The sequence below is a fragment of the Sciurus carolinensis genome, chromosome 12 (assembly GCF_902686445.1).
Source record: "Sciurus carolinensis chromosome 12, mSciCar1.2, whole genome shotgun sequence".
Lineage (NCBI taxonomy): Eukaryota > Metazoa > Chordata > Mammalia > Rodentia > Sciuridae > Sciurus > Sciurus carolinensis.
The window spans coordinates 114,377,393-114,449,287 of NC_062224.1; the positions used below are offsets into that span (position 1 = coordinate 114,377,393).

Here is a 71,895-nt window from a genome sequence, read left to right on the forward strand (position 1 = left end):
CCAAGAAGACTTTTAATAACTTGCTGTACAATCAGAATAATCCAATAGCCTCCAAATTTCAGTGGTTTCACACAATAAAAGTGACTTCTCGCTTATGTCGCTGTAGGGAGAGAGGTGGGGCACTGGGGCAAGGACGGGTGTGGAGTTGGAAGTGTGCTTCCGTCATGTGTCCCCCACATCCCAGGACCTTAGCTTCCTCTGCTGGATCTTTAGACTCTGCCAGGAAATGAGGGAGGAGGCGGGAAGGTGAAGAGTCTTTTTAGGACCATTCCTGGAGGTCAATTTTTCTCACATTAGGTTCTCCAGGACCCAGTCGAGTCGTCCTACCTCTGCAAGGGAACCGAGAAAGGGAGTTTAACTGTACACCAGAGATTACCCCCGGTGCTCCCTGCTAGGTCATGCTGGTGTGGCAGAAGTTGGCAGAGGGAACTGCTTATACAATATGGCGGCCACACTGAGAAAAGGAAAAGGCCAATGGGACTGAAGAGGCAGCCAGAGGGGCCGGGTGGCGACTCTGAGTCAGAGGAGGGACTTCAGGTAAGCCTCCTTGATTTATAGGCAGTAAATTATGCCAGGAGAGTACAGTGCTGATTAAAGTCACCACTCAACTGCTTCTCTGAAACTAGGGCTTTCTGGTCAGGGCGCTTCCTGGCATTCATGCGGGAGAATCACAAATGTCAGCATTCTTTGGAGGAAAGCCTCCAAACACACAGCTAAGACACCAGACTTATTTTTTTAATGGAACTGATAGAACACAGGAGAATACTGAGTTCTGAAGAACTATTGGAGTCACCGAACGTCACCAGGCGCCACAGTGCACACCTGTCATCTAACCACTTGGGAGGATGAGGCAGGAGGTCTGCGAGCCTGCAGCCTGGGAAATGTAGTCAGATCCTGCTCAATCAAATCAGATCGAGTCAATCAAATCGAATCAAAGCTGGGAGTGTAGCATATGGCAGAGCGCACCTGGGTTCAATACTCCGCACAACATTTAAGAAAGAAAAAGAGTCACTGAATGTGTAAGAGCACAGAATGGTCATTTAGTGAAAGAACAGGAGGGGGGGACAGCCTTGGAGAAAGTGACAAGGACCTATAGGACGTTCTCCCTGCTAGTCCAACTGGACCGTTGGTTTGTTGGCTCTGGTTTGTTGACACGACTTCACTTTGGCTTTCTAGTTCTAGGACAGCCAGCCTCTGCCCAAATATCGAAGGAGGTAATGACTTGTCTTTAGGCCTCTGCCGCTCCCATGGTACCCTCTTCTAACATCCAGATGGCGACCACTGTCTCCTAGTCCTGTACCAGATAGCAAGGCCTCCATTCTATTTCCTGGTCAATTTGATTCTCTGTTTTCTTTTTCTTTTTCAGTTCTGGTCATTGAACCCAGTGGGGGCTCTACTACTGATCTGCATTCCCACTCCTGATTTTTTTGTTTTGAGTCAGGATCTCACTAAGTTGCTGAGGCTGGCTTCAAACTTGCAATCCTCCTGCTTCAGTCTCCCCAGTCACTGGGATTGTAGGCGTGCACCACTGTGCCCAGCGGATGGAGCCATTTCCCATCCCCAAAGAGAAGATTGTAGTTCGTATAAAGTACCCATCATGTACCCTCAGGGTCTCTTTACTACTCATGTACACCTCATGAACTAAGTTCTATTATCAGTTTTGCAGCCTAGAAAAGAGATCAACTGATGGAGCTACTAATTATTGAGTACCTACTGAGCTCCAGATGCTTTAAATATGTAAACATAATTTCATACAACTTTGCAAAAATACTGTTAGATCATTTCCTTTCAAAATATGAGCTACCAACATCAGAGAGCTTGAATAATTTTCCCAAGATTAACAAGTTGGCAAGATGAAGAGATAAATTGTAAGCATGTTTATCTGATTCCAAAATCTCTTTTTCATGATGCCTAGCAATAATAATGATTTTATTACTTTAAATCACTTTTACTCTTATTAATATTTTATTTCCTAGTCTTCTTAGAGAAAGTTTACCTTCTGTGATGGGACTCTTAGAGATGTCACATTTAAAACCCTGTGAATTAGCAGAGTAGTTCAATTTATCAGCAAGGCTGCTTTTAGCTACAACTTGAAAAGCCCCGGCAAATGGCGTTAACAACAGGTAAACAACCAGGGACGCAGGTACTTGTAGGAGAAGCCCAGCGGAGGAGCTCCACGCGCCAGTCAGTGGCGCGGCTCCGGCCCCAGCCCGCCTCTGCTCAGGCATTTCTTTGGCCCTCTTAGGCTGGCGCCCCAGATGGTACCAGATGGCTCTCTCTTCGCAGGTGTCTTAAGCAGGTAACAGCACTCAGAGGCAGAAAATGAATCTGCTAGACTACACACCTTTTGAGGAGTGAGAAACACCTTTCCAGAGACTCACTCACAGCCCTCCCGTGACATCTCCTTAGTGGAAATTGGTCACAGGCCCAGGACTAAGCGAGTCACTTTCCAAGGGGACTGGAGTTACCATGTTGGTTCAGATATCCTGGGGCCTTGGTATCCTCTGAAATAATTAGCTTCCCAATGTATGAATAAAATTAGGTGATGAGGAAACGGAACCAAGGTGAGTGACTGGCAGACAGGAAGTGGTGGTGACGAGCATGTTCAGGCGCCAGGATTCAGAGGGATAAGGATGGAAGTAGATTCAAGTTTGGCATGGAGGGCTCTTGGCTTCCCTTGAGCCCAGACCTGCTGAGATTTGTTGTGGGTGGGAATAGGTACTGTACATACTTGGGGAAGAATTTTCATATTGCCTCACAGTGTTAGGAAGAATCCAAGTAGATGGATTAGAAACCATATGGCAAAAATTCAGATCTACCTCCTTAGGGCCACTTGTGCTACTATACTGTGGACCCACGGCTCCCAGCTGAGTCGTTTCGGCCAGTCCCCAGGCCTGGTCACAGTCTGGCTTCCTGCACTGCCTTTTCCAATTGACCATGTAGCTTCCACTTCAACACATTTTGCGGTAGAGAACTCACTACGTACAGTCCATTCTCTTTCAAGATAATTCTTTCTGTTAAAAAGTTATTTCTTAAACTGAAGTTGCTGTAATTAAATAAGTATATCATTTACATAGTCACAAATGTACTGTGTAGAAAAAACAGGTTTTGTAGTCAGACAGAGCAAGGTTGGTATTCCGTGCTTGCTATGCCCTGATAGAACTAGACAATGGTGTAAAGCCCCAACACAACACCTATCGGCTGGGAAAGCACTCAGCTTGCTCCCCACCTCCTCACAGTTTTCTCACCTGCAGCAGGTCCTGTGGGGCTACCCTCTTGACAGGGCTGAGTCAATGCAGGAAAAATCTCTGTGCTGGGAAGTACGGTTTATTATTAAAATGAGTTGCAATGACTTATAAGAATGATTTGAACTCTTAGAGACTCAGTAAAATCAGTATAACCATATCTGCTTCTGAGGTTCGTTATGATTGCACGAGACCGTGTGTACAGGAAATTCAGAAAATGGTCAGCCCTTCTTCCACTTCACTTGCCCAATGTGTGATGCCATGCTTTGGATGTCTTTTCCTTCCAAAATTCATGTTGAAACTTGATCCCCCATGTGAGGGCATTAAGAGGTGTGTCCTTTGGGAGTTGAGTCATGTGGAAGGTGGCCCTCCTGCCACCTGAGAACACAGCAACCAGCGCCATCTTGGAAGCAGTCAGCCCTCACCAGATACCAGTGCAGATGCCTTGATCTTGCACGTCTCAGCCTTGGCTTTCTCCTCCACTGGGCTCCTTTCTCCTGGAAGCTGGAAGGGTGAAGTTCACAGGGTGGGTGGCTCTCACTTTCCATGTTTTACAGAGAGGGAGTCTGGGCTCTCAGAGTTCTGACTTCACTACCATTTATATTTTCCTGTCCATTAGACCACAGGCTTCTCAGGAGCAGAGTCAAATCTTATTTGTTCTTTTACCACTGCATAGTTGTTCAGGCAGTGAATGGGATGCAGAGAGTGGAAAATGAGATTATTCCTGAGGTCTGCTGTGCCTTTTTTCTTTCCTCCCTAGCTGGAACTTCAAGTGTCTGCACTTTCTCTCTCAAGATGTAAGTCAGATCCACAAACACCAGCTAGTGCCGGACAGGGAGGACTGAACAGCTCATGGGCCTGTTTCCTGTTTTCTTTGCTCTGTCTGGAGCCATGTTTTTGGATTACATACAGGATGGGGGTGTGCAAATTGTATTTTAAGTGGATTAATTGAAACCGATGTTTGATCACTGCTGCCCTTAAGCATGCTCTGCCCAAATCACTTATTTTTGCCTTTCCCAAGTTATCTGACTTGCTTATAAAATATAGTATATGCCACATTAGATCAAAGTGGTGATCCACCCTCTCTTCCCTTGACCAGCCTTCTCTCCCTAACACCATTTTAAGGTAAGGATTGGGGTAGGATATAAAAAATTCATGGCATACAGTTAAAAAGAAAAATAAAAAACAAGTCTTTGCTACCTTTTATGGATTTCCCATCATGGAATAATCCTAATGTTTCTAGAATTTCTGTCTAGGAATGTCGAGGTCTTAGTTCTTGGCTCTAGTTTGGGTCCTCCTATGGTTCTGCAGATGCTGACCTACTTCCAGCCTACACCTTAGCAGGCCTAAGAGGCCCGGTCTACACAGTGGCTGTCTTTGGCTTTGTGTGGTCCCTGCTTTTGATCTTTGGTACGCTTGAACACCAAATCATTTTCAAGGCCCTACGTCCCTGGGGAAAAAGTGGGAGCCCCTTTCAATCAATGCACACCTTCCTGATGTATGAGAAACCTGTTTGTCTATGAGTCAGTAACTCAGAAGCTTCACTGAACTTCCCTTTCCTTGAGAACCAAGTCAGAAGTCTGAGGATTGCCTCCTACTTTTACTTTAACTGGGCTTGGATGGGCGTCTGTATAAAGAGCCTTTCGTAGGACAATTTGGCAGATCAATTTTTGGTCAGGAAGAGGAGATCATTCCATGTTTTTATTTCTCAGTCTCCATTCTCACCCACCCTCCCCTTTACTGACCTTTCTCTGAACTTCTGAGAGTAGAGTTTGATTGGGGCTTTGTTTTGTGCTTTGGGCAAAAGTTTTGGGTCAGCTGAGGTCACTTCTCATTTTATCTAAATCAGTTTGCCCTCCTCTAATCTCAATGGAAAAACTTCAACAAAAATACATTTACACGTAAGTCTTAGTTTTCATTGAGTTCATGCTGACAAAGGAGGCCAAGTCCTTATCCCTGGGGGCATTTAACCTCCTCAACAATGTTTTATTAAATTTTTTTGTACAGAACCTCTACTTAGTCCTGTAAGAAACTGGCTCCCTTCCTCTGATCTGGCTCTAGGTCTGGACTTGTGATATTTCCCATAGTTCTAATCTAGGACGCCTGGAGAGCAAGGCGGCACGGCAGGAGTCTGAATCCCAGGCTGCCCACCTCAGTGAACAGGGGTTGGTGAACCAGAGGGTATTTAAGGCTTCATGGACTCCATATTTTGTGCTGTGACTGAGAAGGACTCAGTGCAGATCAAGACCCCTGAAGAGCACTAAGGGCCCACACTTGCTGCAGAACTTGCTGTTTTCTGCATGGCTAGTTAGGCGAGGGCGCTGCCTGAGGTCCCTGGACTGGAACGACTCTGGGAGCAACAGGAACTAGCCTCTCGGGACTGGCAGGCTCTAGCGGCTCTCGTGCTACCCGTTCCTTTTGTGGAGAGGAGGCTGAGGAACGTGGAGGAGCAGCTGCTTGCCCGGGGTTGGCTGCCAAGAGCCTCGTGGGCCTCCCTGTGCACTGCCTGCCTCAGAGCCTCTCTAGGATAAATGTTGCTGGTGTCATGCTTTGAATAATTCTGATTTTTAAAGGCTCCCTGGTACAGGCAAGCCCATTAGGCCATTCTCTCTCTTCTCTGTTGGGATTAGAACTGTAAACCAGGGGACAGTGTGGGCGGACACCTGGACTTAGCTCCCAGTGCTCAGACACGTGCGTGAGGAATGTGACATACCGCTGGTGTGCCTCCTATATACTGCACGGAAAGGCGTGGTCCCCAGTGCAGCCAGGTTCAGAGGAGGGGTTGGGGGAGTGACTGGGGTGTGAGGGTGCTGACCTCATCAGTGGATTAAGCCACTTATGAATTAATGATTCAAATGGATCGCTGCGAGCTGGGACCTAGTTGGAGTAAGTGGGTCCCTGGGGGCGTGGCCCAGCAGGGTGGGTCCTGCTCCGGCCCCTTCCTCTCTCTCTCTGGTCCCAGCTGTCCTGAGCGGAACGATTTCCTCCACCACACCCTCCCCTCATGCTCTCTCTGTAGCCCGGAGCCCGGAACTGGCCAGCCAGGGCCGCTCAGAAACTGTGAGCCAAAGTAACCCTTCCTCTTCTAAATCGTTTCTCTCGGGTGTTTGTCACCGCGATGAACAACCAACTACACAACCACTTGGCGAGGCCACGCGAACTCCCGGTCTTTCGTTTCTGTGCTGGCTCCATGCACGCCAGCCGTGGGTAGTAAGTTCAAGCCTGAGGGAAGCATCTGGGTAGCGGCAGCCCAAATATATTTTGAAAACTTGATGATCAGAATTGCTGGGTAGGGAAAATTTGTCAACTCCATTAAAGAATGCAAGAATATACATTTGGTTTTGTATAAATTCCTCACCTCCAAATTTGGTTCATGTCCAGTGTTTCTCAGATGGCAAGGACAACACATCACATTTCAGCAGCCATCACATTAACTCTGGATTTTGCCAGCAAATAAACAAAAGCCCTTCATGATAAAAATCTTGTTTGTCTCACATTTGGGGAGTAAAAATATCGCACACATGAGTTTTTCAGGGAATTAGTACCTTTATTTTTTTCAAAAAAGCAGGAACTTAATTTTAAACTGATAATATTTGATGGGATATTTGATGAAATGCACATTTCATAACTAGAGTAGTTTTGGATGTTTTTAGTTTTGGATGATCAAGCTTCATTATGTAGATCTATTGTTGCATAGCCCCTGAGAATACAGTGACCCCCTTGAGGGACAGGGGCCATTAGCCCCATGTGTGGATGCCCCAGGAAAATGCATGTTTGTCTTGTGGTATTGGTGTGAGTGGTCAGTCTCCTACCAGGTTCTACCATGGATAGCACAAAAAGTTTTAGAGCCCTTTCACTCACCTGAGTACAGTGTTTGGGGATTCAATACCAGATAAGCTAATTTATTAAAACCACAGAAGTATGAGTGACAAGAATCTGATAAAGACTTGTGGGACTCCGGTGCATGGAATTTTATTGCTCAAGATCTCTTCTATTTACTTTAGCAATAACTAGCTATGGGAGGAATTTTCTCTAGGGCTTACCACATATTAGTTTCCTCACTGGTACTATGGGTTAATTTGCATACATTTTCCTAAATAATAAAAAATTACTTAAGTCATTCTTGGAGCTAGACAAGATATGCATTATGAATGATTGGGTAAACAAATGAAGAGAATTCAGCCACAGAGAGCACACTCTCCCACAATTCATCCATTTCTGGAAGGCAACATGGTCTCCTGGTCAAAGAACCAGCTTTAGACCCATAGCAACTAGGGTTCCAGCCCAGGTTCTCCTCTTCTTAGCTCTGAGTTGAGCAATTCACTCGTCTCCTATTTTCTTCACGTGCAAAATGCATGTGCGATGATGCCTACTGCTTATGAACTGGAAATTAGATGCGACGATGCATGCACCGCTCTCAGGCCAGAGCCTGGCATTTGGCCAATGGCCAACGAAATATGAAACCTCCTTTTAAAGTGCACCTTCTAACTTCCTTTTGTCTCTGTTAGTCAGGGTTGTCTAACTGCTGTAATGAGCTATAACTGAATTTCAGAGGACTAACATAATAGAAGTTTACTTCTGAACTACTCACAGTCCAGTCAAGAGTGGTTAAGGGAGAATCTCCACTCCACAAAGTCATTTGGAAACCCAGGTTCCTCCCACCTTGACCCTTTCATGATCACCTTGGGCCAGAGCAGCAACTGATGTGTGGCCCATAAGCTGACAATATTTTTTACCTGTAGTAATGGTTGTGTTTTAAAAGTTTATGAAAGCACATGTATAATCTCCTTGGTTTTGCTTCTTGTCCCACAAAACCTAATATAAATACTATATTGCCCTTTAAAAGTTTGTCGACTTCCTCCTAGGATCATGGAGCAGAATCCTCTGCTGGGTCCTTTGTTGGAGACATCAAATTGGACAAAGGGAGAAAGGGAAGACTGTGTGAGATATTTTTGATGTTTATTAGTGCATTATAATTACCCATAATAGTGGGGTCATGTTGACGAAGTCATACATGCATTTAACAGGTTTGCTCCATTTCAATCCCAAGTGCTTCCTCTTCCCTCCCCTCCTCCCTCTCCCCGAACCCTTCCTCCACTCTATTAGTCTTCATTCTGTTTATTTATTTAGTTTTAATTGGTGCATCATGGTAATGTATAAATCAGAATGATTTGTGATAGATTCAGACATGTGCATAGCATAGCCTGGCCAACATCATTCCCCAGTTCTTACCTTTCCTCCTCTCCTCTCTCTCCCTTGGATCCCTTCTTCTACTCAACTGATCTCCCTTCTGTTTTTGCAAGATCACATGTAGGAGGTTTTTAGTAGGTCACTTGAAACATTGCATGCATTATTCTCAGCATGTTCTTCCTCTCCTGGACCACACCTTTGAAATTGCATCTAAAACTTCATGTCCAGGGCAATCTGGATCTTCTCCTAGGTTATCTTCTAGAAGTTGTATAGTTCTGGGTCTGTACTTCATTTTGAAGAGTGTAAAGTCTATGTCTAGTGTAGTTTCTCTTGTGCCAGGCTAGCTCATATGCCGGGTAAGGGTGCAGAGTCAAGACACAGACTCTGGGAGTTGGGTGGAAGCAGGCTTGTGGTGAGCAGCCTGTAAACTGGTTTATTGTGGGAAAAGCTATACATTTTATAGGTTTCTTGCCCAATCACAATGCACCACAGGGGATCAGACCACCAGGCTCCTATACCGATTCCCTTGGTAACACTGAGTCAACTTGGGGCAGTCGTTTACTTTCCTAGGTAGCCGAAGCAGAATGCTCCTCCCTGAAGTTTTCCTTACACACTTGAGACATTCACTGTTGCCAGCCAAGAACTAGGATTTCTCCCAACAGTCTAGACTGATTTTTTTTGCTGTGAATGTTAAGTTTATGTAGCATCATTTGTTGAAGAACACTCTCTGACCCTTTGTATTACCTTTGCTCCTTTACCAAAGATCAGTTGGCTATACTTGTGTGGCACTGTATTTCTGTGATCTCACTTTTATCCCACTGATCTTTTGATTCTTTTATGAATACCACACTATTTTAATTACTGTAGCTACACAGCAGGTCTTGAAGTAGAGTAGTGTATCTGCAATCTGACTTTGTTGTTTCTCTTCAATATTGACTGAATCCTTTGGCTTTTTAATTTCACCATATGAATTCTAGAATTAGTTTATCAATAACCATGAAGTAACTTGTTGAGATTTTGATTGGGATTGTATTGAATCTGTACCTCAAATGGAGAAACTAAGATTTGGAAAATATTGACTCTTCTTATCCATGAACATGGAACATTTCTCCATTTATTTAGACTTTCTTTTTTTCATCAAAGTTTTGTAGTTCTCTCATAGAGATCTTGTCAAGTATTGTTAGACTTCTTACTAAAATATTACATTGTTAGGTGCTAATGTGAATGATAATGTTTTTAATTTCAAATTCCACTTATTCCATATTAGTGTATAGAAAAGTAAGTGGTGTTTGTACACTAACCTTCTATCCTGTAACTTTGCTATAATTGCTGAGTATTTCCAGGAGGGTTTTTTGTTGTTGTTAATTCTTTTGGATTTTCTGTGTAGATGATCCTGTCATCTGCAACATTTTATTTCTTCCTTCCCAATCTATGTGCCTTTTCTTTTCTTGTCTCGTCCTATCTTCTTGCATTACCTAAGACTTGCAGTATGACATTGAAAAGAAATGGTGAGAGAGGTCAGGCTCTGGTTGAAGTTTGTCCTAACGGTGGGCCTTGGTAAGAAAGAGTAACATATTTCAAAATGGTCACTTTTATCTTCTTCCTGCTGGAAACAAGTGGGGGATTTTCTCTAATATTACCATGAGGACCTGGTAGAATGGAAGGTTAAATTCACAAAACCCTGTACCCTGTGCCCTTGATGGTTTTCCCTGCAGTGCTTAACTCCTGTCCACATTGAGCCCCCAGGAATCTCTCCATTACAATTTAGGTTTTCCTGCCCCAGAACTGGTTCCCATGGAAGGTTCTGCTCCTGAGTGTCTGCTCGGATAAGTAGTGATTCTCCACATTCATCCATTTTTCTCTCCAATTAGAGGAACATGATTGCCAGGCTACCTCACTTTTTCAGGTTTTTGTTTGTTTGTTTTTCCTATTGTTAGGACAGGAATGGGGAATTGAAGTTCCTTATATGCCAGACTAGAAATCAGGAGTGCTCAAGAAGAATTCCTACTGAGTCTTATGGGCCTGGAAATATCTTTGTGGGAAAGGTTTTATATTACATATTTATTTTCTAATAGATAGAGGATTATTCTTACTTCCTGTTTTATTCTTGTGTCAGTTTTTGTAACTTATGTTTTTATAGGAACTTGTCAAAATTTTCAAATCAAGTTTGTCACAAATTGATAATAATGTTCTCATGTGTGTAGTAGCTGCAGGACCATGACATCTTTTTTTTTTTCCTTTCAAAATCTTGGTTATTTTTCTCTCTTCCTTCATCAGTCTTGCTAGGCATTTATCAGTCTTATTAAGCTTTTCTAGGAATAAACTTTCTGTTGTGGTTAGTTATGTCTATGAGAGGCTCCTGTAACTTTTTTCTACTTTTATCTTTGTAATTTCCTTCTACTTCTTTTAACTTGACTATTTTTTTATTTTGCTCTCTTCTTGAGAACTTATTTGTGCTGGCTTTTAGTCTTTCCTTTTTCCCATTATATAGATTTGAGGACTGCAGATTTAGCACTAATTATTACATTAATTGTATCTCACACATTTTAACATATATTTTTAATTATCCATTTTAAATATTTTTTAAAAATTTTATTGAGATTTAATTTTTGAGCTGGGGTTATTTAGAGGAATAGTAATTCCTATATATTTAAGAAATTTTTTATTATCTATTTTTTCTTAATTCTTCTATGATATAACAAATAGACTTTAGTTATTATAATTCTTTGACATTTGCTTAGAAATATTTTAGGAATCAACATATGGTCAGTTTTGGTAAAAGTTCTATTTATTTTATAAAGAATAAATATTCTTCTATTGTGCAGTGTATCAATATAGATGTACCTATATTCATTAACCTCTACATATCTACAGATACTTTTGTGTATATAGAGAGATGCCTCTATATAGCTACAGTTTTGTATCTGTATCTCTAATTTTGTTTATCATGTAGTTTAAATCTTTTCCATATTTGCAAAATTTTTGTTGACTTCCTTCCATTAGTTTCTGAGACAATGTTATTAAGTAGTCTTCTAGGATTGTAACTTGATCTGTTCCTCCTTTTATTTCTGTTTCTGCTTCATACATTTAAAACTTACACTGGAGGTGTATAAACTTTTAGAATTATTATATCTTCTTGGTGGTCGACCATTGGCACTTTGGAACATCCCTTTCTGATGCCGGGTGTCCTCTGAGACCAAGTTCACACCATCAGGTGCTTTCATTTGGGTGGTGTTTACAAGTCAGAGAACTTTTCACATTTTCACTTTTAGCCTTTCTGGATCTTTAAATTTAAGTTGTACTCTTTGTAAAGAACATATCGTCATGTTTCTCTTATTCATCTGATGTGATATTGATTTTTAATCAAAGTATTAATAAACACACATTTAGTATAATTTGGAGGTAAAATCTTTCATTTTAGTGTGTATTTTCTATTTTAATTACTTGTGCTATGCTTTTAAATTATCTTTTTTCCCTTTATTTTCTGTTAAATAAGCATTTTTTTAAACTTCTCACGGTCCCTCCTGAATGCTGTTTGTTACATATCTTTAAACATTCTTTCGAGCTGGGTGAGGTAGTGCCTGTCTATAATCCCAGCCTCTTGGGAGGCTGAGGCAGGAGCATCACAAGTTTGAGGCCAGCCTCAGCAACTTAGTGAGATCCTGTCTCAAAATAAAAAACGAAAAGAACTGGGAATGTGGCTCCGTGGTCTAGGTTCACTCCCCAGTACCACACACACACACACACACACACACACACACACACACACACACATTCTATTGGTGGCTTTCACAGAGATTACAGTAGGCGCCCATGACTAATGTAAATCAGTGGCTTTACTCCTCTGAAAATCCAGAGACTGTACACTATCTCATCCTGAAGTCTTCGCGTTACCCCTCCTCCTCTCACGCCCTGATGTTATGGTTGCAGCTGTACATGGCTTTGAACTCCACGTGCGTGGGATTTCTGCTCCGGTGTAGTCAGTATTCACTCCGTTTCCTTCTGAGCTCCTCTTCATACCTTTCTGCACTTCCATGCCTTTATCTGCAGCGTGTCTCTTAATCCTGAAGAGCATGTTTTATATTTCTTCACATACGTCCCGGCTGTAAATAACCAGGACAAACCCAGATGTCTGTGTTCCGCCTTCATAGTGGGCTGTGTTCACTGGGCACAGAATTCTAGATTGGCAGTTATTTTCGTTCACATTTTAAGTATGACATCCCTTGTTTTATTTGAGAAAAGAGCTGACAGTTTTATTTTGCTTTTGTAAAAGTCTGAAGACTTTGTTTTCCGACTGCTTTTAAGATTCTCTCTTAGCCTCTGGTTCTCAGCTGTTTGGGTGTGCTATACCTGTGTGTGTGCACACGTGTGCATCCTGACTGGGTTCTGGAGCAGTCTTGGAAGCGTGTTTTCAACCCTGTCACCTTGTTCCTTTGAGTGGACTCTCCGGTCTGTACACAGGGAAACTTCCCACATTATTACCTTTCAGATCCTTCAAATGTGCGAAAGATGAAGCCCGGCTCCTCACCCCGGGCTCAGGCCTCCTGACCTGACCGAGTCCTCTTTTCATCCTCATTGCCTGTCCCATCCAGATCTGGCCTCCCCGTGACCAGCTGCGAGGTGCACGTGCTGATCCCACCCCCTTCCTTCTTGCTGCTGTGGCTTCCGCTACCCCTCTGTCTGGAGTATTCTCATCTCTACACGCGCGTACATGTCTGCGTCCGGAAAGCACCTTGCCTTCAACTCCCATCCCGACATCGACTCTTCCAGGAACCACCTCTGTGGCCCCAGCACAGAAAACCCGCACAGACCTCCCTGTCGTCCCCTCTACTCTATGTTCTGGTTCCTTTTTCAGGAAATAGCCCCCTCCCTGATGACTCTAAATGCTGGGCTACTCAGGAGCTACAACTGGAGATCACTCATATTTCGGTGTCTGGTGCTTGATCCACTGCCTGTCACATTGCAAGCAATATTGGTGAATATGTTAGATAACATCAAATAAATAGGCCCCACTGAATATTGGTTTCTCAATATTTGCTGAGTCCTTCTTGTGCCCAAGGCACTAAGCCAAGTACTCGAGAATTGATAGGTCCTTTTACCTTTGGCAATGACCCAGTGAAGTAGGTACTGTAACCACCCCATTCTGCAGATGAAGGAATTGGGGCTCAGAGAAGTTACACAATTTGCCCGAAGCTACAAAGCTAGGAAGTGGCAAAGCTGAGTTTCATACCCAAGCCTGTGCGTGTGCAGAGTACAAAGACCTGCCCACAATGTACAGACCGAGTGACGTCTTATGCCACCCTTTCCAGCTCTCACCGCCCCCCGACCATCCCCAGATTTGAGCACCGATGACTGTCATCACCAGCAGAAGACTTTTCTGGAACACGGTGGTCCTCTGTAAATGCTTATCAAAGGGTTAAAAGAATAAATGAGAAAATACCGTTTTTACCATGCCTGGATTTAGCCTGCTTATTTCTGGCTCAACCAGTATTCCTGAGGCATTATGAGATTGGAATGGGTTAGATAACTTAAAATAAGGAAATGTAATTCAAATTCTCCTCAAGATCTAGGTGTGAATTAGACTCTTGGAGACAGAAACCGGGCTATTTTAGGCCATCTGCGTGGGCGTCTTAAGTGGATTTTTTCAGCCTGCTGACTGAACATAATCCTGCACTTGCTACAGGCATGAGAAAGTGCCAAACCTGCTAGGCCTGGTGGTCTCCCGCTTCTGAAAGGAGAATAGGGACAAAAACTTGATGCACACGTCCCCAGAGGCCTGAAGGAGTGAAAGAATCTTCCAGAGGAGCCTGCTGTGCAAAGAGAATGCCCAGCGCCCAGGGAGGCTTCCTCCGGCCAGCGTGGCGGCTGCCTGGGGACCATCTCCCAGCGCCTCCTCAGCTGAGCGGGCCAGGGCGCCAGGGCATGGCGTGCTGCAGCCACAGCTGGCGCTGGTCCCGGGCAGCCTCTTGGAGGCAGCTTCATCCTGCAGCCTGGGAAACCACTGCTGGGCTTCAGCAGCAAGGTGGGGGTGGCCCAGGCGACAGTCTGCCTTTGGGGGCTCTGGCCAGGTCCGCTCCTCTCAGCCCCAGCAACAGCGTCCCTGGAGCATGACTTTCCTCAGCCCAAAAGGCAGGGCTGGGAGGTCCGGCGGGAGCAGCACCTCACGGGGAGACCGGAGGGTGCTTTAGACGTGGGGCCAGGCCATGCAGAGAGGAAGCGTGGCTGCAGCAAGCGCTGGGCTCCCACGGCAGCTGGACGGGGAGTGGCGGAGAAATCGCTCTGCCCACCGGGCGAAGCCTCTGAGGTCCCTCGTGCAAAGTAGCCCTGCTAATTTAAGGGGAGTTAAGGGAATGTAGACATTAAGGCGGAACCGAAAAGAAGCAGGAGGGAAGCCGGGCCAGGAGCTGCGGGGTGCCTTGGGGCTTTCCTTTGCCGGGGGGTGTTGTGAGCTCCAGGCCAGGCCGACAATTTGCCCCCAGGCTGCATTTTTCAAAGCACATCAACACCCTTGTCCGATCTGATCCTCGGCAGCCTATGAAGACCCCTTTTGTCCAGATGAAGAAGCAGAGATCCAGGCTCTTAGCTGAGGTCGGGGGAGGACAGAGTAGGGCTGGAGACCGAGACTTGCTCTCCTGGCTCCAGACCCTTGGTCTCCCCGGTGCAGCGAAGCACCCTGACCTACACCCCTGGCGTACTTGGAAGCTGATAGTTCTGTTAAATCAGCTGTCCTTCTACTAAGCCAGACCTGAGCAGGGGTGGGACAAGAAGGCCGTGCAGGTTGGAGGGGTCTCTGCAGCTGGCTCGGAGTCTTCGAGGAAGCCAGGCTGCATTATTGCCAGGACTGTGCTGAATGAAGAACTGCTGTTACAGGCGCACCCCAGGGCCCGGCCCCGTAGACCCCCACCCGGGCAGAGGCCGCCCCCCATCCAGCCTTCACAGTGGTGGAGATCTGGGGCATTGGAGGTCGGGGACACCATGCTGAGCACCACGCGGGTGGGGGGTGGGGGGGATAAAGTGAAAGCTTATGGCAGGATCCTTGTTTCTAGGAGCCCAGATTCTAGACTAAAGAAATGGAAACACACAAAACTGACGTCCCAGCTGCTTTTGAAAGTGAGAGCGAGAGCAGCCACATGTGCTCCAGGAGGAAGCTGTTCTTAAAGCCAGCCAGGCGTGGATGAGGAGCTAAGGAGACGGAAGGTGTCCACGTCCAAAGCTTGGGGACGGCGGGGTACCCGTGAGACCGCGAGGACTGCGGCAGGATCCTGGGCAGGAGGGGGGTGACTCTCTCAGTCTCTTCAGAGGACAACCTTGGGAGACCAGGCCCCAGGAGAGGCAGAGCAACAACAGAGGCTTAGCCTCGGTGTGGCCGAGCTGCGTCTGTGCTGTGGCCCCGGGTGGCCCCAGAGGGTGGGCTGTCTGCACAGGCCGAATGTGACCTGGGGGAGGGAACGTTGTGGGGAGGTGGGGGAGAGAATGGAGGCACGGGGCGGAGGAGACGAGGCTTCTACCTGAGCACAGTGCCCGTGGGGAGTGGCTCTCCACCCATACGGTCCCTGCCGGTCTGTGCAGGCTGATTTCTGCCCGCGATCCTCCTCTGAGCGATTTCCCATTTTCTCTTCCCTTTCCTGCTTGGTGCATACTTTTTCTTCTTATGGTGGATTCTGTATTTTTAGCCCAGGCAGTTGCTGTGGCAACCACTAGAGCGGAACATTTTGTTTCCCAAGAACAAATGCTTGCTTAAATATTCAAGCAATTTTCTGTTGTTCAAAGGGGCTGAGATTTCTGGTGTATTATTCAGACCATCTGAGTGAAATTGGATTTTCTCTCCTTTACTCTTAAGGGTTTCCATGGTGCTCTCACACTTTTCCAGGGTTGGGAAGGGGTTTGGATTAACGTTTACATCAAAGGTGGAAATCCCTCTCAAAAGGAGAATGAGGTTTGATGCCGTCCCACCCCAACTTTCTTTGGAGGATGTCAACGGCAAGGACTGCGGTCGTTGAGGAGGGAGCCGGTTTCTGCTTTTCTTCCCCCTGAGAAGGGACAATACACAGAAAGGTCTCTTGTCCTACCTTTTAATAAACAGGTGCATCCCACTCATGTCCGTCACCTAGCCGATGCTGGCATTGGAAGAATGGCTTTTCATTCCATGTTTGGACCTTTCCCTACTTTAAAGAAATTGGAGGCGTTGCAGTTACCGTGAGCCTTCTTTTTCCTGAGGGTGCTGCATACGCACTGGAGGTTGTGGAAGGCAACATGTCCCTGTTTTGGTGCCTGAGGTTCTAGATCTTATTTCAGCCTCCAGATTTTTTTTTTTCAAGTACATTGGAGGGTAAAGAAGGCTCTCCCACCCATCTAGGTAAGCAATTCTTGAGTTTGGCCCAGGAACGTGGATAGAAAAAATAACCCCATTGTCTCTGCTAACTTGTAATTGAGGTTTAGCATCCCTTTCCTCACCAGCACAGGGAGAAAATAAAAAGTCCAATGGAGACCTCGTCACTGTGCATCCTCCTGCACCCAAATTTTGTGCTTGCTCATCACTACTTCAAAATCACAGTAGTTAGAGTGCCGTCCAGTCCAAGGTTGGTGCCTCTTGAGATGATAAGAATATATGTATTTATACACACACATGTATACGTATGGGAAAAACTGATTTTTAGTGTTTTGAGGAATATATTGAAATATAACAGCTTTCCTTTGAAACAAACCATATTGTATTCTGTGCATTTAAAAACAATATTCTGGAAGAGGGTCTGCAGGTGTTCCAGACTGTCAGCGGGATCCCTGGGACACAGCATCTCAGGCTCCCTGTCCACGCGTCTGCGCTCTGGCATTGCCATCTCTGCACCATGGCCAGCTGTGTCCTTGGGACATCGCGTCATGTTCCTCAGTAGTGGGATTTGGGCCCTGTCCAGGCAACCCTGGCTCTTTCGGGGAGCAGAAGTCTTTGGAAGGAGCGGTTGGTGCTCTTCACTGTCATCCAGGGCACATTCTGAACTCTGCTTGCGGCCTTCGAAAGCCACCTGCGTAACTGGTCATTCAGAGACAGTCCTAAGAAGGAGGTGGCAGCACCGGGAGAGCGAGGCTCAGAGGTCATTGTGGTGTTCAAGCTGGAGGAGACCAGACGGAAAAGAGCCTGGGCTGAGGGAGAGGCCAGGAACGCTTAGGACCTGCAGGAACGTCCTGACCTTAGCTGCTGCCACAGCAGGTGCCGTGATCTGCACCCTGCTGGCATTGGAAGAATACTAGAATGTGATCAGCAGGTGCCCACCTGCTGATGCCCACAGAGTCCTGGTACTGCCCATTGCAGCTGCAGGGCTCTCGTGTCCCCTCAGCTTCCTGGATCCAGTGCTTGTTCACTGCTGTGATGAACCTAGACCCTCGCTGGCCAGAATTTTGAGCCACACGGTCCTCAGGCCTCCAGCCTCAGGGACAGTGGAAGAGCAGCCAGCCACACACACCTGCAGGGGCCCTGGTCAAGGTGTGGATGTTGGACACCTGAGCTCAATAATAACCTTGCTTTAATAGCTGGGTTGGTGCCTTTGGGAAACTCACCCTTACCTCCTGGGAGATTCTACTTTTGCATTTACAAATGTTTGGTTTCCAGCTAAACTGATTATGATTAAGGTCCTTTCAGTGCTGAGCCTTGGTAGTTCTGGGCATACAGTTCCTTAGACTTCAGTTCCTTGAAATGAAGATGGACTTGTCCATTCTTCTGCCTTGGCGAATGCATGGGACCATGAGAAGCAGAGCCCAGAGGGCCGGGCTGAGGGAGTCGTCCTTGGTACTGGGCATTGAGTCCAGGGATGCTTAACCACTGAACCACATCCCAGGGCCTTTCTGTGTTTGTTTTGTTTTGTTTTGAGACAGGGTTTTGCTAAGTGGCTGGCCTCCAACTTGTGATCCTCCTGCCTCAGCCTCCAGCATCACTGGGGTGACAGGTGTGTGCCACTATGCCCAGCTGGGCTGAAGAATTACAGAAGATCCCGTAAGGCTTACTCCACAGAGGGGCATCTGTTTTTCCCCTGCTGCAGGACTGTGGGCTGCCATCTCTTCTTACACTCCAGCTTAGTTGACTCACCAAGTGGAGAGCAGTGACTAATTCCATAAGCCACACCTCAGGGTTCCATTGCTTTATCTGACTCTTATCAATCATTTGTGTTCACCTGGGAGGGGTTTGGAGGTGATTTCTGGGTAACCCGCAGGCACCTGTGTGTGACGTAACCAACTTGAACGGTCTTCCTTCTTGATCTCATTCGCCTTCCCACCTCCCCCGCTGGCCCCACCTCTGTTGCCTTGTGAGGTGAGGGAAAGAGGCCAAGATCACGAGCGTCTCCAACACTCCCGAGAGGTCAGCAGCGTGGACTGGACAGAAGGCGGCTATCGCTGCTCCATCGGGTGTGTTAGCTCTCCAGGGCTCCAGCCCAAGCCTTGCAGGGACAGTCCCTGGCATCCCACCGGCAAGTGTGCCCTGGAGGAGGACTGCTGACCTCGCCACCCAGAGACCCGGGTGCTGTGCTGTCCTTCACAAGAACTTGGGGACAGAGATTCCGAGTGGTCGGCACGGAGCCCTGAGTGCCCGCCCTCCCAGGTGACATGGTCATGGGTACCTGGGCCGCCTGGCTTAGCAGGACTGTCCAATAAGGAGAGAACCTGACATGTGATCTCCTTCTCTACAGAGGACAGGCCTTGGTTTCTGTAGCACGGCAACAATTCTGTTCCTGTCCTGAGAGCCGAATGCCCCTGGGTAGGGGCAGGGCAAAGCCAGGCCCCGGCCCCCGGCTGTGTTGAGATAAGCCCCTGGGTAGCCGCGCAGATGCCACGTGAGGATCTTTCACAAAGCAGCTCTCGGTCACGGTCGTGCACCAGTCCTTGCCGGGGTGACCGGGGATTCGGAGGCGACAAAGGTGTGGGTTCTGACCTCAAGATCCACAAGCTGTCGGCGTGGATGGCGCCTCTTCAGGGATGACAGCCCATCTTCTGCGCGTGAGAAGCGTTACTTCTTTCTCTGAGTCTGAGAAGACCAGAGACTTGAGGTTCGGTTGGTCCTTGGAGGAAATGGAGGAGTTTGGTAAGTGAGTTCAGGGGAGGATCCCCGAGGGAGGAGGACCCTCGAGCCGCCGCGGAACCCGGACTGAGTCCAGAGCTGAAGGGGAGGACGTCAGTGAGAACTGCCGAGAGCGGCCGTGGGTCTGAGGGGCTCCTGTTGCTGTTGTCCTTTGGGGTTTTCCTTTTTTTTTGGTACTAGGATTGACCCGGGGGCACCTAACAACTGAGCCACATCCCCAGCCCGAGTTTGACGTTAGTGAACCAAAACACATGAAATAAGGCGTTTTTACACAGAAAGGCACATAAAACAAGGCGGTATATTGAGTCGTTGACAAAAATGTTGCAACCAGAGTCTTGAGGGAGCCCGGCCTGCCGTCCTCTTGGATCTAAGGAAGGGCTTGCAGTGATGCTAGAGCACTCGACCACCGGGAACTGGTGGTACTTGTCACCCTGGACGGACAGCAATGCAATGACAGCCTCGTTAATCACTAGGCTCGACGTGTCGGGCGTTGGGCGGGTGCGAGAGACACAGGGACAGTGACGAGAGGGACAGACCCGCTCCCTTCTCTCCACAGCATAGATCCTGGAAGATGGAGATGCTCATCTACTCCTTACCCAGGGCGCAGAGGGTGCCGGAGGGAGGTTCAGGGTGCCCAGGGACACGGGTACAGACAGGCACTCCACGTGCCCACACCTGCAAGAAGCCGACTGCCCCATTCCCTCTTCCCACTGCGCACAACTGCCTCCAGGGTGCAGACTGATGGGGGTTGGAAGGCAGCCGGGACGAGTCGCCCCACTGTGAAAGGAATCCTGGTTTTATCGAGCTCCACTTTAAACAGCATGGCAGAGAGATGTGGTCCCAGGAGCCACTGCACCCGAGACAGGATCTCCGAGCGGCAGAGCTTCACTGGGATGGCCTCGCTGCTTGCAAGGAAAGATCTGCTGCACAGAGCGAGAGAGGTCTGCGCAAGTCCACTCTAGTCTCTAAGACGGGGAACTTCAGAGAGAACTAGCTGCCTTCCCTCCCTCCCTCTGTCCCTCCCTCCCTCCTTCCCCTTCCTTCCTTCCTTCCTTCCTTCCTTTCTTTTTTCTCTCCTTCCTTCCTTCCTTTCTTTTTTCTCTCCTTCCTTCCTTCTTTCTTCCTTTCTTTTTTCTCTCTCTCCTTCCTTTTCCTTCCTTCCTTCTTTCCTTCCTTCCTTTCTTCCTTCCTTCCTTTCTTTTTTCTCTCCTTCCTTCCTTCTTTCTTCCTTTCTTTTTTCTCTCTCCTTCCTTTTTCCTTCCTTCCTTCTTTCCTTCCTTCCTTCCTTTCTTCCTTCCTTCCTTCTTTCCTTCTTTCCTTCCTTCCTTTCTTTTCTCTCTCTCTCCTTCTTTCCTTCCTTTTCTTCCTTCCTTTCTTCCTTCCTCTTTCTCTCTTTCTTCCTCCCACCTTCTCCACGAGCCCTGTCCAATTCTATAGCGTCTGTTGTTGCCACCCATCCCCTAGTTTCTGATGGCAAGAGAAGGAATAAAAGAGAGCAGAGGCCACGTTTCTCTCGTTTCACTCTCACTTTCTAGGGTCTGATGTTCTCGCTAACGGGTGGCAGGTCCTCGGGACCTTGGCTAGAGCTGGAAAGAGCTGCAGGGAACCCCTGCTTTCCTGGTTCCTGTGAAGACAACAGCACCCTGTGGCCTGGGCTCTGAGGAAGAGGCACTTCCCAGGTTCAAGGCGTAGGGCACACAGAAGGGGAGGAGAGGAAGAGCCGCCCTTGGGAGCTGCTGATGGACAGCCTGACCAAGCAGCGCATCACCACAAAGGACCTGGGGACCCCTCAAGGAGGCACAGCTCTATTCATCTCATCCAGTGCACAGGCCCCAGCATGGTCTCCTGTTTGGGGGACCTTCATTGTGGTTATGGTCCTCTCCACTGTCCATTGTGTGCACGATGTTGTCCACCTCCCGGCCACTCCTTCACCTGCGACAGTCCCCAGGTGATATTGGAATGAGGATCTGCAGGCTTTCTGATGCAAACAGACCCCTGGAGAGAAGATGGTCTGTCCAGGGCCCCCCAGATGGTGAGTGAGTAGTTGTGAATCAGAGCGACCTTAGAGGTCCAGAGCGAGAGAACACAGGCAGGAAGCGCCCTTCCCTGAGGACTGACTTCCTAATCTACCACGGGCCCAGAGCTGGGTCGCCTTCCTTTTCAGCTCAGCTGACTTAAAAGATGTAGGAAGTTTCTGTACTCTGTCGACTTCATTGCACACGTGGCTAATTTGATCCAAAGGAAGGACAGATCAAATAAAAATAATGTTGAGACTTCAATTGCAGGGGGTGGACCTTTTGATTAAAAAGTCCCTTGTGCCTTGAGAGAGATTCTATATGAAAATATAATTGAGCTTAGCCATCTGGTTTGAAAGGAGATATTGGCAAACATGGAACACACACAGGAGGTCTCTCCCAAATAGCCCTATTGTTCAAACTGGAATAGGTGGGTCCAGTTTAGGTTTTCCAGATAGAATGTAAGATACCCAGGGAAATTGGAATTTCAGATAAACAGTGAATGATTTTTTTAGTATGATGTACCAAATACTGCATAGGACATACATACACTAAAAACTAAGTGCCACCTATTTGCATTTGGTAAAACTAATCATGTGCCTTAGAATCAAAGGCTGGCCCTGGACAAAGAAATGTAGATGGCATCATACATACAATGCTCTCCCAAGTCATATGCTCAATACATAATCACTCAAGTTGAACGAAATAACATGTTCCTACGTAGAAAACTCTCCCAGTGCTAGGGAGCAGCACAGGGCCTTGCGCCTGCTAGGCAAGCACTGTACCACTGAGCTCCAACCCCGGCCCTGAAGAAGAAACTTTCATTCTAATATAAAATCTGAAGAGACTGAGGGCCACATAATTAGAAGGTGGTATTGATGGCATACTCACCAACGTCTCTCTGACTTACAAGTATTTCTATACAAATATCTAAAATGTTTGAGACATCTCCTACTTAAGGAAAAAATGGTTTAAGACAGATCAATTATGCTACAGGGACAGGAAGTCTGTCTCTCTGCCAATGGGAAGCTTACGCTGGAAACTTAGGACAAACCACGGGCTTAGGGGACGGAGCAGCTTCGGGACACATTTCTGCGCATCGAGTGAAGACCTCGAGGCCAGGAACTGAGTGCAGCACTGCCAAGTCCAGCGTGAAGGCCAGGGAAACCCAGCAGAAGGAACTTCCTCTGCTCCAGGCATAAAACCTCAACAGAAGAGAAGATCCATCGGCAGCAGAAATAAAGAGAACCCCGAAGTCAAAAGGAGGAGAGACTGGCAGGACGTCAGGTACTGAGAGTCTGTGGGTAGGGGTTGGGCTTCTCACGCTTGAGCGCACAGGCCCTGGGGCTGAAGTCATTTGAGTCATCACACGCAGCTGTAGCCGTCTTCCACTTATTGCTAGGACTCTCAGAAGCAGGTCCTGCCCACGTAAAGGGATCAGAAATCCACCTGTGACCTCAGGAATAGCTGCACATCGGGACCCACGAGGTCTCAAAGGCACAGAGCAGAGAGTGTAGGATCTAAATATACGTGGCCCACGGGGCTCTGGAACCCCAGGTTTAGAAGTCAGCATGGACGTGCAGCTGCGGTGGAACCCAGAGGCCCTGCAGAGGCCAACATGGAGCCTGGTCAGGCTCACAGCTCAGTCGACAGGCCTCCCGCTGAACACCACCTCCAGGAAGAAGGAACGTCAGGCAGGCAGCACGAGCTCCTCCCGAGGAAGACTCGGCAGCAGCACGGGAGGGAGACTGGTCGCCTGAGAAAGGAGACGTATTTAAATGTTCACTTTAGAACTTCAAAAGAAGGGACAGAAATCAGAAGACAAAAAGCAAAGTCATAGAAAAAGAGAAATCGGGGGCTGGGGAGATAGCTCGGTCGGTAGAGTATTTGCCTTGCAAGCACAAGGCCCTGGGTTCGATCCCCAGCACCACCCCCGAAAAAAAAAAAAAAAGAAAAAAGAAAAAGAGAAATCGCAGAAAAATTGAAAAATAAAAATACAGATGAAAACCTCCATGTAGATTAAACAGTAAAATACATGTATCTGAAAACAAAACTAGTTGATAAATTAATGGAAGATGGATCTGAGCAAAACATCCACCGCAGGGAAAAGGTGGAGATGGGGAATCCTAGGCAGAGTTAAAGGAGGCTGAAGTCAGAGTGAGAAGTTTAATATACCCCTGCTGGAAAAAAAGGGATGAACAAAAAGCAACAAATACTGGTTCATAATTTTTCAGAACTAAAGGAAGACATGAATCTTCACATTAAAATTGATCGATCCCAAGGAGAGGGAATTCCATAGGGAAACTGCAGAAGGACAAAGACAAGGACACGTCAAATCTCTTGTTACCAAGAGAAAAATATGGTCTCCTTACAAGGAAAACTGGCCAAGATGAGTAGCCGACTTCAGCAGCAACAGAAGACAGAATGAAATGGGATAATACCTCCAAGTGTCCAGCTCAGCTGTCATGGAAATGTATGGCGACATGAAATCACTTTCAAAGAAGGGAAGACACATTCTCTAATCATGGACACTGAAGAAACCACAGAAAGGTGAGCCTCGGAGAAAAGAAGGTTATTCCAGAAAGAGGGTTAGAGACATGGAAAGCAATGAGTAAGGAAACAGGGGCCCAATAGTGTCAATGACGCAAACAAGAGGGGCCATTTTGAGGAGTTTATGGGCATAATGGAAGGTTGTCGACGATATGAACTTGAGGGGTTTGGATTTAAAGCATCGGTTTCCTCCACTTGGTAAATAAGGGACATTGATCAAAATTGGATTTTATTATGTGTCCATGATGAAGAGAAAATAAAATACATATATTCAAAGAGGTAGATGAAGAAAAGGAAGAAAACTGAATAGAATATGAACAAGGACTTGATAAATAGCATGAGAGATGGAAAACACACAAAAAGATGCAAGAAAGTTCAGATATATATGTACGCTCGGCAAATAAGAAGGGATGAAACTCGCACTTAAAAGGCAGAAAATTTCAAATTAAGTCGAAAGCATTCCTTACTTATATACCTCAAAAGCAAGGACATAGAAAACTTTGAAGTAAAACTATTTTTAAAATATATAGTAGAAAGAAAGAAAGCTGATATTACAATATTAATATCAGATAAGTCTGGATTTTAAGGCACAAATATCAATAGTTGTAAAAGGAGTTATTTTTAATGATTAAAAGAACAGTTCATCAGGAACATATAACAATCACCACACTCTCCAAACTGACAAAATCCATAATTGGAGGTTTGTTAACGACTATCAGAAACTGATAGATCAAACAAAATAAAAACTGATTAAGATGTAAATATTTTAATATTAATATTAGTAAAGTTGATTTAGTAGACATGTTTAAATTTACCCATCAAATAGAGAATTCATTACTTACTCTTCTTATAAGCACTTTTCCAGAGAAAATGACTTAAAAAAAAATTCCCCTACCAATTCATAAAGCTATCCTGAGTTTGATACATGAACAAATTTTTGTAAATGAACAAATTTTCATTTACAAATACAAATAAAAATCTCACAAAATATAAGGAAATTGAACCTGGTCCCCTATTATTTTTAAAGTCCATCATGATCAAGGAAGGCTTATTGCAGAAACGCAAGGAAGAATTAATGTTGGAAAATCTAAAAAGTAACTCACCACATTAAGAACTCAAGGAGAAAAATCAGCTAAGCTACTCAGGAGATGCAGAGGAGGCATGTGATAAAAATCCACACTTTGTTTTAAAACAACAATTTAGCAAATCACAACGGACGTTCTTTGACGTGAGGGAGAACCTAACAGATGTGTGCAATGCCGGTGCACTTAGACCTGTCAGATCTTCTCCCCTGAATCTGGAAACACTGCAGAGGCCCCTTCTGCCCATCCTGGTGCAGGAGGCCCCAGGCACCCGAGGGGCCAGAGCAGGAAGCAGAATGAGGATTGGATCTGGAGAAACGAAGTTCCCATCTACAGACTAGTATTAAAGCAAGTACTTGAGAAACTTTGTAAATTCTAAGGTCAAAATTGGGAAATCTATTGGCAGGTGAGGAAAGAGCAGTTTTCAGGATGCAGGTTTGGTAGTGGAGACTGGGAGAGTCCCCCGCCGGCGCCTGCCACGCCTGCTTCAGACCTGGGTTTACTCCATCATTCGGGGTCTACCCTGTTCCGGGAGGGATTCTTTCTTTGGTCGATGCTCTACATTGGCCACGGGGGTGCATTTTCTCCTAGAACCCTCTGCCTCTTCTTGGATTTTTCGTGATTCAGAACCACCCTGGGGCTCCATCAAACAGCGAGCGACGTCACGTTCCGGCTAATCACTCAGTCATGCACCGAAGGATTCCAGTCTCTCCGTGTTCTTCGGTATTAAGGAGTCCCCAGACAGGAAGCTGAATGTTTTATGCTTCCTTTTCAGTGACAGGGAGAGAGGCATTGAGGACACTTGATGGTACTGTGGTGCTTCAGGCAAGGGACTCACGGGGTGAAGCTCATTTGCTCAATGTCCATGCTGGCCGGATGGCTGTGGGGCTGGGGCCATTTGCAGGAGGAGAGCCTTGGCCCGGGGAGAGAAGACAGGCTGTTGAGGCGCTGGGGCTGGCTGACATAGGTGCGGGGCTCGCATGGCGGGGATTTCTCCTCTTCCCTTGAGAGTGGCTCTCACCTTTCCTTCCCAGGGCTTCTTGTCCGGTTGGCTGTGGGGACATGAGTCCTGGGGAAGGCCGGTGGCCCTCAGAAGTGCAAGAGCGAGTAACACATCTGACATCTGCAAAACCAAGGCTCCCTAGAGGGATGTCTCAGGGGCTCTCGGCAGGCGGCAGCCCAGGTGTCCCTCCGAGGGGTGGGAAGGATGCTGGCTTCCGGAAAGCGTAACTGGCGTTCAGACTCTCAGCACTCACTGAGCGCAGGGCCCAGGTTCGGGTCAGTAGTTGACAGTGTTCTTTCAGTCGCACATGGGAACTCAGTGACCAGCGATGGGTGGCTACAGCAGGATGTCAGAGGCCTCCTGTCTCTGGGGACCTAGCTTCTGTGGGACCTACGTGTCTGCCAAGGACAGAGGGAACACAGACTGCTTTGAGGGTCACTCCATGCATCTCTAGTGCTCCGGAGATTTCACCCCAGCAAAGGGGATCTTGGGGAGTTTATTAAATCCCTGTGCCTCCGTTTTTCTAGTCATTAAATACAATTAATTACACTAACGGCCCTGAGATCATATGACAACGGAGTGCCTAATAAACACTCGGAAAGCTTCAAGTGTGATCACCGCTATGATGACCGTCGTCAGGAGTAACGGGGTGAAGAGCACGGAGGGGCTTCGGTTTCAGTGGACACTGGCCACCTTCCTGGGCTTCTCAAGTAAACAAACGCATGGGCTCACCAGCAGTGTGCCCCACTTATTTTTCTAATTTACTGAAAATGCTGAGACATAGCAATATAAAAAACTCATCTATATTTATAATATTGAAAAGTGACATAAAGTAAAAATTCAAAATTCCTTGCCCTCCCCTCCCCTCCCCTTCCCATTGTCTCTCAGTCCCACCCCCAAACTTAATCCTTGCTGACTGCATCTGGTTTTCCTGTCCTAGTCACAGATTATGCAGAAGGTGAGTGCACCTCATAGGCACGGAGCTTCGTCGTTCATGAAACGCTGTGCCCTCTGAGCCTCCTCAGAGCCTCGGGGAGTGCCTGCCATGGCCTCTGTTCTGGGTGGGTACCTTGGGACCATGGCCGCCTATGGGGAATCTAAGTCACGACAGCTGCAGGGACCACAGGGGAATGATGGAGATTGTATCCGTATTTCTGTCTGGGTCTGGTAGAAAGAGGAGCTAGGGTGTATTTTATAGAGGGAAGTGTCATAAATCACAATGCCGAATCCTATTAAAATCCAAAGTCAGGCCATTAGGAGAACTCCCAGCTCACATGGTGACTCCACGTCCAGGTTTTTTCTCCCACGCGTTGCTGTCCCGTTTACGGTCTGGCCATTCCAAGCGGGCCTGTGTTATGTTTAACCAGTCAGAGGAGTTTCCCAGCTTCAAAGGCATTCGCTTTGGCTGATAGAGACACGCGATTGCCCGAGTGGATTCTCAAGTTCATGGCATTACCAGTCGCTGTGAGAATAACCTTGACCTATCAGGGCGTGTGTGCAGAGGAATGAGGAAAGCTCACTCTTGTCACATTTTTCTACAAACCCTCCAGGACTCTTGGCTTCCTGCCACCCGACCCCTCGTGTCCGGCTGTGGTGCCACCTCCAGGCTGCCTGCTCCTGAACCCGCCATCCCTCAGTTACTTATTAACGCCGATGGGACAGTGTGTGTAATGGCACTCCCCAGGCTGCCGGGATCCTGGCGTGAGCACGTTATAGAGATTTGATCCATGACCAGGAATGGTTTGAGGTGGGTTAATGTGGTTAATGTTTAGCCCACGGAGGCCGGGGACTTGTAGGAGCCACCGTCCCTTAACTTGGAAAGGGGCCTTCTGCAGTCTGGGCCAGGCTCTCTGCTTGGCGGTGGAGGGTGAGAACCTGCAGCTTGTGTGTGGTGCTGGATCTCCTGCAGCAGGAGTCGCCGGACAGAGTCGCGCCCACCCCTCTGCTTCCCCTGCTGGTGGTGACTGGCTCTCTGGGTGTGGAAGGAGGAGGGACGGCTTTGCGCGTCTAAGATAAAAGACAACCCGTGGTGTGCTCGGCCCTGGGGTTCTGCTCCCCGCCGCCTGGTCTCCTCACCCTGTGGCAGGAGGGAGGCAGCCTAGGCAGCTGAGGTCACTGGCAGGGCCACCTCCTGTTCTTTGTGCTGCCACCGAGGGAGGGGGCAGGTAGAGGGGGCAGCTCTAGCTGCCAGGGGAAGGGCAGCTTCAAGGAGTCACCGTTGGTCCAGGAATTAGGAGAAGAGAGGGCAGACCTACACCTTCCTGTTAGCTCCAATCAAGACACGCTATCATTTGGCACAAGAGCCCAGAGGCCCTTGACCTGTGGGTGCTCAGTCCCAGCTCCGGGCTGCAGAGCGAGGGGGCCACGGGAGCCGCAGAGGGGAGCTTTCGCTAACAGAGCCCAAAGTTTCCTCCACTCTTTTATTTCCAGGCCTTCACATTTCCATGGTAACCTGCAAGGGCAGATGCTGTGCCCACGGTGTTTGCTGTTCTGACATAGCACTCCGCGCTGTGCCTGACACGTAATGGAAAATCAATAAATGTTGCCAAACGACCTTTACAGCCATCTATCTGAGGTGAAATCCCATTAAACCATTCCCTTCTCCGCAGTCTAAAAATCATTCGGTGTTAACAATTAGGCTAACAAATAAACAAACAAATAAAGCTTGTGCATAGGAAAAAAGGCTAGAAGGAAATAATCAAAATATCAACTCTCTTTGGGAAATGTGAAAATGTTCATTTCTCTCTGTTCTGCCTTTGTTAACTCTGTTTTTCTAACTTTCTGTAATAAAAATGTGTTGACTTTTATAGTGAAAATATCCTTAGCAAACTTTGTTTAAAACTGTGAAATCCTTTCTAAGTCTTTCCGAAGCAATAACGATTCTCTGCTGACTCTCCGTACTGCTTGGGTCAGGTGCACGTGCACATACGTGTGCCTCTCTGTAGTGGAGGTGTTAACTCATTTTTTAAATAGTTCACTGCAACCAAATAACAAGGGCAGGGCAGGTACCCAGTAGTTCCTCCAGAACAGCAACATGACGCAATTCTTTCACGAGCACACGCAAGTGCGATTCCCCTGCTGATTGATTCTGTGGCATCATCTCTTCTGATTGAGCTCATTTCCCCTGGATCTGAGCCCGTTTTCTGTTGCCATAACTGAATGCCGCAGGCTGGGCGATCTATAAAGATGGGGGTTGATTTAGCTCATGGTTCTCGAGACTGTGACGTTCACCAGGATGGTGTCTGCATCTGGTGGGAGCCTTCGTGCTGCATCATGACAGGACGGAGGGCCACACGGTGAGATGGGGCTCTCAGTGCCATCCTGGGGACACCGCCTCCTCTAACGCTAATTACCTCCAAAGCCCTCATCTCCAAATAACATCTGGGTATGAATTTGAGAATTAAGGTTTCAGCACGAGCACTCTGGGGGTCACACAGAACAGCGTTCTGCATCCTCCACGGCCACCATCCTGAATTGCTCAGAGGAGGCTATGTCTTGCCTGTCTCTGTGCCTTTTTACCTAGGGAAAGGCTCTGGGTCCGGATGCAGCTTGCTGAAGTGCCACACATTACATGAGGCCCTCTCTGATTTCTTTCCAGCCCTCCCTTTCACCTTTATCAACAACTAATGCCCCATCTTCTGGGCCTGCTTTGCACCCCGTGAGTGTGTCTGTTGAGGCCTGCAACCCTGGACTATTTTATTTGTATGTGATTGTCCCACTGGAGCCAAGCCCTTGTCTGGGCTGCAGAGTGGTGGCCTGGCTGGCTGGTGGGGTGGTGAGCACAGGGCCCTGGCTGTGCAGAGTCCACCATTCCTGCACAGGTCTGAGGTGTGGCAGGCTGGGAAATCCCGGTGGAGCAGATGCCAACGCCTGCTCCTCATAGCGCTGGAGCTGCACAGCTGAGCATCCATCATGTGATGACCTCCACCGCCTGCTTCCCAACCAGCAGCCGGAAAGCAGGGTAGGACAGAGGTACGTAGGATGGCAGGGCTAACGGATAGCTTGGCTCTTTTCCAAACCCTTAGTAGCATACCTTTGGACCAGTAGCGCTGACCAAGTGCTGTGTAAGCCCTGGAGGAGCACCCTCCTGCCGCAGCCCCTGCTGGGTTCCCTGTGCCTTTGCAAGAGCTCTGTTTCTATTCTTCACACTTGAGCCGATCTTACTTCTTTCACTCTTGCCTTCCATTGTCCCATGGATTTTGTCCTTGGATTTTCAAGACAAGAATCCAGAGAGCAGTTGGTGCTGAGTTGTGGTTGCAACAATGGAGAGCTTAGCCCGCCATTGGGAGCTGAGGCCCTGAGAGCCGCCTCGGGCCACTCAGTGGCAATGAGAAGAATCCGGCTCTGGGGGCTGGGACCTCAGCTATGCCTCCAGGCATCCCTTGCTGCGAGGGGCTTGGGGTCCTGCGGTGCGCAGGCCCCACCTGCCCACGGTGCTGGTGCTCCCTGAGCCATACAGCAGGTCTGAGCGGGCGCCCAGTGCAGTTCTTGGCATCTACAGACCCTCGGAAGAGGTTGGTGGAACAAAATCAAACACACTTTCCAGTCCCAGTGACCTGCTGATTCATGGTAAGTGGTGACACAGTGAAAAGACAGATGCATGGGAGGATGTGGGCTTAGTCCCAGCGGGGTGGGCTGAAACGGCGGCAGAGCACTTGCCTTTAAGCGCCTGTCAGAGATGTGAACTGACTCTGTATTTTGGGTCTCCCATGCTTCACTCTGTCGTTCCTGTCTACAAATGTCATCTGGGATTTTACCGTTTATATCTTGTCTATCACAAATTCTGTGGTTTTGTGGTAAGAACTAAAACCAGTTTCTGTGCAGCTATGGTAATCATGCTTGTGAAAGCAAAACAAAATAAACAGCTCTCTTCCTTGAGCTCATAAAAGGAAAAAAAATAGCTTTGCGACGCTGCCTGATTCAGGTGCAAACATTCAGGCCAAAGGCTCCAAGACAGCCATGTGGTGGCAGACACGGGTAGTGCCTCTGCCATGTGCCAGACCTGCGTCCGAGCGCCGGCCTGGCTCTTACCATGGGGACGGTGAGTCCTTCTCCCCCGTGTTACTGGAGTGGGAGTCTCGCCCTCCCCCGTCGCCCATGGGCCAGCCTGAGGAGGGGAGGGCGTTTCCCGCTGCCAGGACCCGGGAGGAGGAGGCGCTGACCGGCGAGAGGTGCAGTCCTCACAGGGCTTCACAGGTGGGGGAGACATGGAGCTATGGAGAAAGAGGCAAAGAGCCTTTCGCCAGCTAGACGGGTAGAGGCAAAGTGGGACCCCAGACCTGAGCAACGGCAATCGGGAGCAGGAGGGTTGGAGGCCAGAAATGTGTAGAGGAGAAAAAGAAAGGAAACCAGGGAAGGAAAATGCCCAGGGGAGCTGGGAAGGGGCAGGGACAGGCAGCCAGGCCTGGCGAGGGGCGCGAGCAACAGCATCGGACAGCAGTGCTCCTGGGCCTGTGGGCCTCGGACCCAGGCCTTCCGCTGTTCGGAGGCGGCTGCGCGGCATGCCCTTGTCTCTTTGCTCTGCTGTGTCACTCTTGTCCTACTTCTTGAGGCTCCAGCTCCTCTAGGCCTAGCAGTGACTTAGAATGAAAATTTCTCAACTAGTCCCCATCCTATGACCCTTTTATGTCCACTCAACTCAGAAATAAGGGGAAATCATTAATTCATTTGTTCATTCATTTATGTACTTGCCAAATGCAACCTATGCAACTTAAAGTCAAAGGAAGTTCTTCCTCGGCACACCAGGGCCACTGGGCGCCACATATTGCCTGGTCCCTGATTCGCTCTCCAACCTCAACTCCTCCTGCTCCTGCTTGGCCACTCTCCTTGGGTTTCCTGCTGACTTTCTGTCCTGTCCACCAAGCAGCATTCTGCACTGGGCCTTGGCTGGCTTGCTTTTTCGGTGTAGGATGCTGTCGGCAGATACTCGGATGGCTCCGAGTATCTCATGCAGGTCTCTGTTCTAGTGCTACCATCTCCTAAGAGTCTTCTCTGACACACTGGCTGACAGACAGCCTCTCTCTCAGAGGCTCGCACGCTCTGATTCTGCACACCACCCCTTGCGTCTAAGTCCACGTATTTGCTCACTCTCATGTGCGTGCCTTCCTCTTTGCCACTTAGAACAGATGCATGTGATGCGTGTGTTGAGAGCCATTTCTTTGAGTCTCTCATATTTCAGATTCCTTGTGAAAAGAGACATGGACTGTTGCAGATTCTCTTTTCCAGCACCTTTGTATCATAAACACCCTAGAAGATGGAGCTAGTGTCTCCCTCTAGAGCAAAGAGCAGGAAAGCTTACCAACCATTAGAAAAGGGGTTCTCTCCTCTACCCCAGGCTACTCCATGGGCAACTGTCCTGCAAGCCCAAATCCAGATTCCCACACTGGTTCCTGTTCAAGAATGAGTTGACACTGCACCCCCCAAATGCAGCAGACTACCTTTCACCTCACAAGCAGGGGAGAGGCTTTCTTTAGGTAAACAGGTTCAATGAGTGAGCAGTCAGTTATTTGTTTATATCTTGGTAAAGATCCTTTCCCACACTAATGATACCTCGTCACCTGTCCCTCTGTTAGGCACCGTGGTGTCTGGAACGCAATGGATGGGACCCTGCCCTTGGTGACACATCTTTCGACCTGATGAGGACTCCTTATAACCAAGGGGATTATAACCAAAGTCCCCACCGGTGGATCCTGTCTCAAATCTCCCACGTCCCCGGCTCTGCCTGCAGAAGGTCAGTCCCCTGACTCTGCCCAAGCCTCCAGGGTTTCAATTTTATTTGTAGAGGTTATTTATAGGGTGTTTTCTTTGTGCACAAGCAAAAGACTGAGAATTTACAAGGTTGTTTTTGGTTCTTCCCTGATCCTCAGCTGTCTCGAGAATCTTTGATTCATAGGGCAGTGGTGTGGCTCAGGCCAGTGGGTCATTCCCAAGTCTGGGTTGCTGTCTTGCCTGACTTCACCAAGGGGGTTTTTAAAGAGATACAATAATTTATTCACACTAATAATAGAAACACACACAGCAAATGTTATCTCCAAAGTCCTTATGTAATTGAATTTTTAAAGATCAATTTGCATTTTCTCATTCAATTGCATTTATTATTTTAGATATAATAGTACTTATTGCTTAATGGTCCACAATCAGAAGAGGTCATGGCCTCTTCTGTTTTCTCCATGTGCTTATTGAGCACCTATTATGCCCAAAGTATAGTGTCAGGCTTGCAATAAAGCAGGGCAGCGAGTGCCCTAACCAAGTTAACTTGTGCCTTTAATATAAACAAAATGTTAGGTATTGGTATAAGTAAAGTGCTGGGGTGGTCTCAGAAAGTGAATGACTGGGAGTGAGCTCAGTTCCTGCAACGGAAAGCCCCAGCCTGATGTAGACTAAGCTCTAAATAAGTGCTCATTTAATCCAATGCAGGAAAGACAGCATGTCTTGTTGGGAGTAAGTGTTATTTCATATAGATTTGGATAAAGAAAAGGTGGGCTAATGCAAAATCTCTGGGCAAGAGGTGAGCATTTTAGTAAATACCTACACAAGTAACGAGATCTGCCTTTGGGGCATTTTTGCCAACTTTTCATGACTTTGTTCTCAATTCTGCTTCATCACAAAATAATATTAGTAATTATCACAAATTAGTGCAGTTTTTTTTACATTTTTGAGTGAGTTTATAACCACTCTTGGCAAAACGATGAAATGAGAAGTTGTCAACAACGTTTCCATCTCTATTCTGAAACACATGCTTCAATTCCTGCTTCTTGACTCTTTAAGAAGCAACTGTCTGCTAATCCATTGCTAAGTTGCTTGATAAGCAAATAGCCAAAAAATGTATTGTAATAAGTTGCTTTTCTCTGCTGTCACATAAAAGATGGTGGCATGTAGTCAATATCAAACTCATGGTCTTATCAAAGACTGTTCTCGATATCAAAGCAGTGATCAAAATTCTGGGAATTTTGTTCACATGACTGGTTGGGATCAATATACAGTGCTCTACACGCTGCTACATGTACACTTGTCTTTAGTATCATGGCTGTGAAGTACCTAGAAATATTTTTTTTTAAAGTAAACAATGAAGTAAACAAATGAATTTATTTAAAGCCATGAATCATGCTAGCAGCACCAAACTAGGTGAGATAAAAATTTAAGTCTTTTGTTGTATAAGTCAGAGTTTTTAGCCTTTTCGAGAATCATTGCTTATCTATTGCCAGGAGATGATTTAATTTCTAATACATAACATACTGATAATTTATTAGGCTCATTCTATGAAGGAAAAAAATCTCGAGAATTAATTATGAATCAGTGATATATTACAATTTTCTCTCAAGTTACTTCAAAAAGAAAGCAATTTTCATTACAGGAAGTAGAAAAACTAGCAGTTTCTAGTGACTGCTGTAAGGTCATACGAAGTATCCGTGATGAGATTATTTGGCCTCTTCTTGAGGTATTTGCCCTGAGCCCCAGAACTTCTCTGGTGGCCACATGGTTCATATGCTAATCTCACTCGTGTGTAAGCTTTAAACCAGCAAATGAGCCTGTGGGCAGACCTGACACCGGCTCCCATAAGCTCAGGGGCCTGTGTCCCACCCAGAGCAGAGGGCTCGGTGGCCACAGGACTCAGGAGCTGCCACAGGTGGTTTTGCTCCTCGGAGCAGGTCAGAGTCACAGCACGGTCAGCAAATCAGAGCAGAGCTGTGGACGAGAGGCCCTGGAGACCACGGATTTTCCACCTGGTATTTTCTTTCTTCTCAAACCACATAGTAATGATGCCGACCTTTTTAGTCATGGATTCAACAATGTCACAGCAGCAACGGTGCGCCAGGTCTGACAGCCGGATGCGAGCAAGCCGGGAGGTGACTGCTGCTGCAGGTCAAAGAACTCTCTCTGCTCTACCCCAGGGAAGTTCCCCCGAGTGGCCTCCTCCATCCTCCAGGACCCACGGCCGCCTTCATCTTCCCGTGGTCATTTCCTGGAGCTCCAGAAAACTACCACCTTCATCTTCCCCTGGGTTTGCCTCCCAGAGCTCAGGAAAACGTGGCTCATTTGCACCTCCACGTGTAACCAGCGTGTAGGGGCCACTGCATGTTTTCATTGAGAAGAACCTTGCCCGTCGTCCCCTCTCACTGCCTTCTCCAAGTGGCCTTAGTCCTGGAAAGGGGACCGGCCTGCTTGGATGCCTCTTCTGGGGAACACAGCCCCTGGCTCAGTGGACATGTGTCCTAATCATGACATCCACACTCTTAAGCAGGGTGTCCAGGGTGACATGGGGCAGGCAGACCTGAGAATAGACAGCTTTAGCTTCCATCTCCAATGGTTCCTTTCCCCTCTTCCTTCTCTGAATTACAACTTGCTATTAAATGTCCCTCGAGTATCCAACAGGTAGATTCACAATTAAATGAGGGACACTGGGAAAGTGTGTTTCGGCCACCCAGCCATCATGCCGTGCTTTGGAATGGGAAAGAAAAAGGCAAGTTAAAGATGATGTTTAACTAACAAGTGTTGGCAAACTCCTTGGCAGACGGAGGGCGGACTCTTGCCTGGCCACCCTGATTTCCTGTGTGCTGCAGTTTTACTGAAACACTGAGCTCAGGCTGGACAACTGAGTTTTTGGCTTGTAACCAGATTCCTGTCCATCGTGTATTTTATGAGTTAGCTTTAAGACTGGAGGATGGAAAAACCCGCTTACTCACACTAAGAACCCTGCCTCCCCAGGTACTCAGCAAAGCATGAAGCACAGGAAAGATGTTTCGCAGCTTTAAGAAGTTGCTTCCCTTTCCGAAGAGCCTCAAGCAGGCTCCGAGGTGGTGTGCTAACAGACCGAGCAGTTTCTTGTCTCTCATCAAACCTGACTGAAGCATGCCAAATACCCCTCGGTTTTCCCCAGGTTAATGTGACCGCAGGGTTCTCAGCATGTTGGTAGTGTGACGGTGGCATCAGCGGCTGCTAAATGCTGGAGTCGGCTCAGAACATTCTGCTCCTATCTCGGTGATTCACATCCTTACTCTGCCAAGAGGAGAGCTTTGATGTCCTCGTTCTCAAGCGAAGCATTTACTAGGTCACCAACAACATCCCAACAGGCAACAGAGGAAGAATCATGATTCGTGACTTCTTAAAAATGAAAGGAAGTAAGTTAATGTGTCTCAAGTACATAATTAGATTTAGATTTCTACAAGTCATATCAAATTGATACAAAAGAAAAAAAAGTATCAAAATGTCTTTAAATTCCCTGTCATCGAATTTCTATGTACTTAATTTCCTTCATTAATTTTCTATGTACTGAATTTTTAATGTTTATCGAAATAATATACATTGTAATCTAGAAGTTTAAACAGTTTCACAAGGTTTGCAATGAAAAACAGCAGTTCCACCTCTTTTTATTTTTAATTTCTACTTCTACTATGTGATAGTCAATTCCTTTGGCCACTTCTTATATTATTAATCTCCATCTGCTAGGTAAACATTACAATCCATTCTTTGATTTTCCAAGTTTAGACATTTGATTTCCTACAATAGGAAATGAGGACTTAGCTCTTATATTTCTTCTCTTGGCACATTTACAAAGCTATCCCAAATATATTTGTGTTAGTCAGCATTCCATCACTGTGGCAAAATGTCTGAGATAATAAACTTAAAAGGAGCAAAGGTTTATTTTGGCTTAAGTTTTCAGTCCACTGGCAGTTGGCTCCACTGCTTTGGGGCCTGTGGCAAGTCAGTGCATCATGGTGGTAGCACTTGGCAGAGAAAGCTGCTCTCCTCCTGGCAGCCAGAGGCAAAATAAGAGACTGGAAGAGGCTGGGGTCCCAATGTGCTCATTCCAGGCCTGGGGACAAAGCCTTCAACACATGGGCTTCTTGGGACATTCAAGACCAAACTGCAGCAATATTATATTACAGGTTTGGCTCTGTCCAATATTCAGGACTTGCACAGCCAGGGTCACATCAACGGACTTCATGGCTGGGCCCCTCGCTGCCACTGGCTTGTGTGTCTTGTCCAGTTTTCCACTTCAGGGGAGTTAGTCGCTGCTTTTGTGGGTCTCTCACTAACTCACTCCCCAACTCCGCCAGGTCTGCTTCCTCTTGTGAAGGACAGGCGGAGTCTATAGTCTTTTCTTTTCTCTGGCAGACACGCCCTCTGGACCTTGCTTTGCCTCTGTCCGCTGTCCTGGATGGTTGGTGGCGAGGCGGCTCACAGCCGTGTTCCTGGGCCTTCTCGTTTTGACTCTGAGGCTGTCCTGTGCCTCTTCCTGTTTGCCTCCTGCCTCTTGAATTCTGAATTCTGACTCCTCATTTTTTCCTTTATTTCCCCTTTTGATGGAAAACATCCTTTAACAACTTTCTAAAACAAAGATCCAGGGAGATAAATGATTTGACACTTGGCATGTTTGAATGACAGCTTAGGTGGGTATTCGAGTGTTGGTCGGAGTTTAAATTCTCCCATATCTGAAACCTTTCTCCACTACCCGTGGGTCCCAGCTTGGCCGCCGACAGGCTCAGAGCCTCTGACTTCAAGCCTTTCCTACGTGACTGGTCTGGGGGTCTCGTCTGAGCTCTGTCTGTGCTGAGGGCGTCTTCACAGTGCCCTGAAGCTCCCTAAGGGCCCTGAGCAAACCTCTCGGCTTCAGCCACGTCTCTCTTCACACTACGGCCCTGTCCCCCACATTCCCCACCTTAAATTCCCGGATCTGATGATTCTTCAACCCAATTTTATCTTAGAAAATATTAGACATCAAATATGAGGCGATTCTCTGATTTTTCTCTCTTTTGTCTCCTGTTTTCCACCTCATTACTCTTTTTATTTTCTAAGAGATTTCCCTTGACTTTCTCTCCCAGACATTGCATTGACTTTGAGTAAATGTCCGTAATGTTTAGATCTCCAAGACATTTTTTGTTCTTTCGCTGTTCCTATTTTTAACAGCACCGTTTTTGTTTCATGGCTGTAAAGAGTTAGTTAAAAACATTAATTTTTGGTTTTCAAAGTTGTCATTTTCTGCCAGCCAGCACAGTGTCTATTTTTTCTGAGTAATTTCTTCTTTGTCCATTCCTTTTATTGTGGTTAAGAATATTTAACAGGAGATCTACCCTCGTCATAAAATTTTAAGTGTACAATGAAGTCTTCCTACTCACAGGCACGGCGCCGTACAGCAGATCTCTAGAACTTACTCATTTGTGCCACTGAAACGTCATAACCTGGACTATCCACTCTACCCGTCCCCTCTCCCCGGCGCCTGGCGACCACCATTCTACTCTCTGACTATCTTAGAGTCGTGTACTGTTGTCCTTCTGTGGTAGGACATGTGCTTGCTTCATATAGCAGATATACAGGTGTATGGTACAGCTATATGGCATGCGCATATGCAATTATGCAATCTGTTATTAAGTGATCATATTCCTCTCTCACACACATAATCCAGGGTTACTCCCTACAACACACACGCAGACACACGTGTGCCACGTTTTCCATATTCATTTATGGACAGAGATTGTTTCCACGTCGGCCCTTGTGCATGATGCTACAGTGAACATGGGCATGCAGATATCTTTCTGAGATCCTAATTTCAATTCTTTTGCAGAACTACCCAGAACTGGGAATGCTAAATCATATAACAGTTCTGTTTTTATCTTGAATTTTGAATTTTTTTCCCCCTGAGGAACCTCTACTCTGTTTTCCATAGTGGTTACACCATTTTACATTCCCACCAACAGTGTGCACGGGTCTAATTCTCTACATCCTCGCCAACCCTCTGTATATTTTAATAGTGGTCATCTGGATAGATATGAGGTCATATCTCATTATGGTTTTGATTTGCATTTCACTGACAATAGGTGAAGTTAAGTGTCTATTCATATCCTTGGTCATCTGCATGTCTTCTTTGGAGAAATGTCTAGTTAAGTTTTTGCCCATTTTGTTTTCTGTTGAGAACTAAGGGTTCCTTAATACTTTAGATATTAAGCCTTGTCTGATATAGGGTTTGCAAACATTTTTTCCCCATCATTTGCTCTTTCTTCTTTTCTTTTTTGACTCTTATTTTTCTTCTCCTTCTTGAAATGATACTTGCTTTCCAACTCATAATTAAATTTGAGGCACATAATTAAATTCCACTGAGGCTGGATGGGGGCACAGCTTGGCTATCCAAGCGCTTGGTATCAGGTTGGGGAAGTAAACAGTGGATTATTACTGTTCAATCTGAGGCTTTTACTTAATTCCTTCATAATTCATGAAGCGTCTCCACTGCCCTCAGGTGGATTTAGGGTCCCCTTAATCCAGTTATTCTAGTTTAACTTTTCTCAAGAGAAAACCTTTGTTTTCCAGAGTACAAAAAGTCTGGAGGATGAGTAGAATCTGCAGGTCTAAGCTGCCTTGGCAAGCATGATGGCTCTTCCGTGCAGCCTCCTGACCTCTGTCCCCCAGGAAACCCTGACTCCCAGCCCTGAGACCTGCAGCCGGCTCTGCTTGCTTTCTCAGCGTCCCCCACCCCGTGCTCAGTGTTCGACTTTCTCAGTTCTGTCTGTCAGTTGCTCCTGGTGCTCCTTTTTCCTTCTGCCTCTATCTCATTGGCATTGCTTATTGACTGTTACCTTTGCTGTGACTTAGTAGGAGGACACGTCCAGGCCACCGAACTTACCTCTAGATCCAGTCACCTTGTAAATAGCTGAACTTGCAGTGAGCAGTCCTGGTCGCGAGCCTCGATTCTACTGCATCTTAACCTGCGTGACTATAATCAAATTAACTCATCTGCCGAGGGCACATTTTCTGTCCTTAAGTGGGGACTCCCCTTTACATCTAGGAAGTCTCGGATCCCAAATGCAGTGGGTATATGTCAACCTCCAGGAGCACAGGTGTTAGTCATAGTCAACAGTGAGTCCCATGCCTCGCCCAGGGCCTGGCATATACCAGGCACCATTGTTATGTCATGTGAAGTCATTTGTCATGGGTGAAATCCTGAACATGTAAAGCCTAACCAATAGGTATCATGGGACTAAGTTATAGTGAACTGTTTTGGTCAGTTTTTGTGTTGCTGTGACCAAAGCACCTAATAAGAACAACTAGAGGAGGACAAGCTTATTTGGGCTCATAGGTGTCAGAGGTCTTAGACCATAGATGGCCAACCCCATAGTTCTGGACCCAAGGTGAGGCAGAGCACCATGGAAGAAGGACATCGTGGAGGAAAGCAGTTCAGAACATGGCCACCAGGAAGCAGAGAGAGGGCTCCACTCAGCAGGGACAAAATGTAAACCCCAAAGGCATGTCCCCAGTGTCTTACTTCCTCCAGCCACACCCCACCTGCCTACAATTACCACCCAGTATCCACATCAGTGAAGGATTAGGTTATAGCTCTTATCATCTAACCACTTCAACCCTGAGTGTTCTTGTTTTCACACATGAACTTTTGGGGAACACCTCATATCTAAACCATAACAAAAAGTTAGACCCAAAATATAAACTTGAGACAACCAGCAAGCTGCATATTAAAAAGTACAAAGTGTATCTATCATTTAAATTGTCGTTAGGGGAAGAACTTGAAGAAACAGGCATGGTTTAACATGCTTTTTGAGGTCAGGCACAGTGGTGCACGCCTGTAATCCCAGCAGCTTGGGAGGCTAAGGCAGGAGGACCGATAGTTCAAAGCCAGCCTCAGCCTAAGGGAGGTGCTAAGCAACTCAGTGAGACCCTGTCTCTAAATAAAATATAAAATAGGACTGGGGATGCTTTTTGAAACTCCAACTAAGATTTAACTGTAGCAGTTTAGGGACAATCAAAATGTTGATACAAGTTATTCACATTCCACCTGTCCCGCTTTCCATATCTTAGTCTATATCAGGTGCAGGAATTTCCAGAAAGATCCAGAATTCAGCCATGCAGACTTTCCTTTCATCCATCCACCCATCCATCCATTTTCCCATCCATCTAATTATTTTCTTATCATCCTAAACTGCAGTGAATAAATTATCCTCTCTGTCTACAGAAACTACTATAGACAGATACCCAACTTAGGCCCCAGTGGTAATGACAGGAGGCAGCTATCAGCATTTACAGGAAGAAGGGGCTCCTGAGATCTGCGGAGTTGCAAAGGATTCACTGAAGAAAGCCATGTCCAGATCAAGTCTTCAAGGATGAACGGAAGTCAGACAGGCAGAGGCGGGAGGCCAGTGGGCACCAAGGGACCTCAGAGCAGTGTTGCTGCAGGGAAGTGCAATCCGAGGACTGAAGCTGGCGAAGGCAGAGTTCCCTGTGCAAGAAGGTCACCTGTGCCGCACGGAGAGCTTGGAGGTCACCCTGGGAGTGCTGGAGGGAAGCCACTGAGGACCACTCCAGAGCCCTGCCCGCCAGCCCAGGACCTACCCCTCGCCCTGGTGTGGCTCTGGGAGGCACCCCTCCAACAGCAGGGGCGTGAGTGCCCCTTGTGGTATTTCATTTTCCATTCTGATGCCTTCGGCCTGCTCAAGACAGACACCTTTGGATGCCATGTGACGGAACCTCCTGTTAAAGCCCAGTACACCAGTGGACGATGAAGCAGTACACCAGTGGACGATGAAGCAGTACACCAGTGGACGATGAAGCACGTTCCCCGAGCTTACTCAGCACCTGCATGAGTGCCACTGTTCCTTCTGTCTCACGAAAGCAGCAAAACGGCGCATCGCATTTTATCTTCCCCACTGGCCCTCGGTCTTTTCTACTTATTCTCTGCATCTTTTCATAGTTGACCAATCAACACACATAATCATATGTTCAACGGAATTGATGATGGATCTTACAGTGTTAATTCCACCCCAAAATACACTTGCACATTTTCGAGGTCTTCAATCTCCAACTCAAAGAAATCTCTAAGGCGGGGATATTAACCACTTGCCAGGCCAGTAGATGAGGCATCTGAGGCTGGACTTCCTGTTATGCCTTCTGCCAATCTAACCATGGAGCCAGCCAATGCTCTCCTTGCTATCAGCCAGAATGACTGGGTCTTTTCCAGGGACCTGGATAGCACTGTGGAGACTCAGGGCTTGGATATGCTGGAGAAGATACTGACTTTCTGAAGAGACACCATTAAACCCAGATCCTGGCTCCATTAATTTGGCCATATCTTTGGAAGCATGTCTACAACTATGGATTGCTGAGCAAGCACAAGCTGACCCTGGGCTCCCCAGAATTTGGGATTACATTCCTCCCAAATACTCTGTCTCCTAATGTGAACCTGCTTTGCTAAAGTGACCATGCGTGATTCCAGAAGGGGCAAGCCTACCCTTGATGCAAGTGGACCAGACGTTCAGGGACCCAGGGGGTGTGTTAAACTGAAGAGGAAGAGAAATGAAAGGCACTCAGGCCTCTAATGATTGGGCAGTTAGGGGTTTGAAAAGCAACAGTACTTCCTAGTTTATGGGTATGAATGCTGATAACAACACAGGGTAATTCTCATCAGTCTGCAAAGCACATCCCTCTGAAGCGTCTTAATTTCTAACATCTAAAAAGTGTTTGGCAGTCAAAGTGAACATGTCCTCAGGGTGATAAATGTGGTTTTCATTTCATTTCAGTTCCAAAGTGCTTTTAAATAGAGTTACAGAGCTTGAAGCTGCATTGAAGCTTTCCCTCTATGTATGACATGCCTTTGGATTTTTAATGGTTTGAGTAGATATTTTATTAACCCACAGTATGATTTAAATTGAAATAAGTAATCTAGATCAGTGCCTCTCAACCTTGGCTGCATTTTAGAATCTTCCAGATATTCTTATTTAGTAAACTTTGGGTGCAGCCTAACATTCAGATAGTTAAAACTTCCCAGTGATGCTCAAGTATAGCCAAGAATGAAAATCACTAACCTCAACCCTCCCTCCTCCTGTACCCACCACGATGACACTCAGTGACTGCCCACTACACTCCTGTTACGTCATACATGAAGACAATGTTTTATATTATAAAGTTGGTAGTTCAAGCTGCAAACGTGAACCTCACGTCTCTCTCCATTTAACAGATGAGGAAAGTGAGGGTCTGAGAAGTAAGGTAACTTGTCCATGGTCACACAGCTCGGAGGGCAGAGCTGGGGTCCAGGCAGGGCGGCCTGTCTCCACGGCCCATGTTCTTACAGACTCCTCACTCTGTGGTGCTTTCTCTCTGCAAGCCTCTTAAGGTTCAAATTTAAAGCCTATGAGAAGGCAATTCCACAGTACAAACACACGATGCTCCCTGTCTGTGAGTATGTCCTTCCTGCAACCTGCCCTGTGGAGACCCTCTGTCTGGATCATCACCTGCCTCACACATCCAAGGCCATCTCAAACCTTGGAGAGTTTTCTGGAAAGACCCGCTTAGTGATGTCTTTCCACAGATCAGGTTATGCAGGAGTCTATTAGCTTCTCCATCCTGGCCATACCTCCACCTCTCCTTGTCGACAACTCCGTTGGTAAAAACAAAACCTCCCCCTTTCCCTGTCTCTCTGAAGCCCTGTGGTCCTGTGTTTGCAGGGAGGGTTGGAGGGATGATAGCACGCCACCTAGTAAAGATGGCAGAGGGAAATACAAGGGAGATACCCTCAGATATTTTTTGTCATGTGCACTGTGGGTCTAACTGGGTATCTCTCTCTCTCTCAAAAAAAAAAAAAAAAAAAAAAGGATATAGTTAGAATTCTAACCCCGGGTCTCTGAATGAGGACTCATTTGAAGACGGGCCTTTACAGATAGTCAAGTTAAAATGAGGCCACCATGGTGTCCTTGAAGTCCAATAAGACTCATGGTTTTATAAAAACAAGAAATTTGGATACTGAGAGACAGAAATAAAACGACGATAATGTACTGTGTGGCCATCTGCAAGCCAGAGAGAGACCAGAGCAGATCCTCCCCTCGCAGCCCTGGCAAGGAAGCAACCCTGCTACGCTTGATTTGGCCTTCTGGCCTCCAGAACTGTGGCCATACATTTCTGTCACTGGAGGCACCCACTGGAGGTGCCAGGTGCTGGCAGCGCTGGGCAGCTGAGCTAGTGAGTGTGGAAGGGACGTCGTCCCCAGGAGAGCGGCCACATGGAGCCCACAGGAAGCACGACCACGGACGGCCAGCCTCCAGGGGGCTGCGTGCGCTCAGGCTCCTCTCCTGGAGGCTGGAAGGAAAAGGGTCTGGGGGATCCGCCAGCATCTGGCCCTGCACTCAGCCTGCGGTGCCAGTCTCTGTTGCCATGCCAACTGAGATGTCAGAAAGGCCCTGCGTCTCAGGTCCCCCGCCCTGGGCCAGCTGGCCTTCTCGGAGCCGGGTCAGCCGGAACAGGCTCCTCCCCTCCATCTCCAGGTGTGGTCACTTCCCAGTAGGCACGTCCAGCAGGCCTGGGGTCACACCGTGTGCTGTTTGGTGTGCGTTGGGCACAGGAAGGCGAGACCCCAGGCTCTGAGTCGGGAAGTCCTCCTCTCACTGCCCAGCCTCTGTGCACATGGCACCCTCTGGTTCTCTGCAGCCTCCAGGTCGCCAGCCGCACTGCACATGTGTTCCCGCGGGAGCTCAGATCCACCTGGGGCTGTTTCATCGCCTGGGTTCTTCCATGATGAAGTCACCACTGGTTGTCACCCGCAGCCTCGGCGAAGGGAATAAAGACCCAGTCCTTGCGTCTGTAGGTGGGCATGGAGCCAGGGCCCCTCCCCAGGGGTCATGATGGAGGCCCCCCAGGGTCCCTTAGCAACCAGGTGCCACCGCAGAGAAGATGCCCTGTCACCTACCACCTGATGAGATTCAAGCACCCACTGTGCGCTCCAGTCGAGTTTAGAAGGCCCTGAAGAAGGGAGGCCTTTGAGGACTTGGCCAAAGACAGTAGGGCAGCCCAGGACCAGGGAGCTGACTGGCTCTCCGCCACCAGGGGCAGATGGAAACTGAGCCAAGAGTCAGGCTGACTGGCCGTAGTCAAAATAACTTGAAATTTAGGCGGAACATTTTTTCTCAATTCTTCCCACTGAGTTCAGCCATCGTTGGAAGATTATACGTCTCCATCCTACTATAGTAAATATGTGTCATGTGGGCTCCGGCTTGTCCTGCCTCATTGGTTTTCTGGACCCTCCTTTGCAAGACCTACTGGACTCAGAACACACACCTGCTTTTAACTACACCAGGCAAACCCATATCTCCTCCCCTTTAGTACCTCCCTAGGACTTGCTCTAAAAATAGATTAATTAAATAAAACAAAATTCTATAAATGCATTCTGTGCCCCAAGTATCTCAAGTGACATTGCCTCTGAACCTTGGTAGGTTCTTGGTGTGTCAATACATCAAGAGTTCTTCATGTTATTTGTATTGTAATGACATTATTGGGGGAGCACTATGTAGTCAGCATAGCTGGACTGTCCTCTAATTCATGGTGCCTTTGTGTGCTAGTGCACAGTGTCCATCTGCCTCATTGAACTTCTTGTTCTGACGCACTTCCACTTTCAATGACTATTGTCAATGACGGTCAGACAGCGCTTGGGAACTTCAAGTGCTGAGATGGGCAGGTGTTTTTTGGTATCAGGGCTCCTGCTATACAGGGCTTGCCTTAAGAACCTCCCGGTCTGGTGCAAGTGGCCCCTGAGGTTACTGGCTAATAAAATTACCTGCAGTAACTGCAGCTAACAACAAACTGCTGGGGAGCTTTGCTTGGGTGGCTTCCAAGACCTGGAGAGCCCACCTGCAGTGGTGGTTTGTGAGTGAGAACGTGGCAGGAGGCCTAGAAACTCTGGGCTCGGGCTGGAGGATCTGGCTCCAAGTCTAATTCTGCCACCAGTGGTTGATGGCCACCTCTGTCTTCATGGATATAAAGAAACGACATCCCCTTCCAGGGTTTTTGTGAGGATCAGACTCTGGAGAAACTCACATTGGAACCAGCACCGTGTGGCCGGTCAGTAATCACCAGCAGAGCTGGAGCTCAGACCTTCATCTGCATCTCTTCAGAGCCTCGAGGGCCCCTGAGGGTGAGGGTGGCCTTGGATTTGAACCTGGGGAACTTCCCCCGGCCCTTCACATACTGCACAGCAATCTAGCTTGCACCCCCTCAGAGCCAGCGCTCAGACCTGGATTCCAAAGCTCCTGCCCGTCCCTGGATCATGTGGACAAAGGGAAGAACCCAGCCTGCTTCTCCTGGCAAAGGGAAGTGGGAACAGTGAGTTCCGTCAGCTCCCTGAGCTGAAAATGATTCCGTGTCTCAGGTGACGGGAAAGGTAAAGCTTTCTATTGTTGCCACACTGGCGTTATTGGGAAGGAGAAAGGAAATTAATACATAATGAAAAATGTGAAGATGGTAGAAAACCCGCAGAACCAAAGGGGGCATCCATTAGAGGATCATGACTTTGACTTTTTCCAATCCATAGCGTGAAGGAAGCTATGTTTCTAGAATAGCTCCAGAGTTTCTTTTGTTTGTTTATTTTTCGTTTTTTTGGTACAGAGGATTGAACCCCTGGTGCTTTACCACTGAGGCACATCCCCAACCCTTATTATTTTTTATTTTGAGACAGGGTTTTGCTACGTTCCTTAGGGTCTTGCTAAATTGCTGAATCTGGCCTCGAACTTGTGATCCTCCTGTCTGAGCCTCCTGAGCCTTTGGGATTATAGGTGTGAGCCACTGTGCCTGGCTCTAGGTGATTTTTGTATAAAACAAATATTCTCCTCTCAGTTGATTTATTTCTTTGGTACCTAGGATTTCTTTTATTTATTTATTTATTTATTTTTAAACAGGGTACTCCTCTATATAGAAAAATAAGCATGATTACTACATCAGTAAATCAAAAAATTTCTATACTGGAATCGTTAAAACAAGACACTGGGACCTGTTATATAAGTTTATCTGGAGAAGATTATGGTATCTGGCAAAACCAGGAGCTATTTTACAAATTTTACAAATGCAGTGAATTTACAGCTACGAATGATTATAGCCAAGTTTTGAAAGGGTTAGTTCAGTCAGCAGCTGTAACAATTTAGAAATAAAAGTGAGATTCTGCCAAAGAAGGTTAAAGACTCCAGATGCTGGAGAGAAGGGATAGGGCTAATCACGGAACTTTCGCTCTGGGGAAGGGAAGCCAGTGTCCTCCCCATAGAGGGAGGGGCCAGGTCTGATTGACAGTTTTAAGGCATGACTGCCTTTGCTCAGTAGAGACAGCACAGAGCCCAGGTAGGCACAGCCGGGACCCACAGGAGGCAACTGCAGTGCACCAGGCAGCTGCTGAGGGAGGCTTGGGTGCAGGAGCCGCGAGGTGGGAAGACGGCGTCAGGGTCTGGATGCTTTGGCATTGCATTCTCAAGGCTACCCGATGCTACGTGAGTGTTAGGGACAAAGAAGACTCCTCCAAGGTTTTGGTCCACTTTGCTGGGAGGGTGGATGCGGGAGGCCATGCATACCATAGACTCTGGGGCAGGGAGGGGGACAGATTGGACATCCCTCTCTGACACGCTGGGTTTGAGGCATCTATTGACATCCAAGATGCTGAGTGACAGTCCCAGGAGAGCTTTCAGAGCCTCCGAGGTAGTCCTGTGTCTCCCACAGACCAGCGGCTCCTTGCAAACAGGCGGGCTTAGCTCACTTACTGAAGAGAAGAGGTGGTGACTTGGCCTACTTCCACCACCAGCAGTATCTGGTTTCATTCCCAGGAGAAATTTCAGTAAACAAGAAGAACAAGGGATCTGGGTATTCCCCCAAAGCCAGGTGGGACACATACAGTGACCTTGGAAGGAGGTTTACATGGAGTATACACAGTGACCTCCACGGGGAATAAATTCACATTCGATACTGACCCCCAAAACAGCACAAGCTGTGCCTCAAAGGCTTCAGTTGTACTTACTGTTTTATTTGGTCAGACTATCATGATGCCACATTCAAAGGAAAATACTAAGGGAAAAATATGTATAATTCTATCACCCTGTTACAATCACAATGCTTTTTTCCATATTCCTCTGAATCCCTTTCCAGTTTTAAACAAAGGCATTGATTAGAACATGTTTACCTTTGGGACTCTCTGCACTGGTAACCCAAGGAGGCCTTTGGGGCAGTTTCTCAGGATTCAAGGACACAGCGTTAGAACCATTTGGAGTGCAGATAATTGGAAAAGAATTCCGTTGAAACATTACTCTATTTTAGTCATTTTCCAAAATAGATGTCTTGAGAATTACTTCTATCAATAATAGCACCTATTTATGGGGGACTTGTACTTCTGTGCTTTGGGTGGTTCTGCTTTGTTTTGTTTATTCTTTTCCCACTCCCTAGACTACCAAATACTATATATGCTACTATATATGTACTAAATATATACTGAATAACACACACACACACACACACACACACACTCCCATTTCATTCCAGATTTTATATGTACAGCACAGACAGATAAAATAAATCCCCTTAAAATGACCCAGGGAATACTGCATCTTTCGGTAGCTAATCACTCTTCTTGCCCCTGCAAAATCCTGATGCTGATGCAACCAGATAAGAGCCTCGGATAAATTGTATCTTCTTTTATAATATTTTTAAGTTAAATCTTCCTCTGGAGAGAGCTTCTATGGAAACAGCAGCAGCTTACGGCCACCTGTAGGTATAGCTAGGCTCTCGCAGAGATGACCGATGACAATAAAAGTTGCCTGGACCCCAGAACTTCGGAATGTGAGGCACCGACAGGCCTCTTCCAGAAGCCTCCTCCTGAGGCTGCTCTGGCCTGAGCCGCAGCCTCAGGAGCAGGAAATGTCCTTGATTATGCACCCCGAGTAGTGAAAGTGTTTTAAGTTGTCCCCTGATTAATATACATGTTTATTATAGTACTTATACAATTGTAACAATATATATTTTACAAAATACACAAAACAGAAACCAAACGTAAGCCAATGTAAACACAGCGTCCTGATAATCTCATTCTGCACCCTGTGGCTCTCCCTTGTCCCTGGATGCAGGCCGTCCACTTGGGAGGCCCTGTACATGGCAGCAATGCCCTAGGGACCTTCTCAGGCTGCATCTGTCTCAGTGGCCCCTGTTTTCAGCTCCAGGTTGCCACCCTGCCCCACCAAACACAGAACCACTGCAGTCTGCTCTTGTCCTACCAACTGAAAGTGATGACCCAAGTGGTCAGTTTCAGACTGGAGACAGGGATGTGTTGTCATGTCACTTTAAAGGGATGGAAGGGACCGATAGCCAAGGTCCCTACCAGCCCTGGACAAGCTTTGCAGGGACCCAAGGGTTTCCAGGGGTCTCCCAGCTCCCTCCCAGCCAACAGCAGCATGAAGATCGCCTCTCCTGGAAGCAGCCCTCGGATGCTCATGGCCAGCATGCTGCCTCCTAGGCTGGCATTTTCCCTGCCTCTCCTGCTGGCCAGGGCAGCGTGCACACCTCCAGGACCGTGTGAGTTCTCGTTCCCATCACGGTTCCTCACAGAGAACGCCCCTCATTGCTGGTGCACGTTTCCACCGACATGGGCTCCATACATCCCTGCAGTTCAAGGGACACGGCTGCCGACTGGGTGGACAGCCCAGAGCACAACAGATGTCTGCACGTGAGACCGACCGACGGATGACAGATGTGCTCTGGGTCTCCTTCGTGAGAGGAGCTCAGACTCCAGACATCACGCCCCGGCCCAAGCTGCATCTTGTTCTGTCGCTTTGATGATGGGGGTGGATCCGACAAACCGAGCAGGAGGCCGGCAAGAGGAAGTCCAAAGACTGTCAGAGCGAACTGCTGTACGTGGCTGGTTTCTGGGTCAAGCAATTAGAGCCGCTCTTCAAACCTCTTCAAGAGAAAGAGCAACCGGGCCTGAGCCGGGGATTGTTTACACTTGAACGTGAAGGATGACCTTTGATTGGCTTAAGCAGTCCTGGCATGAAGACTGGGTCTCAGCAAAGCGGTGGGCATGCCAACTTACTGCCAGCCACCAAACTTGTAATACTATTAGAAACGTACCCAGGACACGCTGTCACGTTAGCTTTGACCTCTTGCTTTCCACCTAGTAGAACGTTTCAAACAGTCATTATCGACAACTTAAATGTTAGTAGCATTTTAGTGAAAAGTTTTGTATTGTTTTCTTAACTAAAACCTTTAGCCAGTTTTCACCTTCTTCATTATTACGTATCCAATCAGAGAATTATTCAAGTAAAGAATTCAAGTAAAAAATTAAAGTTAAGAAAACTAAACCTGACTCACTAAGTTGGCACATCAGGGCGTCCTGGGCAGTTAGTTTAGCACACACAAATGCTTTATGTGCTGTTTAGTAGGCGCCATATGTGTGTTTAATGCACCCAGTTCACGCTGCAGACCTGTGAAATTTAATGATCACACATATTCACTTTCTTGTCCTACTCGTGAACACTAGGAGGGAAGATGCCAAGTGGTACTTTTGTATCTTTGAAGACAAAAAACAAAACAAAACAGCGTTGACTTCCTGGACATTTCCTGGTGGAACAGAGCCAAGACCATCTATTCCAATCCAGTTGTGGGTGCGGAACCGGGAGCTGGCTCTAAGGACTCATGGCCAGTCAGTGGCCAAGACGGGGCAGGAAGAGAAGTCTGACCTTGGCTTTTAATGGCCCTTTAGCTTTTAATGGGAAATGGGTTAAACATGGCTCCCTAGGAGGAGAACAAAGGAGGACGCTGTTCAAGTTCAGTGGAGGTTGGAGAAAGAGCATTTCCTGGGTGGAGCTGATTCACTCTCCAGGTGGCTTGTCACGGGGCCCTCACTGTGACACTTCCTGTGCCGAGTTCAGAGCTCCGCAGCACCCCGACTGGGGGTCGGTCTCAACCCCGCGCCGTCCCCACCTCTTCCGCGAGATGGACTCCGTGAAATACAACCCACGGAGGTCGGGCCCTACCTCCCGTCAGAACCCTCCCGTGAACTGCGACCCGGCTGCACCGGCCCTGCCCCGCTCCTTCCGCGGCTGTCTTAGCGTCTCTCGTCTCTGTCTTTGCGTCTCTGCAGGTCTGCACGTCTCCAGGGGCTCGTTGCTTCCGTGCATTTGTTTCCCGTCCTCTCCCTTCTGCTTGGAATGTCCTCCTGGCCACCTCACAGCCCCGCTCCACGCTGCTGGCTCATTTTTGAGCTTAGCACTCAGGTGACGCCTTCAGTAGACTGTCCCTGGCAGCTCCCGTGCCCCTACTTCCTGGATGGGGGATCCTTCCTCCAGGCTGCTGTATTCCTCTTTACATAATCACTGCTTTAAAATTTAAAAGAATATAAAATACTGTGTTATGTGTCCACCTCGCCTGATTTTCTCTGAGTTTCCTGAGGGAACTATTTTATGGCAACCATAGGGTCTTACGTTTGGCAAGAGTTTGGTGTGAGATCAACGAATGTCATTGGAAGGATTAAATTAGTTAATATATGCATGGGATAGTGTTTGGCCCAGAGAACATGAAGCTTGCCAAGGAAGGAGTGGGTGGGCTTTAAGAGCTCTCCTAACCCTGGTCCTTCTGACTGGGGAACACCATGCTTTGACAGGAATCAGATGGCAAGTGGATGTCACTGGACTTTGTAGAGGGATTGAGGGAAGTTCTGACTTGGCAACTCTAGTAAAGGGTGAGCTTATCTTGAAACAGACTTGCAGAAAGTTTTAAGCATGAATGGCAGGAAAATCAGTCTCCAACAGCTTCCGAGAGCTCTTTCGGTAAACAACAGACATGCCTTTGCGGATTCAAGGGGGTCTGGGTCCTAACTCCAGGCCGTCAGCTTATGCTGGTCTTATGCCTCATATTTCCACTAGGGGTCAAACTTGTAAACACAGCGTCTCCCATAGCAACAGTACTGACAGCCTGGGAAAGCAGTTCCATCTCCTGATGGTAGAAAAGATTGCTCTTTTCTGTGTGTGGGTTGCATAGCGACCAATCTCCAACCACAACTTGGGAAGTGGGAATAAATCAAGCCTCGTAAGGACAGTGATTTCTCCTGGCCTACATTGCTCCTCTACTCTTCCCAGAAATGGGTGACCGTGGCCTTGGCAATTCGGAGCCCTGCCCATGTGTGGAGCGGCTCATGTGGGTCACCATCTGACAGTGGCAGCTGGACCCAATCCTTTCTAGTACTGATTTAATTTTTCTGATTTTATTTTTGTTACAGAGCTGTTGCAGGTTATAAATTCGGACATCTTTTTAGTTCCCTCTCCCTGCCGTCTCCCACCAGCTGCTATTCCACGGTATCTAAAATTCTGGAGTCCACCTACTATCTCATCCCCACCAAAATCACACTGTGCTACTTGCAAACTTGTTTCCACCAATACGTTAATGAACTCTGACCTTCCCTTCAAACCACGTTGTTAATTTCTCTGACAAAAGCAAATTCAAGACCTAGATAGTCCTCTAGGCTTGAGAAAGTATTTTCACAAGTATGGTATCTGATCCTTGTAATATGCTGATAAGTCAGGAACAGAAGTTCTTTTCCTAAAAGTAATGAATGTTGCTTCATTCATTCCATAGTTGAAGGAACTAAGGTTTCAATGCTAAGTGACTTTCTCAGGCTCAAACAGAAAGTAGCAGGGATGGAATGAAAGTCCTGTCTTTGGAGCATGACACCTGTGCTCTGGCTCTCTTGTAATCAACCCCAGCCATTAGTACTTCAGGAAATGTGTTTCCAGGTGTATTGTCCTATAGATTGATGGGTTCCCAGAGAAGAGTTCAAGGGATAAGTTGGTGTAATCCACAGCCTCTGGGGAAGGAAATATTTGCAAACCAGTAAAGCTGACTTATTTTCTTCTTAAAGGTTTTGTATATCAAGATCTTAATGTATTATTATCACACTGATTATTAAAATTAATTATCTATGTAAAATGAAAATACAACTTGCTTTATGGTTATCTTTTCAGTTGTACTTCTGATATTTACAGAAAACTGAAACATCATCTTTTGAATGGTTTGAATAGGAGAAAAAAACATTTGCCAGCTGTTCTTCCAACAGTGACTGATATCCAGAATATATAAAGAGCTCAAAAAACTCAACAATAGAAACAAATAAACTGATCAATAAATGAGAAAATGAATTGAATAGATACTTCTCAAAAGAGGTTGTACAAATGGCCAACAAATGTATGGAAAAAATGTTCAACATCTTTAGCCATCAGGGAAATGCAAATCAAAACTCCACCGAGAGTCCATCTCACTCTAGTTCCAATGGCAAACATCAAGAATACAAAGAACACTAAATTCTGGTGAGGGGGGAAAAGGAACTCATATGCTGTTGGTGGGAATATAAATTAGTATAGCCATTTTATTGAAAGCAGTATGGATGCTCCTTGAAAAGCTAAAATAGATCTACCATATGATCCAGCTATACCCTTCCTTGCTATTTATCCAAAAGAATTAAAGTCAGCATATTTAAGAGACACATGCACACCATGTTTATTGCAGCACAATTCACAATAGCCAAGTTATGGAATCAGACAAATGGATAAAGAAAAGGTTGTGTAGATATACAATGGAGTTTCATAAAGAAAAATGAAGTTATATTATTTTGCAGAAAAATGGAACTGTAAACTCTAATTTTATAATTTTGAGTGAATTAGGTCAAACTCAGAAAATTACTGTATGTTTTCTCACATACGTGGAAGTCAGAAAAAGAAAACAGGAAGAAGGGGACTCTATAAAGTTAGAAGGCAGGGGAGGCCAGTGGGCTACAGCAAGGGGCTCAGGAAGGAGGGAAAAGGGGGAAATTGATCAAATTATGGTTTTATACATGCACAAATATGCTACAATGAAGCCCTCCATTCTGTATAGTTAATATGTGCCGATCAGAAAAGTCTTCTCTCTTTCCCTTTGGTTTTCCTTTTCCTTCTTCTTCTTATCCAGCTCTTACCCCAAATCATCCCTGACAGCATTTATCTCATTTCTGCTTCACGATTGTGGCCTTCCAGGTCACATGAACACAGCCTTTTTTCTAGTATCCCTGATGGTAGACTCCTCTCTGCACATCAGAATTAAATTTCTTCAAGTCAGTGACATAGAGGTAAATGTAGACATACCACAGGGGAATTGGGGAATATAAACAGAGAAACAAAGATAAGGAGGACAGCAGACTTCTCTTTGGAAACTATACATGTGATAAGAAAGTAGAATAAATATTTAGGTAATAAAAAATATCACAAAGATTTGGAGTGGAGAATGGAAGTAATTTGAACATATGCTCTGATCCCTTAAATATATACTCTTAATCTTAAAGCAACCAACTAAAGAAAAAGCATATATCTATAGTTATTGAGCCAGCAAAGGAGAAGAAAACATTATCATAAAATAATATGAAGGCAGGAAAAGAGAGGAAAGGGGGGAAAGTGACAAATGAAACAGAAACAAATTAAATTGCATTATGTTTGGATTAAAACCACCAATGCCAATAATCACATTAAATAAACATGATGTAGACACCATAAGAAGATTTTCAGATTTGATTAAAAAGCAGGATTCAAACATATTTACTATAAGAAATCCACTTTATATAGGAAGACATGAATAAGTTAAAAGTAAAAGAACGTATGAAGTATACCAAATTAACTCTGTTCAAAAGGAAACTTGAGTGACTATCTTAATGTAAGACAGATTGAATTTCAGGGTAAAGAATTATGAGAAGTTAGAAGTTCCATTCATGATAAAGGAGTCTATCTAATAAGAAGATATAAAAATAATAAGCATGTATATACCAAGTAACACTGGTACTTTCTACCATCATTTAAAGAAGTAATAGCATCAATCCTAAACAAGTTCGTTCAAGACACTAAAGAGAAGGAAATGGTTGCCAAATCATTCAAGCAGCAGCAGGACTCTGAACTCAAATAGAGCAATGAAATCAAGTCCAAGAGTAAACCCACCTAGAGACGACTTACTGATGTTTGACAAAAGTAAAACGGTATTTCAAGGGAGAAAAAGTCGTCTTTTCCATAAATTGTGCTGGAGCACTTGACTATTCATATGAGAAAAATGGACTGGGGGTGTAGCTCAGAGGTGCTATGCATGTGTGAGCCCGGAGTTGGATCCCCAGCGTAAGAAGAGGTGGAGGGGTTGGGAGGGGGAGTTAGATCTACATCATATAAACAAAAATTAACTCAAAGTGGATGTATACCTAAATGTAAAACTAAAACTATGAGTCTTATGGAAGATTTATAATGACCCCTATAATCTTTATTGTGACCCCTGGTTAGTCAAAGATTTCTTAGATATTATACCAAAAGCACCATTCATAAGAAAACTGATCATTTGACCTCACAAAAATGAAAAACTTGGTGTGAAAGACACCACTAAGAGAATGAGAAGACAAGCCACACAGTCTGAGAGAAAATATTTGCAAGTAAAATATCTGATAATGGTCTTGAATTCAGGACATATAAAGAACTTCTCAAACTCAATTTTAATAAAGCATCAGAAAATAGTTGGGAAAAATCTTACCACAAAAAACCTAAGACAGCAAATAAGCAGGTGAAGCATGCCCAACAGCATCAGTCAGCAACCACGGATGAGAGCCACAGTGGAACAGCATGGCGCAGCCGTGGGTGGTGGCCACGTCAACACTCTCACCGTGTTCTCACCAGGACGCGGAGAGCTGGGACAAGGCTAGACAAAGCATAAAATGGTACAACCACTTTGGAAAAAAATGGGTAGTTTCATAAAAAGTTAAACATAGACCCACCATATGTTCCAGGCATTTCACTCTCAGGTACTTGGCCAAGAGAAATAAAAACATATGTCTCCAAAAATTGTCAATGAGTATGTCCATAGTAATTTCATTTAGCAGTAGCCCAAACTGGAAATGACCCAAATGCCTTTCAGCGGGTGACTGGACAATTGACTGTGGCACCTGTACAGTAGACCTTGATTCAGTGACTCAGAAGAACGAGGTAGTAATCATGCAGAACACGGATGGGTCTGAAAACAATCACACTAAGCGAAAGAAGCCAGATCACAAACAGCACGTGTGGTAGATTCCACTTATGTGAAGTCTAGAAAGTGTAGAGGAATCTATAGTGGCAGAGAGCCGAGTTCCCCTGGCGGGGGGTGTGGGGAGAGCAGGGGGGGACTGGGAAGGGAGACGGAGCGCTCACATGGTGGGTGACCATGCTCTTTCTCTTGGTGTCCGCGATGATTTTGGAGGTGCGTGCAGAAGTCAAACGTCTCAATTGCATATTTTAAATATGTATGGTTCACTGCATGACAAGGAAACTTCAATGAAACTGTGATGGCAAATTAACACCAAAATAGTAGCCAGTCTGGCGACAAGCTGACCTGAGCTCTGTGGGAGGAGCCCACGTGTGTGGCCAGGACCCTTCCAGCCGCTGCTCTGGACAGGACTCCCCTCCAGCTCAGGTCGCATCCTCCCCTGTGACCTTGAATGTTGCTCCTTTCATTTCCGCTCTCCTATCACCTTTCTACTCTTTCACCAGAACTCAAATAAATACACCTTCTCCACTACAAGAAAGCAAACAAAAGACTTCCTGAGAGGGACGCTGCCAGGTACTGCCTCCTCTCCTACACACACACCTCCATGCCAACACACCTCCACGCCTCCACACCTACACACCTACCACAGCTCCACACCTCCACACCTACCACAGCTCCACACCTCCACACCTACCACACCTCCACACCTCCACGCCTCCACACCTACCACAGCTCCACACCTCCACACCTACCACACCTCCACACCTCCACGCCTCCACACCTACCACAGCTCCACACCTCCAAACCTCCACACCTACCACACCTCCACACCTCCACACCTACCACAGCTCCACACCTCCACACCTATCACACCTCCACACCTCCACACCTCCACACCTACACACCTACACACCTCCACACCTACCACACCTCCACACCTCCACACCTCCACACCTCCACACCTCCACACCTCCACACCTACCACACCTCCACACCTCCACACCTACCACACCTCCACACCTCCACACCTACCACACCTCCACACCTACCACACCTCCACATCTCCACACCTACCACACCTCCACACCTCCACACCTACCACACCTCCACACCTACCACACCTCCACATCTCCACACCTACCACACCTCCACACCTACCACACCTCCACATCTCCACACCTACCACACCTCCACACCTCCACACCTACCACACCTCCACACCTACCACACCTCCACATCTCCACACCTACCACACCTCCACATCTCCACACCTCCACACCTCCACACCTACCACACCTCCACACCTCCACACCTACCACCCCTCCACGCCTCCACACCATACTCATACACCATGTTCATGTGCTGTGTCCCCAGTTCAATCATAACCCTTTGCATTTTCCCCAGACTGTGACTTTGGACGTAGCAGATCCACCAACTCTTTATTCAACTCATCTGCTGTGGCAAAAGTTCATATCAAGTAGCCACGTGTTTAACACATGGTCAGAGCGACTGGCAGACCCAGTTTGGAAGGTGGCCGTGCACGGCCTGGTAGTGGGTGCAGTGTGTGGGCTGCCGTAAGATCAGACCCGGGTAGCGGGTCAGACGAGGGTAGCTGGAGAGCAGCAGGCCAGGTGGAGCCCAGAGGACAAGCTTCCCTGGGAAGGCTCTGGGCCCAGGTTCGCTGGTCCCACAGGATGGGCGGAGAAGTCCCAGGGGGCCCCATGGGGCAGCATCTTTATAACCCAGGGTGGGCGGCGGGGGAGCTTGGGGACTTCAAGTCCTCATGGGTTGGCTGGGAGCTCCGCTGGTCAGCAGGTGATGCGAGGCAGCGTTGGGGTCACGTGTCAGCGCCCGAGTGGTTGCTCCCTTGTGTGTGTGCAGGCTGCGTTGCTACTCGGTGCACGGCGGGCCGCCCGAGGCCCTGCCCTTCTAGCCGCTCAGATGGCCCAACACTGCCTGTGCTTGTGCCACAATACCCGCCTGCTTTATTTGGAGACCCAGGGTCAGGATTTAGAAATGCAGTTCTGCATGTGCTGCCTCCCGACAGGAAGGCCTCAGGCTCCGTCAAGGCCAGTCATGGCTCCTCTGCCTGCCCTGGCCACAGAGGACGGTGTGCCCGCACCTTCTGTCTTCCTGCTTCTTCCAAGGCGTGGGCTGGTTCCAGGGCAGATGAGCAGCACAGCTCGGTGCCTCTTGCAGAGCCTCCGAAAGCCCAGCAAGTGTTCTGGGCAGCAGCGTCCACCCGAGTGTCCACCCAACTCTCCCTGGACATGGAGCAGGGCAACCTTGCAGCATGTCCTGGCTCTCAGGGCCCAGCTCAGTGTCTCGTCCCTAAGGCACTGATTTCCTCAGAGCAATTCAACCCTCCCACATTAAAAAAAAAACCTGCCTTCCATGCAGCCAGTCAATATATCAATAAAATAAAATATAAATAAACCAACATCGAGCCCTGCTATAGCAGGGACATGCATTTCACAGCAGCGCTGCTGTCTAGATGTTCGCTGGAATTAGGCTCATTTGTTTCTGGTTATATTTATTCATGACTCAGTAATCCTTGAAGGCAAGAATAGTTTGCCTTTGCGTCCGTCAAGTGTGGAACGCAGAGCTCCGTTTCCATCTGCTTCAGTAAGGCCGCGGACAGCCCGGGCTCACCTTCTCTCACCTCCGCAGATGGCTGTCCTCACGTATTTCTTCTTGCTCAGGAAATTCCTTTCCTTTTCACCTGCACTGTTCTAGAAGGTAGAGGAACAACTTCAACCGGGATTCTAAAGCTCTGTGTGCCAGTATTTCACCTGTGTTCCCAGTTTGAGAAGAAGGTACTAACACCATCTCACGGGCCAGAGCGAGGCCCAAAAGAGGCAACGTGTGTGGAAGTCCTTCTTGAACTGTGCTGGGATGAACAAGTGACTGGCCGACTGCCTCTATTGAAGCTCTTGTCAGGGCCTGCCGTGTAGCGCAGCCACCTCGGCAGTTTGAGAAACTGCTGGAATCGGGTTGAGAAATTCTGGGACAATAAGATCGTCTTACTCATCTTGTAACTCCCACTGTGCCTGCACACATGGGTTCAGGGTGGGATGTGCTCAGGGCACGCTGGAGCCAGGCCCACCTTCTTCCAGAGAAGCAACTGTCCATCATGGTATTGGCAGTTCTCAGAAATTCTATAGACAACCGTAAAAAGTGGATATGGTTGCCTTTATTTATTTACTTATTTTAGTGCACCAGGAAATGATTTTCCAAGGGGAAAGAGGGAGTCATTTCCTCTGATAGTGCCACATGTACAAAGCCTGCAGAGCAAGTAACCAACACAATTCATCAAACGAGATTATAGGAATTCAGGAAACAGCAAGTCCTAATTAAACCAAAACAACCATCCACACCAGATGCAGGCTCTATTTTCAAGCCATGCTCTTGTGTTTATTATCCCACAGAGCTCTGGAGTCAGGACTCGCAGCGGAGGGGCTGAGCTGGGAGCCCAGCTAGGATGACAGCCCAGCTCTGCGGAGGGATTGGAGTTGGAACACCAGGCGTTTATACTCAGAGTCACCATATGGTCCAACCAAAGAGGGAATGGTGTTCTCAGCTGACCCCTGGACTTCCTGTGTACAAAGGGGAAGAAGTTTGTCATAAACCCTTTCATGCAACTCCCTCAGGAGCTCCTCTGCTCCTCCCGGTAGAGCTGGGCTCTTCCTACGTTCCCATGATGCTGTGCCCATCTCTACGGAACACATAGGAGCTGGAAAAGGAGTGGTCACCTTGTGGTTTGGAACATAAAGACCAGATTAGTTCAATGGGCTTAAGTTTGACCTCAGTCCCTCCAGGAGGACATGTTGACTAAATCCCTGGATATGGCTTTCAGCTCTGAAGAAAACCGTGGGCTGGGAATATCCACTTGGTTGGCATCCATGCGCCATGCCTTGGTGCCGACAGCATACAGACATGCCAGGGTGTGAGAGTAGGAGGTGAGAGGAAGGACAGGTGGGGAGGGGAGGCAGGGAGGTGACGGGAGAGGGTGGGGGGGGGGAGGGGAGGACCAGGTCCAGGTTCAACATTCATCTATTGGGTGAGCGTCCTCAGGCAGGGCCTTTGATCATTCCGAGTTGTCATTTCCCTCTCTGTAAAAAAATTCTTTCCTTGATTTATTTGACAAACAATTTTAAGAATACTTATCATAAGCCAGGTATTTTGCAAGACGTTGGAGAAGCAGTGCTCCATGGGACACAGCTGTCCTCAAGCTGGGAGATGATCTGGAGTGAGCTGGAGATAAACGCAGGCCGAGAGGGGTGGATGGGGTGGACAGGGCGTCCTCTTGAGAAGCAGCTGCTCCAGGCCTGGGGGTCAGCAGAGATGCGGGGAGAATGGCATCCATGAGGAGGCTGGAGGGAAGTGGCAGCCATCCACGGGAGGGCCAGGAAGCCAAAGGAAGGGACAGGTTGGAGGGGCGGCAGGCATGCAGCCCACAGACAGGAGAGGCAGGAGTAACTCGAGGACCTGTAAGCACGCCAGTCTGGATCGGGGAGAAAGAGCCCAGGGAGGAGAGACCGAGTCGGCTGGACCCAGCGTCCATGGCTACTGTGGGTTGGTGGTCGGAGGCTGGTCTTTATCTGGACGAGAGAGAAGCCATGGGCGGGTCTCGGGGGAGAATCCCCATCTCAGTGGGGAAGCTGCATTGGGACAGGGAAGGACAGGAAGCTGTCACAGTGGTCTAGACGAGGGATGAAGGGCCTCTGAATGGGCAGTGGTGGTGAAGGTGAAAATGAGACCCCAGCAGCCACCAGGTGCCCGGTGAGCGGAATTCCAGAAAGACCCCCGTGGGGGGGCGTGTGGCAGGTCCAGGAGCCCGACTGGCCAGTGCTCCATCCCCTGAACTGAAACGGACACCACGCCCCGTAACGCACGTGACTACTGCATGTCGGGTAGAAACGAGTATTAATAACCATCTCGTATAGATGAGCAAGCAGGACTTCAGCCGCGAGCAAACCTCCACGAAGGCCTCTGCTTCATGTGCGGCGCCCTCAGCCTGTCAGCGAGAGCATCCTGTCTCCGAGGACGAGGACGGTCACAGGTCACAGGTCACAGGACCTCGCTTCCTCTCCTGCTGTCAACGCCGGTCCCTCTCTAGCTTTGTGTTCTCAAGAACAACCTTCCTTCTTGGCCTTGAATAGCCAGATTCTGCCTCCATTGGGTTCTTCCCAGCCAAGAGCAGATGACTCAGCCACGTCCCGCTTCCAGACTCTGCTTCCTTTTTCTGCCAAATGTCCTGAAAGAATGATCCCAACTCTGTCCCCTTCCCCTTCCACCTCACTCCTCAGCTCCCTTCAGTCTGATATCCAGTGAGAACCCCTTTGACTCACTTCTACAAACCACTTTTTTGAACTTGAAAAACAGAAAAGAGAAAGGACCAAGAATAATGTAGTGCGTGCCCGTGAAATTCACGACCGAAACGTTAGCATGTTAACATGTTCACAACTGCTTTAGAATCAGCTTCCAAGAAATGAAGCAGCACGGCTGTCGACTCCATGGGTCCTCCTCCCTTCCTCTGTCCACAGGGCGGGCACCCCAGGAGACTAGCCGGCCAACTCCCTGCTGGTGTCCTGCTCACCGGGATATCTCCAGGGCCTAGCACTCAGCCAGATGGGTAGTAGATGCTCAGTAGATATTGTTAAATAAATAAGTAGTTGGGGGAAAAAGAATAAGTAGTTTGTATTTCAGTGTTTGGGTTTATTATTTCTCTGAGAAGCAGGCATGATGGCACACATCTGTGATCCACACAACTCAGGAGGCTGAGGCTAGAGGATGACAAGTCTGAGGCTAGTTTTAGAAACTTAGTGAGGCCCTGTCTCAAAATAAAAATCAAAAAGGGCTGGGAATGTAGCTCAGTGGTAGGGCACCGCCGGGTTCAACCCCAGTACCATAAAAAGGTGGGGGTGGGGAAAGAGGCCTGGGGGCGGGTGGAGTGTCTTGTGAAAGCAGCAGGGTTATGGACTAGTTCGGGGGACTTGGGAAGTGGGGTGCTTATTTGTGAGCGTTCTGCTGGCCTGCTCGCAGCATCTTAGACAGCCCAGCGACAGGTTGGTTTCCACACAGGCAGCTGCTCACGAAGTTAGAAAACACGCCATGTAATTAGGGGAAAATCACTCGAGCTCTGCACCGGTCTTCACGCCTGCTGGTTGCTGTAGAAGTTACTGGAGGACAGGCTGCCTGGGGGCACAGCCCCTCAAGCAAGACGCCCGGTGCAGCAGATGCAAGCAGCTCCGAGAAGGGTCAGGAAGGCGGGAGGGCCCTGCGAGGTCTCGCTCCACTCACCCTGAACGACTCAGGGCTGCACCCAGGGAGCCCCGGTCACCAGGAGAATAGTTTTCACGAGTTCATAAGTGAAAGGCTGCCTGGGACATGAATTCAGCTAGCAAATAACATGACTGTCTACACGTGTGGCCTGAGACGCTTCTGAGAAAGGAACCCGCCTCCAGCAGCTGCTGCCCAGGTACCCGTCTGACCTTGGCAAGCTGGTTCCTCCGTGGGCCTCATTTTCTCCTTGCCAAAATCAGGGAAGGCATGGGATGTCTCCAACAGACTGCATTCATTAGGAGGCGCTGGGTGGTGAGTGGAAAAATCACAGTTTCAAACTGGCTTAAAAATAAAATAAATGTATTGGATCATTAAATGGAAAATTCCAGAAGTGAGCTGGCTAGAGCTAAGGTTGTACTTAGCATCTCGAGATGTCACCCGATGACCAGCTTTGCTTCAGCTTGCCTGGGGCTGATTCCAAGGTGGCAGCCAGGGTCTCAGGCTGTGTGGCCCCTCGGGTGTCAAGAAGGCGTCCATACCATGTTCCCAGCTACCATTCTCAAATTTGCGGATGGGAGCAGCTGGGGTGACCACCCGCTCCAGTCACCATGGCCTGGGGAGGAGCGCCTCCTGGCTTACCGCAGGTCATATGTGCTCCAGGACCGGGTGGAGAGACGGTTTCCCTGGAAATGCACAAATCTTTACTTGGAAATCTACAGAACTGGGAAGGGGCCGGGGAACTTCTGAGCAGGCAAGCAGCTACTGCTCACTCTGCGTCTCGCCTGGGCTAACACATTCTATCTGCTTCTTCTGACCCGGTGAGGAGCCAGTTGAGTTAGAGCATCGAGGCAGACACCACTGAGGGCCTGGTGCTTGGAGAGCCTGCTGCCTGTGGGCTCTGCTGTAGCCCTGAGCCACCCGGGGTTACACTCTAACTCCTTCATGGGAAGGTGCTGCGAGGGCGTGGGGTGCTTTGGTCCTTGGGCAGTCAGTGAGGCGGGAGCCCATGGGAGGGAGGGAGCACACCTGCACGCCCAGCAGACGAGGTCATCCCCTCCCCACGGGCACTGCTGGTCCTTCGCTGCCCTGAATTTCCGCTCTTCCAGATACCTATGCAATTTCCTCTATGCTTTTTAATTTTGAAACCTCTAACTTTCTGAGGATTCTGGCAGGAAGTTTGATTCTTAATGAAAAGAGATGCAATTTCTCCTTCCCTTGTTCCTTAAGCGCACCCGTGCACACACACGCGAGGGAGAAGAAACCACAATCAGCAAACGTGAAGATAAAGAGCTTTATTAGTGACAGCATTTAAAGTGCATTTGGCAAAGGGACAAATCTAAAATAAAGAGGAGACGTAGAGTGGGACGGTGCCAGGTTAGTTAGCTGAGCAGCTCAACAGGGCCGTCTGGGAACTGGCCTTGCTGGCCGGCGGGCTCCTCCTCTCAGGAAGATTCTGCCACCACCCTGAGGTGGCTGCTCAGCCCTCCGCCTCCAAGGCTGATGGCGAATCTGAAGGGAGGACAGAACAGGTCCTCCTTACTTCCTCTGTGTCCCTTCAGCAGAGTAATCTCACATGCTTCTTCATCTGTGCAAAGGTGAATTACTGACGGACAATCAGATGATGGTCTGAGGGCTGAAACTAAGAGTCTGCAGAAGGGATTTCCAGAAGAAATTCAAGAACAGAAGGCTCACCCTGAAACTTTCGCCGAAGCCCCACTCCGCTCCCCAGAAGGCTTTCCTCCGAGCGTCACGAACGTGCCTCGGTGGAAACACAGCGTGCTACAACCCCAACAGCAGCCCTGCACCCACTCCTGAGTTAAGATTCCCGTTCCCTCTTATTACTGGCCGTGGGAATAAGGGTAAATGCCGAATCATCACTGGGTCTCAGCGTATCCCTGTGTGAAGTGGGCCAAGATCACAGCATCAGATAATTTTGAGGATCAAATGAAACAAGGCAGGAGAAATGGCAGGTCCATAAGCAGTTTTCCATGAATACTGGTCCCTTCCTTGCTTTCCAAGGGTTCTACCTTCCTTTACCTCCTAGCCTCCCCATAGGATCTAGAAAGAGAAGGATCGCACAGGCACACATTGGATTTTCACGTAGCTGCGTTTTAGTTTGTTTTAAAATTTGGGGATACAGTTATTGCATGAAATAAGTGCTAGCGTCTTCATTTCCCTTCATGTTCAGTCTCGGGTGGACCTGCCTCAGTTCAGAGCTCATGGATCTGAGGCCCACCTCTGCCTCCTGCGTCATCTCTTGCTGGGTTGTAAGGACAGTAGGGAAGAATTAATCAGGATGCGACTGGCTCGTGAGACTCAGGAGGCCCAAAGGCCATGAGACCCCTGGGATTCTGTCACTTAATATTTTAGTTCCCGATGGTGCTTTGGTCCAGCATCAGGTTGTAATCTGTGTGCTTAGCAAGGGCGCCAGGAAGGTGAAATTGAAGTGTGGAAGGAAGAGTGAACTTCTGCATCAGGTTTTGAAAGACGACCAGAATTCTGTTAGCAGGAGGAAGGAAGGGAGGGCACACGTGTGAAACTTTGGAGGGAGGAGTGTCATGGCAAATTTCATTAAAAACCAAACAAGCGACTACTTTAACACGGGGGAATCTAGCGGAAGACGGGGCTGAGAGAGTGGCCATCTTGGAATTCTGTTGCTCTGCCAGGACAGCCTGCTTCATTCTGTCCTCCAAGCACTGTTGAAAGAAAGGTTTAATCAGGGAAGAGAGATGCCAGGCTTTTGTTTTGGTAAACCAGCTCTCCTGGAGGTAGATTAGGACTCTTTTCTACGTGGGTGGATAAAGTAGTGGTGCTGGTAACCCAGGCTGTAGGAAGGAGGGGTGGGTGAGGAGAGGAAGGCCCCCAATAAGAGGAATTCAACCCCTCAAACGCAGCTTGTGTACTTGCCCACTTTCCTAAGCTCCTCACTAGAAGCACTTGGTTCATTGTCTTTAGAATTCAGAGCAGTTAAAATGCCTTTGCGGGGAAAGCGTCTGCTATTTGGCTACTTCCTTTGTTATCCTTGTTCTGTCCTTGAATTCACTATCCAGAAAAGTTTAAATAAATTCACTAGCCAGGATCTGCCCTGGCAGGAAAAGCCACTTTCTCTCAGGAGGCTATGCTTGCTTAAATGTCCAGTCTACCTCCTTCATCAAGATTCCATGTCCTTGCTCAATATGGAAGTGGACAACTCTTCAGTCTGTTGTCGGAAAATGTCCTACAAATGGGAGATGTGTGGACAGTCTTCTGCCCTGGTAGCCATGGCTAACAATGTTTTCATACTGTCATGAGTCCTGAGTTCCTTCAAAATTCTTGGATGAATTCCATCTAGATTTAGGATTTATTTACATTTAATTTGACCACTGAATCCAGAAATTCTTTCCTTCCTTCCTTCTTTCTTTCTTTCTTTCTTTCTTTCTTTCTTTCTTTCTTTCTTTCTTTCTTTCTTTCTTTCTTTCTTTCTTTCCTTTCCAACTAAAAACCAAGTGGCAATAGATTATCTTCTTCTCCCTTGGAGTTGACATCATTTTTGTGGGTGGAATGTGAACTGGAATTTCATTGAACTGTACTCCATTGAGCACAGAGGCATGAATACAGTGTTTGAAATTTGACTTTACTGCATTTAGTTCCTGAATTAGCTGCTGGCTGAAATATTGCCCTTAAACTGAGATACTGTCATCAAATAGCTATCAAATGAGGTAGACAAAACAATCTGACTGGAAAATAGATAGCTTATCTGTTTTGAACATCTAAATGGCCAACTTGAAGCCAATGCTACAGCCTCTTCTCAGTTAAAAGCTTACAGGTGCCTGAAATCTTCCTCCTTAAGGTTTTATTTTATTTTTTTTTAGCATACATTGCACGTAACTTAGTGTCACCCGTGTACGTGAGCACACGTTCATTCATTTCATTAATTCAGTCATGCACTTTATTCTGCTTCCAGCCACATGCCTTGCCGTGTAAGGCATGGGTTCCGTAAAGTCAAATAAGCGTGACCTTGTCTCTCAAGAACCTGAAACGAGTTGACTGGGAGTTGACTTCACCGCCGCCAGTGTGGCGCTCACGTCGCTGAAGACGAAATCACTGTGCATGGTCATTGCCCAGGAGCCCGGGAATCGTGAGGGTCAGGAAATGCGTCCTGGGAGGTGACGCTGGAGGACAGAGGACGTCCCCCAGACGGTGGAGCAGCACAGGGGAGGCACGGGACTTCAGCCTGGGCCTGCAAGCACTCGGAAGCCCAGAAGCCTGTGACACTCACAGTGAGACGCCCGGCGGTGACAGACGGTGTCTCAGGAAGCAGACTCAGCCTGCGTTGGTGTGCCGGGGTTGGAGAGCGCCTCCTGGCACAGACCCGTGGGAAGAAGGGACGGAAGAGAAGGGAAGGGAACAACAGCTGGCGGAAGCTGGGCTCTGTGCAGACTCAGTGAGGCCCCAGCCGGCCGCCGGAGCCGAGACCAGGGTGGCCCTTCAAGCAGCGGGGACCTGGGGAGACGCTGGGGCCGCGCCTCTGGGTCGTCTCCGTTCACGGGGCGACCCCGGCCGGGCAGCTGTCTTCCGCTGGGCCCTTCTGCAGAGGCCGGTGCACAGGGCTGCTGGCCAGCAGCATCCTGAGCAGGTAGGGAAGTCCTGCTGGCCACTGCAAGGACCATGTGGCTGGCACGTCACAGTAGCTGATAAAATAAGTCTCCATGAGCAACCCAGAGGCTACTTGAAGATAAGTTTCAAGGGCAGAACTATAAATTCAGGTTTTGAGTGTTGAATTTGAAATCTGTGGGTTACCTGCAAAGAAACGCTCTGGAAGGTCGGGTCAGAATTCAGCACAGAGACGACGGACGAAGTGACAGAAAACAGGCACAAACTGGACTTGAGCAGAAGGAAGGAGGAGCAGGATAAAATGCTGTCCCCAGGTCCAAGGGAAGGCAGACTCGCAGACGGGGGGAGGCAGGTGACCCAGCCTCAACCAAGACAGCAGGAGTCCAGGTCTGTGCTGAATTCTGCGAACCAGCAGACCCTTCCAGAACGCTTCCCTGGAAGCCGGGGAGCTTGATGGCAACGCGTTGGAGGTTGTCTCCACTCTACCAGGCAGAGCCAAGTCCTGGGACGGCAGGGGCGGGGATCAAGGGAGGTTTGTTTATTTTTTTGGTTTGAGGCTAGAAAGACACAAAATATTTTTGTGGCCAAAGGAAAACACTCGCTGAAAAGTCGAGGACGCTGAAGAGGGAAGCGGGGAGAGAGGGAAGGGGGACCCACAGCACAGGGAGCCGGGTGTGGACAGAAGGGCCACAGAAGTGGTGGGTGCGAGCTTTGAGAAAAGTTTGAGAACTTGTTTAGAGTTGCCCCGAGGATCCTCCTTCATTTCCTCCCTCGACAGACCTTCGAGGGGTGCTTGTGGTGTCAGGCGCCGTGCCAGCCGCCGGCTCCAGGAGTCAACCGGTCCCACCTGCCTCCCTCCACCAGGGCCAGCTTCAGGAGGGCGTGAGATGCGTGCTCACGCAGGAGCCTGTGCTGCACGCGCCCGTGGGCGTTGGACGTCTGCTCCCGCTTCTTCCTTGGAATTCTTAGTGACCTTGGAAGAGGGGCCACAAGTCCTCATTTTGCACTGGGTCCTTCTGCCAACACGCAGTCGTCCTGTAAGGAAGACAGATACTAGAAACAACAGAGGAAGAAAAATATGATATTCGCTGTATTTTAAAAGAAAAACGGACAAGCGACCAGATGAGTATCACAGGTGGAGAGGAACGGGGTGGGGGGGATAAACCCTAGCCCAGCGGACGGGCAGGAGGGGACACACGGAGGCCGGCAGAGCGTTGTCCTCTCAAGCTCACGTGTAGCAAGCGAGTGAGTCGACTTCCGTATGAAATAAACAGCTGAGGAGCAGGAAAGGCGTGTTTGGCTCAAGGCCTCAGAGATTTCTGTCAGTGGTCACTTTGCAGCACAGGACATCATGGTGGCACGTGCGGTGGGGAAGCCTGTCCCCTCCTGGAGGCTGGAAAGCAAAAAGAGCAAGCAGGGGCAGGGTCCTGATATCCCCTCCAGGGCACCCGCTGCCCTAGGTTTCTTCCGGCAGGGCACCTCCTATAGGTTGCGCCACCCCCACTAGCACCACTGACTGGGGACCAAGCCTTTCACACGCGGGCCTTGGAGGAGGCGTCCACACCAGAGCAGAGAGCCGGGGGGAGAGAAGAGAGAAGTGGGGAGACGGCCTGGTCATGGGTACCTTTGCTAACCACTTAAAAACGTGGGGGCTTGACTCTATTAAGTTCTAGCACTTATTTAACTAACCTCAGGAAAGTATTTGAGAAGGGGAGTGAGACGATTTTTGTGTCTTAGAAAGTCCCCCTGGTTTCAGTATTGAGCAGCAGAAGCCTGCAGGACTACGGGCGTGGGGATCAGCCGGCTGGCCATCCGTCCAGGATGAGAGGTGAGGGCAGGCCAGGAGAGCAGCGGCCAGGGGCTGGGCTTGGCTGCTGTTCTGTCTTCCAGAGAGGATCCACATCTACTTCTGGCAAGAAGTTAAAGAAGAAGTAGACCCTTCATCCAGTCCTGAGTGGAGGCACTGAGTCGCCGCGAGATGCGGTCTGGTCTGGAGCTGCAGGAATCCAACTGCGACCCGCAGTGTTTCTTTCGGAGTCTCTCCTCGGCCGGTTCTGAGCTTGGGTGCTTCTTAGGCCCTCGGCTGTTTCTTTAGAATCTGCAGATGCCATCGGGCAAACAGACTTGGAATACTGAGCTCACGTCTCAGGGTGCCCTTGGCCAGTCCTCGTGAGCCCCATTGTTCTCCAAACCTTCAAGAACACATTCCATCCCTGTGTTCTAGAAGTACGCTTGATCCAGTCCTCTCTAGACGCATTCCCAGGACCTGAGAGAACAGAGGAGAGACACCTAATAAAGTTTCAGGTGCACCTCTGGTGCGAGCTGTTGTCAGTGCAGCAGGAAAGGAGCACACCTCCTCTCGAGGGGTTGAACCCACAGGCAAGCAGATCCATCGTCTAGAGATTGGCAATGAGTACAAAGCAATGAAGATTTCCTTTGCTGCCATGCAGAAAACCACAAATAGAGGCTACAAAATGGGAGCGAGCTCTCGCTAAATGGTGTGGCCACCCAGAAGCGAGAGTGTTCAGAAAGAGGACCCGCGCTAACGACAGTCACGAGGCAGGCTCCCGGGGAAGACGCGGCCTGGCAGAGCTCGGGTCACAGGCAGGTGGCAGGTTCCTCTTCCCAGATGCGCTTCAGCTGAGCGGGCCTGAGGGGCTCCTGCAGGCGGTCTGCCTCCTACAGGTATTCAGGAGGCCCTCAGAATGTCTTCATGAACAGGTTTTCCCGTCTCTAAGAGGACGGGCTGATCCTGTTGCCATCTTCGGAGCTCCCAGAAACAACTTGTCAGTGACTCCTCGCTGTGCTTTATTCACAGGTGAGCTTCCGGGCACCAGATGTTTTACAGGGATAGGACAGTCACATAGGCTGAATCGGTGAGGAGAGGACAGACGGCAATAAAAATGTCAGGATGCGTGGAGAGGCCCACAGAGCTTTGTGGTACCCCTGCATTTTTTTCCAAATGTTAGACATGTGGCCTCGCCTGCCAGCACCCCGCCCCGTGCTCTGCTGTGGGGAACCAGCCACCTGTCTGCACTGCCCACCAGCAGGCACCTGTGTGGCCCAGCTCAGAGGTCAAGGAACCAGACCCAAGTCTTCCTCACAGTGGGTACAGCAGAAAGGGTCCAAAGGACAGACGCCGGCCTTTCTCAGCCACCTACTGCTCTGCCAATCTTTCTGGGTTTGTATTCATGCATATGGACGTGGGCCTCGTGATAAGTGCCACCTAGAAAACTCAATAAATACTGGGCAACTCTGGACTCTTCTAGTTATTTTGAAACACACACCAACTTGCACACTGCGGTCACCCTCCTCTCCCCTGGGGCACCAGGACCCCTGCTTCTCCCTGACGACATGTGGGGGCCTGTTGTCTGACCTCTGCACCCCTCCCCGACCCTTCCTAGACCTAGTGACCACTCCCTACAACTCTTTTAGCGTCCACAAATGAGTGAGGGCAAGAAATAAGCCTGGCTTACTTCCTTGACGCGACGTCCTCCAGTTCCATCTGGGTTGCCACGGACGACAGGATTTCATGCTTTTCATTGACTCAGTAATGTCTCCTGGTTCTGTGTACCTCATAGTCTGTCCATTCAGCAGATGCCTCGACTGACTCTGCATCTTGCCTTTTGTGAATAGTCCTACCTGAGCCTGAGATTTCTCTGTGACATACTGATTTCATTTCCTTTGGATCTACACCCAGTGGTGGGATAGATGGATCATGTGGTTGTTCTATTTCTAAGTTTTGGAGGAAGTTCCATACTGTTTTCCATGTTGGCTGCTATAATATACGTTCACACCCACAGCGTATGAATTCCCCTTTGTCTGCATTTTGCTAATTTGTATCTTTATGACACTATCCATTCAACAGGGGTGAGTGGGCATTCCATGATGGCTTTGATTTGCATTTCTCAAATGATTAGTGGTGTTGAGGATTGTTCAGACTCATCAGCCATGTGTATGTCTTCTTTTTAAAATTTTTAAAAATTTTTACTTTTACAGACTGCATATTGATTCACTGTACACAAATGGGGTACAACAATGTGCGTGTCTTCTTTTGAGAAGTGTCTTCAGATCAATTGCCCATTGTTAAGTTGAATTTTTCCCCATTGAGTTGTTTGGTTCCTTTCGTGTTATGGTTTGGAGTTGAAATGTCCCCCCATGTGTTGAAGGCAACAGTGTTCCAGGTGGGGCTTTTAGGAATTATTAAATCCCGAGGGCTCTGACCTCATCAGTGGATTAATCCATTGTCGGATTCATAACTCGAAGGTGTTAATGGGAGGTGGTGGTCACTGGGAAGAGGAGCCTCATTGGAGGACATGGGTCTCCTGTCTCTTCCTTGCTCTCTCTCTGCATCTAGGCTGCATGAGCTGAGCGGCTTTCCTCTGCCACCCCCTCTGCCATGCTGCTCTGCCTCCCCTCATAGCAATGGAGCTGGTTGACCATGGACTGAAATCCCTGAAGCCAGGAGCCAAAATAAATTTTTCCTCCTTCCAGTTGTTTTTCTCGGGTATTTTGTCTTAGCATGGAACGCTGACTAATGCATCATATTGCAGACGTCGATCCCTTGTCAGGTTGATAGTTTGCACATATTTCCTTCCATTCTGCAGGTTGTCTCTTAACTCTGTTGCTTGCTTTTTAAATTTTTCTTTTAAAGTGTTTCTTTTTATCTGAGAAATTAATTTGTTACTGATCACAAAAATTTTAGCATGGATCCTTCTCTCAGACAAAGAGAGAGGTGGGACCTGAGAAAGAGAAAGAAGACAGAGAGAGAGAGAAAGAGAGAGGGGAGTCAAGGTTATTGCAGAGGAGGAGAAAGGTCTGTCTGGCAGAAGGTGGGCAGGGAATGGTGGCCCTGGAGAGACTGCCCTTTGGGAGCACAGGGGAGATTTGGAAGGGCAGCATCCTCCACGGGCTGCACTGCAGGCGGCCCGGGACCCGCACACCCCCCTCCCTCCTCCTGGTCCTGCTCCCTTTCTCCCTCCAGCCCCCTCCCCCAGGTCCTCTTGAGTTTATCAGCTCAGCAACGGGCCCTGTGGGCACCTCTCTGATCTGGTTCTGCTGTGCTTCT

The 71,895-nt window shown here is 48.0% G+C and overlaps 1 long non-coding RNA gene across 2 annotated transcripts; it reads left to right on the top strand.

Annotated features, from left to right (window-relative positions):
• The first annotated feature begins 18,786 nt into the window (after window positions 1–18,786).
• LOC124961574 (uncharacterized) lies at window positions 18,787–45,520 on the top strand. Of its 2 annotated transcripts, XR_007104292.1 has the most exons (4): window positions 18,787–19,503; window positions 32,723–32,880; window positions 34,905–36,268; window positions 41,107–45,520. It is a non-coding gene; the product is annotated as an uncharacterized LOC124961574 (long non-coding RNA). The 2 variants fall into 2 exon arrangements; XR_007104291.1 differs by lacking the exon at window positions 41,107–45,520 and having other exon boundaries at window positions 34,905–36,734.
• Window positions 45,521–71,895: the final 26,375 nt, after the last annotated feature.